The 60948-nt window shown below is 52.6% G+C and overlaps 1 protein-coding gene across 3 annotated transcripts; it reads right to left on the reverse strand.

Moving 5' to 3' along the window:
- Positions 1-13830: 13830 nt before the first annotated feature.
- LOC111160517 (calpain 9) lies at positions 13831-59474 on the reverse strand. 3 transcript variants are annotated; one of them, XM_022523670.1, is made up of 20 exons: positions 59262-59474; positions 53502-53571; positions 50036-50154; positions 41222-41355; positions 37263-37431; positions 36206-36289; positions 33361-33446; positions 31285-31362; positions 29780-29940; positions 28613-28770; positions 28229-28437; positions 26455-26491; positions 25345-25425; positions 23610-23667; positions 21992-22056; positions 21445-21513; positions 21107-21185; positions 19316-19432; positions 16619-16683; positions 13831-13857 (listed from the first exon to the last, which is right to left on the reverse strand). In XM_022523670.1, the coding sequence occupies exons 1-20, from the start codon at positions 59472-59474 to the stop codon at positions 13831-13833; spliced, it is 2079 nt and encodes a 692-aa protein (XP_022379378.1). The 3 variants fall into 3 exon arrangements, with proteins under 3 accessions (XP_022379378.1, XP_022379379.1, XP_022379380.1); XM_022523671.1 differs by lacking the exon at positions 31285-31362; XM_022523672.1 differs by lacking the exons at positions 50036-50154; positions 53502-53571.
- Between the last annotated feature and the right edge of the window lie 1474 nt (positions 59475-60948).

Genomic DNA, 60948 nt, shown 5'->3' on the forward strand with positions numbered 1-60948 from the left:
TTCCAGCGAAGCCCCAGCTCCCGGGTGCTGCGCCATAAACTACCCCCGCATCACGGACACCGGCCTCTCCGGCAGCCCGGCCCAGGTCTGCCCCTGTCACAGGGGGACGAGGAGGAGCCAGGCCTCGGGGGGGGGGGGGGGGGCGGGGAAGACGCCGAACGGATTGTGCCCCACACGGACATCATTAGATCTTGGGTGGGTTTTCTTGTCTCCCTTGTTGCGAAAGATCTTGTAAAGATCTTGAAGAGACGAATCACTAGTGTCCTGAGGCCTGGGGTCACCTGACCCGGGGAGCCATCATCCCTGAGCTTTGTCCGGGGCCTTACATCTTGCCAGGACTGTGTCTCTTGTGACCTGGACAGAGCTGAGGGTGGACAGCGCCTTCCACCTGCTCCATGGTGCGGACGCCCCGCTCTGGTCTCCCCCTCCTTCTACTGGGGCTCCTCCCTCCTCCCCCACACATGCTCAGCTCTGCGGGGAACCTTCTCATTTTGTCTTCTTCCAAATTCTGGGTCCTCAGCCCTCTTCTGGATTTCCTGGCTTCTTCCCACCCCCCATATATGTATTTCCCCCACTTTCCTTTCCTTGGCTGTGGGATGTCCGGATGAAGCCCAGGGCCCCACGTCTTCCCCACGATCTCCTTGCTCCTGCCTCTGGGCTGCTGGGCAGAGCAGGCCCTTGTCCCTCCCTGTCTTCTCCTCTCAGGGAAGCCTCGCCTCCCTTCCTGTCGCAGCTGGCTCTCTTCAGAGTCCCTTCCTCAGTACCCTGTCCTCCTGCGGCCGTCCAGCCCCAGGACCTTCCTCTGGCATTTCTGGAAGGGGAGGCCGCTCCCTGGCCTCAGCTCTCCTCCCCTGGCTCTCACGGCCACCTGCGGTGTGGGGTGGCCAAGTCGTCCAACTCCTTCGAGACATGCCGTCCTCCTCTCTGAGCCTCCTGTGAGGGTCGAACAGCGGGCAGCGGGGAGGGTCCCTCGTGGCTGTGTGAGCGGAGCTGCTTTTCTTCTGGCACCTTCGGAGACAATGTTGTCTGTTCAAAGCTCGTCTGCCACACAGCCTCCGAGCTTGTCTCTCCCACCCAGGAGGACAGGCTTCTCCCCGTCTCCACGCGACTGAATCCCTGGAGAGGGGCTTCGGGCCCCTCCAGGGCAGGCAAGTTTCCCCGCCCCGGGCCTGAGCTCTGTTCCCCTGGACCGCTGCCCCACCTGCCACTCCAGGCACTTTTGTCTCCTTATGATCTTACTTACTTACTTGTCTGCTTTATGTCTTTTACCCTTTCTTACTCTTTTTTTTTTTCCTAAATCATTCTTGCCACCCCAAAGGAAACCAAAACAATGCCCCCTTTTTCTATATTCAAACATGTATCAGTTATCTGCGACCACAGAACACCACAGAAAAGATCACAATTTGGGGACTTAGAACAATGGCATTCATTTAGCTGATAGTTTGGTGGGTTAAGGTTTGGGGGGTCTCAGCAGGCAGATCTTATCTTGGACCTTCTCACTTTTTGGGTGGCATTGGGACATCAGGGTGACCCAGCCACATGTCTCTCCTCTACCCCCAGACTAGCCCAGAACATTCTTTTGGTGGGAGCTGAGAATAAGCCCAAGGTGTGAGCCTTCTCAACCCTCTGGTCGTGTCCTGTTGGCCAACACAGAGCAGGTCCGCTGACTGGTCCCGGGGTCTACAGGGAGGCACTCCAGGTGACAGGGTGAGGAGGGGGAAAGGTGGGGCCGTGAGGCCACCAGCCCTCCCCAGACAGCACGTCCTGCAGTTTTGCACGTGGCCGGGAATGCATTCTTCTCTTTGTATCTCAGTGGTCTGTCCACACATCTGCCTTTCTCCCTCACCCTTGGGCTCCAGCTCCTCTGGGGGCACTTATACCGTCATGTCGCCACTCCCGGCCCCCAGAGGTCCTCACAGGTGGCTGACTGGACTGAATTTGTTCTCCCATCTCAGTCTTGGTCTCAAAGAGCTCATTATACTCTGCTTTTAAACAGATGTGCCCTCTCATCTGTGCTCAAATACCTTCCCTTGCCCCCGATGTCCCTCTGAGCTCCCTGCTGACTAACATCTCGTCCTCATGGTTAAATCGCTTGACTATGTGTCTGGAACTATCTTTCCTCCCACACCCTCTTGCCCACATGTGACTGGACTTTTTTTTTTTAAAGATTTTAAAAAAAAATTTATTTATTTGACAGACAGAGATCACAAGTAGACAGAGAGGCAGGCAGAGAGAGAGGAGGAAGCAGGCTCCCCGGTGAGCAGAGAGCCTGATGCAGGGCTCGATCCCAGAACCCTGGGATCATAACCTGAGCCAAAGGCAGAGGCCTTAACCCACTGAGCCACCCAGGCGCCCCATGACTGGACTTTTAAAAGCCACTGGGTGCCTTTATACCACAAACAACAGCATCTCGACACCTCTCACACTTGTTAGTAATGAGTGGTCGTCTCCTCTTCAGAAGGTTCTCCTTCTGTCAGCCTAGAACTGTGGACAGAGCCTGGCCTTTGGCCTCAGAGAGGCCTCAGAGAGATCTTGAATCCCAGCTTACCGCCTTCTGGGTTGTGACTGTTGACGAGGAATGAGGCCGAGCTTGCTTTCCTCAGAGCTTGAACTGCCCGCTCACTCCCGCCCCTCACGGGGGACATTCATTCAGCCAGACTCTTTTGCTGAAGACCCAGAAGTTTTCTGCACTTCTAGAAGATTCTGGATCCCAAGAAGAGGGAAGGGTTGAGTTGAGGGTTTGCATTTTTGTTCTGGAAGTAGCGGTGGGAAAAGCAGACTTGAGATTTAAACAGACCAGGATTCAATTCAGATCTCTCTCTCCTTCCCTGACCAAACCCTGGGTCACAGGATGCTTCTCATTTCTCTCGTCTCATCTCCTTCTCAATCTCTCTCTCTCTTTTTCAGTTTCTCCTTCCTTCTGTGTCTTAACATTAGGTTCCTTTAAGGTTCTAGGCCCTTAGATGTTCTCTTTTTATGCTCATTTTCTTGTGAAAGCTTGACTTTTCTATAGCTTATCTGAATTAGTACCATCCAAATCCAAATGACCGGCCCAATAATCCCACTAAGGATCCACTTTTGCATTCCTATTTCCTGTCAGAAAGGTTTCATACTGATACTCCATAACGAGCCCACATATCAAACGGAAACAGACCGTCCGTCCCCACGTACCCATTTCTGTTGGCCGCACCATTTCCCCGCCCTTCCTCTGCCCACTTGTCTCTCGTTAGCCGTCTTGGTTTCCTCCTTGCTGTGATGCCTGCTCCCGTTTTCCCCTCTCCCACTGAGCGTCAGATGGGAAGGCCACTTCTGCTCTAGAAGGTTGTGGAAACACTAACAAGTAATCTTTCCCGGGTACACTCTCTAACCCTCTTCCAAAAACAACATTACCACTTCTGGATTTATGGATTGAGGAAGTGAGTTTGTTTGTTTGTTTTATTTTTCTGGGCTATCTTGTCAGCAAGACTGTGAGTAGTGCTCAGAGACTTAAGATGTAAGGGGGACAGAATTCTCTATGCTTCTCTCTCTTCCTTCTCAAGAAAAGCGGTACCAACCCCACAGCCTCGGTGCATGCACATAGGAAGCCTTGGCCTCTGGCCTTTTGACATCCTCGCATGTGTGAAGGCGGGTAGGAGATTTTCCACTCCTGGGCAAGTTTTTTCCAAGAAAATGATCTCATTTATCTTGCTGAAAGGCTTATTTTTACGGTGCCCATTTCGTTTTCCATTATTTAATAGGCACATAATGTCCTGCAGCTTCCTTCTAAGCGATCTCAGACCTGGGGATTTATATGCACTATTCCAATTCATATAGGGACCTCAATAAATCTCTATATATTTCTTTCAGCACTGCAGTGATAAAAATACACTGGACGATGTGTGCCTGTCCTTTGGCTGGTTCGAGGAAAAGTTGTAGTCTGGAAAATAAATGTTGTTGACTTAGGAGCAGGGACTGAGAGGTAGGGCTGAGCACCAGATGGTTGGGCATGCCCACTCCAGGCGGGGCTTGACATGGGTGGGAGGGGCCAAGATGTCCACGGAAAGTTATTCGTGGCACTTGGCAAAGGTGGTAGGGCAGACTTCCTGCAGGCCCAGCGTGATAGGTGTAGGCACCGCTGTAGTGGGGTTTACAGGTGAGGAGAGCAATGGGGCCCAACTTTGAACAGGACAGAGAAAAGTGGGAACTTACAGGCAGGGAGCAGGGCAGGGAGGGGAGGCCAGTGGATGGAAAACAAAGAGGAAACATCAGGTAGGGAAGGATTCTGGCTAACATGACTTAACTGGGTTCTTGTTGAGGGCTGGACAGGTGGTCACATATCACCAGGGGGTGGAGGAGCCCCATCAGATATCGGGGTGGGGAAGGGGAATGTTGGAGAAGCTGGCCGAGCAGGATTCTCGCTCAAATTGGACAACGCAGAGATGGACGCAGAAGTCCGAAAGTTGAGGCCTGGTTGGGAAAAAGATTCTGAAGAAGCTGATTGCGTTTGGTCAAGGATAGATCTTTGTCAAAAACGGAAAGTTTGACTCTACAGCTTTGCTATTTACATTTAAAAAGCGATGCTTGCCAGAGCTTTCAGAACCGAAGTCCACGATCAGAGACGGATGCCTAAGCATCCTGAGAGGTCTTTGGTGCCCTGGATTTGGGGAAGAATTCTGACAAATCTCAGAAGGAGTCCAAACATTCAACCTCAGCGTGTCTGGAAGAAAGCTCTACCCAGTCTTGGTCTTGATTACCAAAGGTTCACAAACATAGTGCCGTTCTTGTCAAGTGCAAACAGCTGACAGCCACAGCTGTGTTTAAGCAAAACGTGTGTGAGAGGAGATGGCCCCCCAGTCAGAAATAATGCAGCAAGAGGTTCCCGCACCTTCGTGAACCAAGGGAGGTGAGAGCTTCCTCGAGAATCCTGATCACAACGTCATGATAAGAAATCAAGGACTCCGGGAAACAGTGGTGGCAATTTTTCAGGAAATGGATTTCAGCTTTAAACCCAGTAGGAAAAAAAGTTGCATATAGGCTTTTATAAATAGGAGAGAAAAATGATTAAACAATCAAATTCTCTTGACTCCGTTTCTTGGAAATTGGCCCTAAATCTTCCCAAGAAAGATGGTTTTCAAAATCCCTGCCCCACCAGTCCCACCTAAGTGTTCTTCAGAATTGACCCTGATTAAAGTGTCCTTTTACAGTCTGAGTATTTTAAGTTTTTAAAAAGATGTTATTTATTTATTTATTTGAGAGCACCCGAGAGCGGCGGGGGTGGGGGGCGGAAGGAGAGAGAGACTCTTAAGCAGACTCCCCGCTGAGTGAGGAGCCCGATACTGGGCTAGATCCCTTGACCCTGAGATGGTGACCTGAGCTGAAATTAAGAGTTGGATGCTTAACTGGCTGAGCCACTCAGGCGCCCCGCAGTCTGAGTGTTTTAATAGACTTTATTTATTTTTTTAAAAATATTTTATTTATTTATTTGAGAGGGAGAGCACAAGCAGGGGGAGCAGGAGGCAGAGGGAGAGGGAGAAGGAGGCTCCCCACCGACAAGGGAGCCCAACGCAGAACTCGATCCCAGGACCCTGGGACCACGACCCGAGCCAAAGGCAGATGCCCAGCTAACAGAGCCACCCAGATGCCCTCATAGAGTTTATTTTTAGAGCAATTTTAGGTTTACAGAAACATAGAGCAGAAAGTACAGAGAGTTCCCGTATATCCTGTCTGCCCCCTGACTTTCTCTACTATTAACATCTGACATTATTGTGGTACATTTGTTATAATCGGTGAATCAGTGTTGATACGTGATTATGAACTAAAGTCTGTAGTTTACATCAGGGTTCTCTCTTGGTGTTGTATATAATTCTGTAGGTACTTTCTGATGTTTGTGGAAAAAAGGCAAGAATTAATTCAGAGAAAACGCCTCAGACTTAGAAAAAATGTCTGAGTCCTGAGGTGATTGACTATTCATCTGAGTTACATGTTCTTTTTTTTTTTTAAGATTCTTTTCCAATTTATTTATTTGAGAGAGAGAGAGAGAAAGTGAGAGAGAGAGCATGAGAAGAGAGAAGGTCAGAGGGAGAGGTGGGTTCCCCACGGAGCTGGGAGCCCGATGCGGGACTCGATCCTGGGACTCTGCAATCATGACCTGAGCTGAAGGCAGACGCTTAACTGACTGAGCCACCCAGGCGCCCTCATCTGAGTTACACATTCTTAAGAAAGATTTATTCTGTGCAATGTAGGCCATAAAATTTGCATTACATCTGGTCTTTCTTATAATAGTTGTATTATAGGAAATTCAGGAAGAATTTCATCATCAGAATGAGCAATTGTGTGCATATATACACATCTGACGGGGAATTAAAATTCAACTTTTGTATTTTTCACCGAAGACACCTTTAGACACGTTACCTCCAGACAGCCCACACTCGTGACACAAGTTGCATCTTTACTCGGAGTGGGAAAGGTCCTTGTGTTACACAACCACAGTGCTCAGTAACTGTCACCATGCCTGAGCCCAAGTACTGCAGGGAAAGGGGGGGAGGGGTGGGGGGAGGGCTTGGCTCCTCCTTTCCTGTGGCAGCCCTGCCTCAGTGGCAGAGGACTTCCACGCTCTCTCCCCTACGTGGAGGCACGTTGGAGAGGGCTATGCTGCTCTCCCTGCGTTCCGGCCTCTCCCTTCCCCGGAAGAGCGACCAACAGGATGGCGCAGGGACTGACATCCACAAGCCAGTGTCTGCGGCGTCACTGCACTGAGAGGTCGCGGGCATCTCTGCCCTTTCAAGAGGACCCACGTGCAAGGCGTGCCAGTGACGAGGCTCTCATCTTTTGGCGGCACACTTACTCTTTCAGACCCGGCTCTGCGATGCTGAGGCTGGTTCTCTGCAAAACCCATTTCGGCTTTGCCAACGGCTCCCCGTTGGATCCTGCCCCTAGGGGACCTACAGGGAGCCCGCAAGGTGTGTGAAGGAAGAGGGGACTCCCCGCTTCCTGCCTGCTAGAAAACAGAATGCAAGACTTGACAAACAAAATGACTTGGGATGGAAGTTATTTGGAAAAGTACCACTTCGAGAGAATGCTCAGAAAGATTCAAAGAAAATACAAAAGGTATACGAGACCCAAAAACGCAGAAATATGCTGTGCAGCGCCATTTATGAACCTTGCGAAAATGACCTTTCTGGAGGCTTTGAAATTGGAAAACTTTGTGTTGATCTGCATGCCCACTTCCTAAAATCTGAGTCTGTCATCAGAAAGTTGACGCCTTTAACCTTTTCCGTTCCTTGTCGCTTCCCGCATGCGCACAGGGGAGAGCTGGCTTCGCTCTGTGTAATGTCACTCGATCGGTTTTTCCAGTACTAGTTGCAGATGTGTTTATTGTCAAACTTTTATTAATTGTGTTCCTTATTAAAGCACTCTCCCCTCTGGTTAAAAAAAAAAAAAAAAAAAAGTATCACCCAGTGATGCTTCTCGACCCCGGAAGCAGCAGGCCATCCAGTTTCCTTCCTGCTGAAGCCTGTCTGCAGTTTCTCGGACTCTCACAAAGCCAGCCTAACGGCACCCTCTTCAGATGCCACACGACCCTCAGGCCTCACCCGCTGCGCTCCAGATCGCAGCCACGCTCAGGGCGGGTCTGCCCACGGATGACCACGACTGGCTCTCGTTCCCTCTTCGGCTACGGCTCTTTGTGCATCGCTCCCGTGGCTGTCATGTGACAGAAGAGGAGCGGGCAGTGCCGCCAGACCCACCTAGCCCCACACTCATCTTCACAGACCGCGGGACTGCCAGGCTACCTCCGTGACTCTGGGCCATTTCAGCCTGCCGATAGGAAAGAGGTCCGGGAGAGATCAGACCACAGAAGGAAGGGAGACCCTTCTGTTTCCAGCTTTGGCAGTGTGGTCTTCCTGGCCGCTGTAAGAGCTGCAGCAGAGGTGAGGCTGCTCTGGACTTGGGGAGGCCCGGCGGAGGGAGCACCTGTTCGGCATTTCTGATCTTTGCGCCCAGAAACTTTGAGGGTGCGGCTACAGGGGAAGGCTCGTGGACTCCTGGGTATTTTGTGTGTGGGACAGACGTGAATCTGGGGGAGGGGGCACTAGAGGGTAAATTGTGTAAGGCCTAATGACGGCCCCTCAAAGATGTTCATGCCCTAATCCCAGAAAACTGTGACTACATTCTACTACCTGGCCAAAGGGATTTTGTAAATGTAGTTAAGGTTACAGACCTTTAAATGGGAATTTATTCTTGATTTTGTGGGTAATGTGGAATATAAAGCTTAAGTTAAATGCTATTGTGGTTCCACTACATAAAGCTTAAAAGCAAGTTTCAGAAGGATCAAACTTAATTTTAAATAACTTAGCTGTGTTCCTAAACAAAGCTCAAGAATATTTACAGGAATATAAAACCACCCAGCAACCAAGGCAAAAGTCAGAACATTATGCACGCAATCAAAAAAAAAAAAACAAAAAAAAAACCAAACTGTCAATCATGCAAAGAAGCAGAAAAGCTCAACCCATAACGAGGGAAAGAAATCAACCGAGCTGACACAGATTGTAGAATCAGTAGATGTGAAGCCACCCACGGCCACGTATGTCTGCGATTTTGGTGAAAGAAAGTTCTATTTCTGTAGACACAGTGACCAATTACCAGCCAAAGAAATATCAGCTTTGCAAAAACAGCCCGACTTTTATATGTTTCCACCAACGGCAATAATAGAGGTAAACATGATATTGGATCTCAATCCCACATTTTCTGACTTTTCCAGGGACTTTCAACCAACTGAACACTGCTCAGATGCGGTGATTTTTTTTTTTTTTAAACTTCTACTTCTTGAATATAGCAGGCATGTTCTGTGAACGGCACCGTGATTCTTTTGCTTAGAAAAAGGGACCTGCATCTGTTTCCTATCAAAGGTTCGTACCAGAGTGTTCCTTGCTTCAATGAACACCGCCCTGTGTGCTTGAAATTTGTCTTATCCTGGAAGGCATAATGCCGTCTCCGGAACAGAACACCCTGCATGCTTTTGGAGCAGAGCGTAGCCAGCATTGCATGCCAGGAAACAGACGCTCAGTGGGTGTCCTTCACAGAGCCACAGAAGCGAAGTCTATTGTGATGGAACAAAGGGATCAAAGGGGTTGAGGAACACATACTCTGGGTCTGATTTCCCTTCCTCCATGCTTGTGGTCCATGCGCATTAGGGACAGAGAGCCCAAACCTTCTTGTGGACCAGAAGCTGTTCTGCGCATGTGAGATGCACCAGAGATGGGTATGACTCGACCCCCACCCCCACCAGTGAGTCGTCCCCGGTCTACAGAGGACACCCACAGAGGCAGTGCTGTGATCCAGCCAGGCTCGAGGCAAGGTTTCTGATGGGAGGACAGCCGCCCCAGCTCTGGACTGCATCCTGAGAACATGCTTGGTGACAAGAGGGGCCGTACTGATTTCTGGGCATTTTCCTGGAGGCAAGGAGGAGGCCTGACTGTATCTTAAGTGGGAAGGGTCACACGGCACCCATCGCAGTGCTGGCTGAGTGTTTGATATTTGTAGCATGCCCATCAGAGTCCCCCCGCCAGAGCTGGGTAGAGACGCGTGTAGTGATGATTCTCCTCCTCACTGGGCTGTCAAGGAGCTCAGGAGGGGCCAGAAGGAGGACCTGGGGTTGGGGGGTCAGTGGTGTAGAAATGGTGACTGAATCTACAAGCACCCAAAATATGGATGTGTGCAGAGTGGGATGGTGTCCCAAAGATACCAATATTGAAGTCCGAACAGAGGAGAGGAGCATGGGAATGGGACTGGCAGGAAGGCAGGGGGAAGCCAGGGAGTAACAGTGCCCAGAGCAAAGGAGTGGGCTCAGAAAGAAGACCATGGCCAGGAGCATCCCATGTTGCAGAAACCCCACACAGGAGGACGTCCCCATTTTCCCCAGGAGCTGGCCTCATCCCACCAACAGTGCCACACAGTGGTGGGGGGTGGAAGTCTGTTCCCGCAGTGGGTTGAGAAGTCACCATGGGGAGACCATCTGGGTGGATGACTGTCTTATTAGAAACTTGAAGTTCAACTGCAAGGGAATAGAGAGGGAGCTAAGTCATATGGACAATTGACTTCTGGTGAGTCTAGAAGATGGAGAAGCATGGGGAGATGCTGAAAGGAAGGAGGAGGACAGAGAATGTCCTAGAAGCCAGGTGCTGATGTGGCCTGGAGAGATTCCTCTGGACGGTCTCATTCTTCTCAGAACCCTGAGATTTGTCAGGGAATTAGGTACCGACCTCTTCTACCTCCCACCCATCTCCCCATCCGCCCCACTGCGCCAGGACTGAGCCCCACTCGACTCGCCTCCAAAGACCCAGAATTAGAGAGGGAATCCTATAATTGCGCAGTGCAAAGCAGCCCAGAGAAGTTAAGTGATATGGCTCAAGTCCTGCAGCTCGCTGGAGGTAAATGACAAGCTAGAGTCCAGGTCTCTGTGCTCTGAACCCAATGCCATTTGCATCGTGTGATCCTGCGTTTGTTCCAGGCGGTTCGGCTGCCTGACTATGGAAAGAGAGAGACTTTTCCTCCTCTCAGAGTTTGACTGGGAATGCACAGATAAATCACCTCAAGAACACCCCTGGGCTATGTCCTTCCACCCGGAGGTGACGTTCAGGGATCAAGGAAGAGACTTTCTCCCACTCGCCCCGGCCCCCAGCCCCTTGCCCCCTTTCAGAAAGGCACAGTGGGGCTGGGAAAATGCCCCAGGCGAACCTCAGTAGAAAGCCCAGCCTCCAGTGATTCGCAGCTGCGCTGCCAACACAGCCCACACTGGTGCTTGGCAGGAGGTCTTGGCACTCTGGAGAATGGTGCTTTGTTGCCACGAACGATCCAGAGTGCTGAGCAGATCTGGCACCACTGACCCCAGGACTCCCGCCAACCGGGGCCCCTGCTCTGGTGCTCTTCCAAGCCCTGGCACCGCAGGGCACAGCGTGATGTTCAGAGTGCAGGGCCGAGAAGAGCCTGGGGCATTTCAGAGAAAGGTGTCTGTGGCCCATGGTTCCCTCCTGGTAGAGCCTGAGGGCTTTGTCTAAGGATCCATGGGGAAAGATTTCCACTCCCTGGGTTGGGTGAAGCTCTTTACATGTGACCACAGGGCTGCAGTTGATGTGAGGTGAGGGCAGCCCTTCGGGGACAGATACTGGGGAGGTGGGGCATCTCTGTTATTGGGGGGAAGAGGGCTGGAGGAGTGACCAGGCCTCATGATGGTCCACTGGCCTATCTCATCCTTGCTGATTTTCTGTTTAGCTGTTCTATCAGTTACTGAAGTGGGGTATTGAGCTAACTGTTAAGCTATTTCTTTCAATTCTATGCATTTTTGCTTCATAAATTTTGAGTCTCTACTACTAGGTAGTATTACATTTTATAATTATTATATCTTCCTAATGTATTTACCCTTTATCATCCTGTAATGATCCTTCTTGTCTTTAATGATATTTTTTATCTGGAAGTTAACTTTTTTTTTTTAAGATTTTATTTATTTATTTGACAGAGAGAAAGAGATCACAAGTAGGCAGAGAGGCAGGCAGAGAGAGAGGGGGAAGCAGGCTCCCTGCTAAGCAGAGAGCCCGATGCGGGGCTCGATCCTAGGATCCTGAGATCATGACCTGAGCCAAAGGCAGAGGCTTAACCCACTGAGCCACCCAGGTGCCCCTGGAAGTTAACTTTTTAGATAGTAACATAACCACTCTGGCTCACTTATTGCTACATTGGCATGGTATACCATTTTCATCATTTTATTTTCCACCTATTTTTGTCTTTCTGGGTGAAGTGTGTCTCATGTAGATGATAGCCATTGAGTCTTGCTTTTTAAATCCATTCTGATAATCACTGCCTTTTGGTTATAGTGTTTATCCATTTATATTTAATATAATTATTGATGTGGTTGGATTTAGGTCTACCATTTTGTTTTCTGTGTCTCATTTTGAAAATGTGTTCCCCCTTTACGGCTTTTGCACTAAACAACTCTTTCTAGGTATACCATTTTGATTCCTCTGTTGCTTTACTGCATTTTTGTCATTTTCTTAGAGGTTGTTTTACAGATTGCAATATGCATATTAACTTATACTGTCTACTTCAGATTAATACTTGCTTAATTTCAGTAAAATATAGTAATATTGCTTCAATGTATCTCAATTTCTTCCCTTTCCTTTGTGCTATTATTATTATATATCGCTACATACATTACAAACCTAAGAATACAGTGTTATAATTATTGCTTTGTATAATCTTATGTCTCTTAACAAAATTAGAAGAGAAAAAACATTTATCGTCTTTTATATTCACCCACAGATACCATTTGTAGTGCTGTTCATTTCTTGCAAATTCAAATTATTATCTGGTGAGACCAACAGATCAGGAGACAATTGCTATTGAAAAGGTCACTTGTTATATTCACCAATCCCAAAAGAAGGGGAAGGGCATGTCATGCAGGGCCACACAGAGAGGCAGCAGGGTTGATCAGGAAGCAGAGGGAGCAAGGAGAAAAATGTGGGCAAGAGTCTTTATTGTGGTTTTCGTGGGAAGGGACGGGTGAGGCAGGGTAAGCACTCTGAGGGTTGCCTAGTTTGAATAATTTCAGCAGCTCTGGGCCAGGGAAGTGTCCTTAGTTGTCTGGAACCTGGCCCTGCAGTGATTAGGGCAGGTGGATAGTGGTGTGGAGTGTGAAAGTCCCCTGGAGGAGGTGGTTGGGGTGTGGGCTCTGTATTGGTTAGCTTGTATGTGGAAGGCACACTATCTCTGGGAATTTACTAGCTCTGGGAAGGGCAGTCCCTCCGGGGTCAGCCAGACCTCAAGATGTCAAGTATCAAGGACAGGAACTAGGAAACATTGTTATTGCATGATGCTGCTGTTGCTGGGTGAGTTCAGGGAAGGGCAGGGAAGTGGGAAGAGATCATGTTGCCCCAGCATCTTCAGCCAGGGGACAGGGATCTGATGAAGGTTCACTTCTAACTTGATCTTCATCCCAACCATTGTCTCCCCTCCTCTCTCCGCATGCCCCTCCATTCCACCTCACCTGCCACAAGTATATAAATAAGAAAACAAGACTTAGCATTTATCGAGGCAATATCATGTTGTTTCCCATTATCCCAATTTGGGGGGAATTTCCTATTCAGTGTCAGGGAGCTAAAACAAGGCTTCTCCGCTCTGCTCTTCCCCATCATGGTAGACGTGAATGCAATCCAGTCTGACCTGAATCTGGACTACGGAGAAGAAGGAACATTGCACCTGGCTTTTCTGACCCAAAGCTCTAGACACAAAGGATGTCTGGATTGGACAGAGACTGTCCTAGTTAACATTCCATTCTTGCAAGTAATCATCCAGAATTCCCTGGGCATCCCCCCCGCCCCAATAAGGAAACACACCTAGGATGAAGAAAAGGCGTGATCATGACATCACACCTTTCTATTCTCATCTCAGGCCCCAACACATCTACAAAAACATTGTCCTTTGTCCTGTCTAGGTTGTTGGAGTATAATGATTGACACTCCACTGAAGCCAGGGTTCTGTGCACTGACTTACACTCTGGATAATCCGTACTGGGAAGAGGTGGGAAGGAGTGGGGGGAGAAGTTGCTAACAACGCCTGAACCTGAGCGTAAGGCACAGGGGGTGGCATCAGCCCGTCTTAGGGCAGTGATTGTACAAAGAAGTAGCATAAAATCAGAGATCACAGTTGAGTCCATTTCATTCTTCCAAGATCAGGATGGTGGGGCAGGGGGAGGAGAAGGTTGGATAATGGGAGGGGAGCTCTACACCAAGAATCCTTCTGAAGTTCACGGTCGAAAAGTCAAGACCCAGCTGGACAGACTGCATTCTTGCCAGGGAAGCCTCAGATGTTCATTGTCAAGTTGATGAACTGGGGACAAGAAGACAGAGAGAGGAAGTGAGAGTTGGTTCCCCTACCAGCCTGGTTTGTTTACGTCACAGCAGCTCCGCCATATGATCATCCTGCCTGCGAATATGGACTCGTTCTTCAACATGAGATATTTAAAAAAAAAAGAATTCCCAGCGCTTTCAGTTTTCCAGAGGTCCTGAGATCTTTCTGAGTTAGCTCAAGTCAAGAGCAGATGGTGAGAGAGAGAGAGAAATGTGCTTTCTCCCTGGCAAAGAAGAGAGCCTTCCTGAGGCTCCTAAAGCAGGGCGATAAGAAACGCCTCTTTTCTTTGTTGAGGGGTCCCCTGATGGGGAGGGCAGAGGGGCTCCATCAGGAAGAGGCTGCGGGCTTAGCACCCGGGGCTCTTTACAAGTGAACTAGTGAAGTCGCACGTGGTTCCTTTTCTATCCTGAAGACATCCTGCCCCTGCTTTCTTATCACAACATAGTCATGGGAAAACACGATTCTGTGGGATGGTTTCTTCTCTCCTCTGTGCCCCACTTCCTAGACACAGTGTATGCCAAGGCCAGGGTCAGGGAAGGCAGCTGGGTAGAGGAAGATCCATAAGCTCTTTAGGCAAAAATAACTGTAGGAGGGGCAAGGATCCGATTGCTAACGGATGGATGGGAGGGGCCTCTTGAACTTGGCCGCAAGCTGCACTCCTTGGGAATTTTAAAAAATATCACTGTTTGGGTCCCACCACAGAGATTTGGACTTAATTGGTCTGGGTCATGGCCAGGCCACTGGGGTTTTTAAATCTCCCCAGGTGATCCTATCGTGCGGTCAGAGTTGAGGATGACAGGCTTGAAGGGAGAGAGAGGGAGAAGGCTCAAAGATTTTTCCTGTTGTCTTGGAGATGGACAACTATGGGCTGGGGCAGGAAAGCACACAGCACATGACTTGGGTCTGTTGAGGGGAGGGTGGAGAGTAGAGAGAGCCTGTCCCAGCCCCTGCACCTGTGGATGCTTGGTTTGGAGGTGATACCTTGACTCTGAGGCAATGGAAAGCTTCCTCCATGCTTCTGGTCCTTTGAAGCCTTTGGCCAGAGGGTGTTGACTACCAAACCTGTCTGCTCTACCCCTGCACTCTGGATAGGTGGTAACGGTCCTTTCTTCATGCTTAATAGTGGCCAAATGTTGACGTCATTGAGAAATCTGGGTCTGGAGGTCCCTCTTATTTTCAGAAAGGGCCAGTTTGAGTATGCACATCTTTCTTTGGAACCCCCCAGGTTTTCTATATGGTTGTCTGTCAGAGGAGTTAATTTATTGAGTGTATAGTGTGCACTGAAGTGTAGAGAAAATACTAGAAAAGGAAAATGCCCAGTTTCTGTCCTCAGGGGAAATTACAGTATGTCCAGGGATCTGAGATACACCCATGAGAACATTGGAAATGAACCGACACAATAAATTATATGATATTTTTAGAAACCAAACTTTTGGTGTAAGATTAAGGCCTCGATCTCTCTGCAGATGGGGAAACTGAGGCACAGAGCAGCTGAATTGAACAAAATCAAAGCACAGAGGGGAAGTTCTATCCCATTTGATACACACTGTCACCCACCGCTTTGTCTTGATAGTCAATAAAGCAGAACCCAAATCCAAAATTGCTACTGGGCTTGGAAATGAGACAGTGTCTGCAGTGCGGATGTTGAAGAGGGTGGGTGGGAGAAGAGCTCAGAGATGTGACGGAGACTCGAGTTGCTACTGTTGGGTCCAAGGGAAGACAGAACTGAACAGGAGGACACAGGGAGAGAAAGGGGGGAAATGGGCAACAGAAATCACAGTAACTGGCGAAGGGAGGTGGTCCATAGTCTCCTCCCTGCCTTTGGGCAGAAGAATATCTAAGCAGCGTTCTCCGACTTTAGTATGTGTAGGAATCACTGGGGATCCTCCTAAAATGAAATCTGGCTCAGCAGGTTTGGGGTGGGGCTTGGTATTCTGCATTTCTTGTTTGTGTGATTTTTTTATTGTCTTTATTGACATGTAACTGACAGAACACTGTGTAAATGTGTATAATGTGTTGACTTGATACATTTATATGTTGCAATGCGATTAGCTAACATTTCTTTCAGGTCACATGATTATCATTTATGTTTTCGTGGCTAGAACAATTAAGATGTAGTCTCTTAGCAGCTCTGAAGTTTGTAGTAGTCTTGTGGGCTGTAATCACCACCTGGCACGCTGCATTTCTAACAGCTTGCCTAGGTGATGTCCACACCGCTGGTCAGCGGACCACACTCTGGGCAGGCAGATAGGATAGTCCAGCCCTGGGATGCCTCCTTCAAGCCTCTGAAACTCTGATCCGTGCTCTTCCCTCCATCACTTTTGCTGTCGTTAGCCCTGTAACTGGTAAAAGTTGTGTCTTTCTCAGGGTTTTTGAGAATCGTGAGACCTACAGGACAACATGAGCAAGGAGAGTGAGCAAATCGGAAGCTAGAAGGCAGGCAGGCTGAGGAACCCAGATGGCAGAAGGAAGAGAAGAAGAACGCAGCGTTTGCTTGCTCACTCTGTTCCAGGTGATTAATCGTTTTATGCCTCAGTTTCCACTTCTGCCAAATGGGAGTTCTGTTCATTCTTAGCTCACAGGACCATTGTAACGATTGCATTGGCTGCTAACCGACTAGTACCTAAAAATATTAGGAGTTTCATTGTTGTTACTACCTGCCAAGGTCAAGTGTGACCTTCACAGGCATTCAGGAAACATTTATAGGGCGGAGCTCTGACTAGCCCCGGCTGGATCCTACCTCGTTTATGTTGAGACAAATGAACTCCTTGTCCTCGTTCGTTGTACTGAGAGCCTGGAACACCCCTGATGGGAGAGACACAAGAAAAGCATCATTGTGGGGACAGTTCCTTCGACAGGTTTCTTTCTTCCTAGTGACCTTGGGGCCCTGCAGGGCAGCCCGTGGAGGAGCTGCTCCATCTGGTGGTAAGCAGGGATCTTCTAGAATGGCAGGCCAGACTCAGGCCGGCTACAGGGGAATTTCTGTCGCACGATGGGGGCTCTTGAATTCTTGGGAGGGCAGAGCTGGTGGCCTTAGTATTGGGTGACATGTGCTGTCCTCTCCAACATGCCAGTCAGCTGGCTCCTGGGCCCCAAACATCACGCTTGTGCTAACTTTTTGGGGAGTTACAGATGCCTTGTGATCCACGGGCCTTCTCCCCAGAGGAAAAGCACATGTACGTGAAGCTAAGCCCTTCAGTCTCTACGAGTCCCTAATGAGAAGGTGAGCACCGTAGGCTCCCGCACACATAGGAGGAGCAGGGGGAGGACGGGGAGCTGGCCCAGCTGGACATCACAGCTAACGCATGGAATAACCTGAAAGCTACTTTCCTCTCTGGGCCTCGGTCTCCCCATTTGGTCAAAGTGGCCAAGCCAGCCGAGTCTGGCTTCCCCTAAGAGTCTCCCAGGAGCTTGAAGAATAGAACAAAAAGGGGGAGGGAACTGTCATAAAACAAAAGAGACAGAACCCAACAGCCAGGGGCAGCGAGTAGATCCCAAGACAAGCAAGCAAACATGGAGAGATGACCTGGGAAGTTCAGCTCGGGTCAGTTCTTAGATGACACTGAGGGCTCCCTGAGAAGAGTGTTGGGGGCACAGATGGCAGGAGGGCTGTGCTGAAGACAAGCCTGCCCGTTAGAGGTATTTACAGAGGGAAGAACTGAATTCCTGAGCTCTGTTATCAAAGAGTTCGAAAAAAAAAAATGTATGTTAGAAGAACAGATGAGAGCTTAGCAGGATGATCAATGTTGAGACTGGTGTAAGGCTCTAGAACCATCTGGGGTGGGGGCGGGCTACAAGGAGCGATGCTGTGTTCCACCCCCCAGGATCTCATTAATTGGCTTCCTGTGCAGTCCAGGTCATCGAAATTTTCTAAACCTGCCAGGAGTGCGGGGGTTGTAATGTGTGGCAAAGTTTGGGAACATTGGTGGGGGGCCCATGGGGACTGACTTGTATTCCTTATACTTAAGATTAAAAATTCTGAAAATAAAAAGTTTGACTACTCCTGGGGTGAAGGCCTAACCTCAGTATTCTAAAAAAGTTCTCCAGGTGGTGGATCTAACTAGAGGATCCCAGAGAAGGTGGGTGTGAAGCCCAAAGTGCGTTCTCCCTAATATTCCTCGATTTTGTAAGAACAAACTGAGAACCCCCGGCTTGGAAGGACTGGGCTGAGGGCGTTTAGAAAGGACTAGGACAGCTGAGAGACGATAAGTTACCAAATATCATTCTCTTTGGGTCCATTTTGTCCATCTTGTAATTCTAGTACGTGTCTGCCTTTCGGGGGGCCTTTCTAAAATGTACCTCTTACCAGCTAGTGGTAGTGGTAGTAGTAGTGGTGACCACCTAGAGAAAAGCCAGCCTGCTGACTTGGTATGCAAGGCCCTCCAGCACCGGCTTGTCTCCCCCGTGCCATCATGATCAGCCCACATGTAAGCCTTACTTGTCTGCTAAGTGCGGCTTTCCGGGGGGTTAGAGCTCGGTGGGGACAGGCTTCTGCAGGTAATCCCATGGGCTCTAAGTGTCACAGAAGCAGAGGGAGCTCTGGCACCCTAGACCCGGGGAGCCCAGACCCTGACTTGGGTTAGCAAACGCCCTGAGGCCACCTAGCAAACATCCTTTAGAAAATGCCAAGCAGGATGGGTCCGTAATTCATGGGACCCAGTGCAAATGGGAAATGTGGGACCCCTTGCTAAAAAATGGATGGAGGTCATTTTTTAATGATCACTTTTAATCATTTAATAATTTTAATAATTTTACATCATTTTTAATCATTTTAATCATTTAATGATCATTTTTAAATGATTTTCAGTGGTGGTGACACTGAAGTGTGAAATCAAGCATGGGCGTCCTCAGGGGTGCAGGGCCCTGGACACCATTTCTCTCCCTCGCCCCCAAGTCATGGTGGCCACCCTGGTGCTGGGTTCTAGGCCCCTGGATTCAGCTTCAGCTTGGTGACAGTGTGACCACAGATTGCAAAGTCTAAGGGCCTCCTACACAAAATCTCTCTCTCTCTTCCTGGGGTAACACGTCTTGTTTGGGAAAAACCAGGTCAGCGCGTAGAGCTTACAAAACAGAGGTAGGGTGGAGGGAGGGCGACAGAGAGGAAATGGGTTTGACCCCTGATGGAACCTTCGGGGGGGCTGGAGCACCACCCCCCCGCCCCATCCTCCCGCAAGGACACAGAGGGTGTACACGTGGAAAATGACTCCGAGGGCAAGCGGAGTGGCCCTACGCAGAGGCGGTAGACTAGAAGATTCTTAAGGACAGTCCTACAAAGAAGACTCCCGCACCCCACCCCTCAGCTAACCACTGAGATCACAGGACAAGACCTGTCATCGCCATGATTTTTGCCTGGCTGGCTGTACCCACCACCCCAGGGACACTCCCCCCACCCATCGCCCACCAGGTCCCAGGAGGCCCAGCCCCGCCAGCCACTCACGGCTTGTATTCTCCAGCCGGACCATGCAGTTGAGGAAGTCGTCGAAGTCGAGCTGGAGGCCCTCATCTGCGTACCTCAGGACGATCAGCTGCAGGAGGTGATGGCTCAGCTGGAAGCCTGTGGGGGAGGGGAGGAGACACGTCTCGCCTGGGCCCTGTGGGGGGCACCTTCGGGGCACATCCCGCCAGCATGTGGGCTCCTTGTCCTCAGCCTAGATGCAGCGTGACCTTGTGCATCTCTGCCAGGGGGATTGCTGGTGGGCTCCTGAGGTCACGCTCCTGGTTTTGACATTCACTTACCCCTTGTGTCTTGCCAACTTTTCAGGAAGCCTCACTTGGGGGAACCTTAATGCTGTATGGTGTCTGAGCCCCACTCCCATCCCCCTCCCCGCCTCCATTTCTGGAGAGCACTTTTTTTTTTTTTTTTAAAGATTTTATTTATTTATTTGACAGACAGAGATGACAAGTAGGCAGAGAAGCAGGCAGAGAGAGAGGTGGAGAAGCAGACTCCCTACTGAGCAGAGAGCCTGACCCGGGGCTGGATCCCAGGACCCCGAGATCACGACCCGAGCCGAAGGCAGAGGCTTAACCCACTGAGCCACCCAGGCGCCCCAGGAGGGCACTTTAACCCAAAGGTGCTGAGGGCTCTAGGAATCATGTTTCTAGAAGGGATGCTGAAGCCCCCAGTGAGTGACGCCCTGGGGCAGGGGCTCATTGTGTGAGTGACGCCAGGGCTGAGCCAGGGGCGGCTGCTTCACTTCTCTGGGATTCATGTCCTTATTGGTTGAACGAGGGCTTGAGGGAGGTAAAGTCACTTTAGATCCAACATTTAATGCTTCGGTATCTAACCCACATCCTAGGGACTCCCCGCTGACCTCCCCCCCCGCCCCGGACTTCAGTCTACAAGCTCGATTTCCACAGAATGTTCAATATACTGCTTGGAAATCTACCCGGTCTTCCCTGCTCCTCAGTCCCGATCCCAGACAGAGGAGAAGGCCAGTCAGACATCGAGAGAGGTTTCTGGAGCCGCCAGTGCTGTCAGTTGCTGGCGATGCCCCAGATGCTGGCATTCGCTCTCCACAGGGCTGGAGGAGGGGAGAGAGGGGGCGTCCTCCTGCCTCCCCACACCAGTCCTGGAAAGACTTGGGCACACCTCTCCTCTCTGCCCTGTCCTTCTCCCCTAGAAACAGGGTCAGCAGCCCCTAAGAAGATCAGACCCTCCTCATCTGTGGCATTTTCTGGGTCCCGTCCTTCATGTGCAGAGCTGATGTGAACTGTGGCTGAACCGCCTGGTTTGGAGTCTGGGGACAAAGCCAGGGACAGAGCTGCCCATGGCAGAGGAACTCCAGGAACTCCTCCCTGTCCCTCAATCCTGGGACCCGTCATGCCCCGCCTCGTCCATGATCATTCCCAGCTATCACCATCTGAAAGTAACAATTAGAGGTCTGGGGGCACCACGTGTGGCCTGCCACCAAAGGCTCACATGACCTCAGCTCGGCCAGAAAACTTGGCCAGAGGTCAGAGAGGAGGGTCACGCTACGTTCACCCTCAGTAGAACCATTTTAAAGATTCCTGCCAAAATCGCAAAGCGGCTCAAAACACGGGCCCCGGCGCGAGCGAGTGAGTCCTGAGCCTGGCGCCTGGCTCTGGCACAGAGCAGAGCGGTGCCCTCAAGAAACACGACCTCGGGTTTAAGACCGGCCACCTCCTAGGGCACGAGAAGCAAGAGGCCATCCACAGACAGTCCCCGGCCACGGGCAGCCCACGCCTGACCTTCCAGGCTCTGCTTTACCTGCGGCTTTCAGGGCCACGCGCAGCTCGTAGGAGGACATGGTGCCTGACTTGTTAGCGTCGAACTGGAGGAAAAGGTTCTACGGGGAGGACAGAGGCGTTGAGAACCAGAGGGAGGGCGCCATGGCCTGCCCATGAGGAGAGACTCCTCGACCTCTTGCTTTCACTTTCATTCTAGGGGCAAGCGTGGATCCTTCTGGAAGCGCTGGAAGCAGGAGAAGCGACCTGGGAATTCCATCGCGCTTCCTTCCCTCTGGCCCTCTCCCTTGGCCACAGAAAACCCCCTCCTGCTCCAGGCTGGCTCAATCCCCAGAGGACGTGCCCAGCAGGGTCACCTACTGTCCACTTCTTCAGCTTGTCCCAGAACACTGTGAACTCCCCGAACTCTAGCTTCCCGTTGCCACTGGTCTGTGCCGAGTGCGTTAAGGAAGAAAGGAAGGAAGACGATCAGGGTTTGGACCCAAGGTGCCTCGTGGGACTTCAGGGATGGAGAGGCAACCGGCTGGCCCGGGGGGCCCGTGACACAGAGTCAGGGCTCCTAGGGAGGTAGCTTAATTAGCAAACCACGCTTCTCTGAAGAGGGGAAATGGCAGGGGTGAGATGGGGAGGCGTGAGATGGGCATCGCGCCACCAGGTTTGAGAAAGCACAAGGAAAACATTCCCTTATCATCCCCTTAGCGGGGACCCCAAAATGGCAGCCAGACCCCCAAGTCCCTTCAAAAGCAGTCCGCCTGCTGGACGGTCTGTGCCTCCTGATTCTGTTCCAGTTCTAGGTGCCGCCGGTCTTTGCATATTCTCCGAGGAGACTATCCCACTGGCTAAGGGTGCCGCATTCTAGAAGGGTCTGCACGACGGGAAAACACAGACCACGGATTTGGAAGGATACGTCCATTAGAGAGATGATGTTTTTACAGGACACCAGGCTGAGCTTCTTGTACTGGACGTCCTTTTCTGAAATCACACAGGAAAGCAGAATTCACTGGACACGTGATAAGATTAACTGACCCGGGCTGCTGGGAGCACAAGAGAGGGGTCAGATCCGGGGTAGGGAGGGGCACATGTGCTCACTCTCAGGCTGCTGGTGACAGCAGAAACTGACATGGCCTTTGGGTGGGGGTGGGGGGGACAAAACTGCACAATATAAAAAACGGGAAGATCTTTCCATTCATTTATCCCAGTTTTAAGAATCCCAAGCAAAGAATGACAAATTAAGACCTTTATCATTTGGTTATGTGTAATGGCAAAAATTTAGAAAGAACATAAATGACCAACGGAAGGTTCGGAGCAGAAAAGGTGATGTGCGTAGGATGGATTGTTACATGGTCCTTAAGAGTGACGTTTTGGAAGCACGTGTAATGACGGGGGAAATGCTCAGAAAAAGTCAGTTTAAAAGGCAGGACTGAAGTTACTGAAGAAGTTTGAACACTCGCCTGCCAGTCGTAAGAGCCACTTTGGAAAAGGGTCGGAGGGTTCCTTAAAACAGAAAGTACAGAGTTGCCCTGTAAGGCAGCAGCTGTCTGAGATATATGCCCAGGAGAAACGCCCACACAAATGACTCGTTCACCAACGTTCACAGCAATATTCGTCACGAGAGCCAGAGAGTGGCAACAACCCTCATGGCCATCCGTGAGGAATGGGGAAACGAAATCTGGTATATTCCTACAGGGAAATACTAACCAGCCATAGAAAGGATGGAAGAAGTCTTTGCAAATACTACAATGAGGATAAATCTTTTTTTTTTTTAAAGACTTTCTTTATTTGTCAGAAAGAGAGACAGAGAGCACAAGCAGGCAGAGAGGCAGGCAAGGCAGAGAGAGAAGCAGGCTCCCCGCTGAGCAAAGAGCCTGATGTGGGACTTGATCCTAGGACCCTGGGATCATGACCTGAGCCACTGGAAGACACTTAAGGACTGAGCCACCCAGGTGCCACACACAATCCTTTTTATATGCAAAGTCCAGAATAAGCAAGTCTATAGAGACAGGAAGTAGATCAGTGGTTTCGGGGGCTGGGGGAGGTGGGGTCTGACTGTTACGGGGTGTAACCTGTAACCCGCACACCAAGAAACGTTGTGGGTGGTTGTTCAGCATGAGAATTCTATGTTAAAGCTGTTACATTAACAAATAAAACTGTATCTATAATTGGATGACAATTCCTTATGTGTAGATGTACACACACTGAGAGACACACACGACGACACACAATACACACACACATAGGCGGAGACACACACGCACATCTTAACGGGGTTTATCTATGGGTGGTTCAGTCATTGGAGGCTTACGTCTTTGTCTTTAGGCTTTTTTGCATTTTTACGGAATTTTCTGCCATAACTGGCATCATTTCTGTAATCAGGAAATAAGCAATGAAAGCTATTTGGCAAGTCTACCTAGAGTCAGCCCTGGAGAGCAGGGGGAGCTGGAGGAGAGGCAGCACGAGGTCACAGGTCACGCGTCCCCTCCAGAGGAGCCCTGGGGTCCCCGATGGGTGGGGGGATGAGCACTTACTCTTCTGAAGCACAGCATTTAAGACGTATTCGAGTTCCTCTGCGGTTACCTCCATGTCCTGTGGGAGGAGAGATGACTGCTTTGATGGCCCTTAGCGCCTTCTTTGTCACTTGCTTCCAGTCCTGAGCTCGATCTGGCTCAAGCCACAGTGTCACATGTCGCTGGCCCTCAGGGACCCTGCTGCGAGCCCGCGTTCTGGTTCCTGGAGACTGCAACCTGCCTAACTTCTCAGCGACGCCCGTGCCCCGCCCAGAAAGGATGGAAAAGCTGGGCCAGGCGAGACAGGTGTCCCCAACCCCTGCAAAGCTCCCCACGTGGCACTTCTGTTGGAGGACCTTCGTGTCTGTGTCCCCAAGCCCCTGCACAGCAGAACCCCCTGCAGAGTATGAACAATGCCCACACTGGGGGCTCGCCCCACGATGCGGGCTCCCTCCAAGGACCATTTCAATTCAGAAGACTGGGAGGCTGCCCCGTGGGCTGTTTTCAAAACCTCTTGGGTGAATTCAGAGCCACTGATTTGGGGCCGTCTGCTAAGCCCACGAGAGCTCAGCACCCATGGCCCTTAGAAGCTTGTCATAAATATGGAGTTTCGGGCCCTGCCCCAGACCTCCAGGCGAGAGGATCTGCATTTTCCAGGATGTTGCAGCAAGTGGTACGTGTGCGACTGAGCAGCAGCGTGGACTTAAGGCTCCTTTGGTCCAGGGTTTTGAGCTACTGGTGCGGAATAGTCACCTGTGAAATTATTTCATATGGGCCTGCCTGGAGCTTCTGAGGCCTGGGGAATGGGGTTTGGGGGGGTCAGCCCTGGAGGAGAAATGGCTGATGTGCGCACCACCCCCGCCCCCCGCCACCACCCCTGCCCTGGCCCCGCTCCGCCTGCCCTGTGGCCGTCTGGCCTGCTGCGGCTTACGCAGAACCACACAGGTCCCCATTTCTCTCCACCCAGACTACCGTCCCCAAGTCTCCCTGCCCTCCTGCTTCTGAAATCCTGAAATCCTGAAACATGGCCTGAAATCCTGCCGTCAGGGCTCCCCACCCGCAAACACAACTCTTTTATGATTCAGGGGCCCTGGCAGGAGAAGGAAGCGAATGTAGTCATTATAGCCCCTCCAGGAAATGGTCAAACAAGCTCATTTTATTAATGGCTACAAGGGAGCACAGGTGGGACAGTTTCTAGGAGAATGGAGCCTTGGGCGAGAGACACCCAGGGCCCCCAAGAGAGGCTGGGACCCCCCAAAACAAGCTGACAACCGAGGGGGCAAGAATGGGGTAGGGGCGGGAGAGCAGGAGGCGAGGAATGGATCCCGCCTTCCCCAGAGGCTGGTCCTGGCCCGAACCGCCAAACCTGGCCGGGCTGCTGATGGTACCCGACAAAGGTCACATTTGTAATTTCGTGGTGACGTCCCTGAGCAACCCCAACTTCCACCCGAGCAGACAGAACATTCGAAAGGCAGTGGTTTATGGGCTGAGTGCAATGAAGCTCCTCTTCAAGGCTCCCCCTAGCCTTCCACAGAAAGCCCCAGGCCAGGCTGAGCTCCTTTGGGGGGCCATTGTCCCACCGAAGGTGGCAGCCCAGTCTGATGGGGGAGGCGGTCTTTGGACCCTCCCAGATGATCAGGCCTGGCCTCTCGTTGGCTCTAGTTCCACCAGGCCTCTGGTAACTGCTGTGGAGGAAACCAGGCCCCTCAGCACCGCAGGGGGTCAAGGCCAAGTGTAGCCCGCAGCTGGCCCTTACCTCACCGGCAACTTGTTCAAACAGGGCCCGGAACTGCAGTTCCTCCTCTGTCTCCTGGCCAGCTGGAGTCGGCTTCGGAGGCTAGAAAGCAACCAGAGGAACTTGCACTGGAGTCACAGAAAGGACTTGTGGCGTTTGCTATCCCAAAGAAATCGCAAGAGAAAGGCGTGCCCTGGAGGCCTTGTGGTCCCTTGGGAGAGGCTGGGACCTCACTGCTGTGGGGAAGAAACAGAAGGGGCCGCTGCCTAGAGCATTAGGAACGGCCATCGGATCCCTGGGGAAGGCTCTTTAGAGGGAGAATGTGGAAGGACCAATCAGGGGGACTTTTGCAGACAAGAGCGCTAAGGGAGGCTGGAGTCCTGACCGAGCTGGGGTCCCAGCCGGGGTGGTCGTGGCTCCCTGTGCCCTCTCTCACAGACCCCTCACCACTCTCGACTGTAATTACTTGCCGAACCATCTGTCTTGACAGGTGGTGAAATCTTTGAGGACAGGAGTGTGTCACGAGCAGGCCGCCCTGAGCCCAGTGCATGGAAAGAGCTCAGCAAATGCATTGGGTGTTTTAGTTTTGTCTTGGGCCGATCAATGCTGACTTGGGAAGCATCAGACTGTCCCAGTTATAGCTCAGCACGTCTTCAAAGTCTTAAAGCCCCTGGACAAGTATAAAACCCTCCCCGACAGCCCCCCACAACACACATATGGTAGGGAGGAAGTCACGTGTTCCTCCAAGTCCTCTGCAACAGAATCTCCTAGCCACGCTCATTTTCTTCTGGGTTATTTTTCTTAGACTGAAGGCATTTTAAAGACATCTCATGCCCCGCGGAAGCGACAGCCACTTCTCAGGGAACAGAGTGAGTTGGTGGTCCAGAGAAACATCGCTCCAAACGGAGCTTTCTTCAGAGCACGTACCTCGTTCCCATGCCCAGTCATGGTAGGACATGAGAGACTTAGAAGGTACAAGGCTTGTCCTCCATGAGACTGGAATCAAGGTACTCACCCGATCGCAGATAAACCATTCCCTGAACTTCAAAGCCCTGAGTGACACTGTGATCGAAGGGAACTTTTGGGACTGTCACTGACTCCCACCCTCCAGAGTACCATGGGAAGGCTTACCTCCGGAAGGTCAATGGCCACATCCCCATCCATGTCCCTGGGGGGGCAGAAAACACATTGTAGATTAACTTCCTCTCTCATTCTTGCCGCCCACAAGAGCTGTCAGTCTGCACGCCTCTCGTGTGGGCGCTTTTGTGTGAACAGATCCTGGGAAATTCATCCTCAGCTTGTACCAGTATCTGGAAGAAGACTGGAGAACAACTCTCCAGCAGAATTTTCAAAAATTAAAGGAAGATCTTTAATTGCTTCTATTTAGTGGAGAAAAAGGAACCACACCTTTTGTAATCAGCTTGGGAACTCCAACCAGACTGGACAACTGGGGTTATTCTCAAGGCCTGCCACCAACCCAATCCTATCCCACTGAACAAAAGATAGAACGGGAGGCTACGAACCCACAGCAGGCTCCATCTCGGTATCTAAGGGCAGTCCCTAGCTGGGGCTTCATCTAGCTCAAAAGCAGCATTAGCCAACATGGCCCTTCTCCTCCATCTGTAGAACGTCTCTACTGGGAAAAGGAGGGGATGCTTGTATCTTGAACCATTTTCTCCCTCTGCCACAGAGCAACCGATGGCAAAAGGAATAATGGGAAACTTTTCATAGAAGTGTCCAACACAAAATAATTTTGCTAAGACACTGCAAAGGGGGAAGTGGCGGAAAGTCTGGTATATTAAGTAGAAGGCCGACTTGTGCAGTATAAGCCCTTGACAATTAGCTTTTTTGATGGTAAAGTAAGCGTCTGGCATTAAGTTTTTGACGGTTCAGGCATCCGTTTCAAAGATATCCATCTCCAATAAACACATTGCCAGCTTCACAGCTAGACATAAAGCCCAGGCACCTCACCCACGAAGTTCTCTCTTTTTTTAGAAAGCTCTGGTAAACCATTTGGCCCGCTCCTTGCTTTTCCTTCAAGCGCTTTAATTCCTGCTTTTATGTTTGAAGTTTACCAAGAATGAACCTGTTTTGAAACCCTAGGCCCCTACCCTCGACCCCAATAAAGGCAGAACCCCAGGCTATGTACTCTCTCTCTCTCTCTCTCTCTCTCTCTCTCCTCAGGACATCACAGTGGGGCCCCAGGTTTGCCATGTGCTCTCCAGGACCTGTACGTAATAAACCTTGTCTTTTCAGAGTTCCTTGGGTTGTTGAGGTGTGTCTTGCAATCATAAAAAGACCCACAAGGGTCAATCTGGCCTCAGCATTGGCTCCGGTTCAGGAAACGTCTCTGGGGGCCCACCCCGGGCAGTACCTGCCCAGGTGAGTCCCGTCAGGCGTTCCTAACTGATGGCATCGCTGTCCATGCGCCGAGACCAACCCCAGACAATTTGACAACATTTATTTAAACTGAAGCTGAAAGAATGGGTCATTCAGGAAACCGGTAACAGTCACCCCCTTCACTGTATTCAAAAATGAGTCTAGCACTTCTCAATGTGGGTCCCACTCCAGACGTTTCTTGACAACAGGGTCTGGAAAGTGGAGGGCCCCACCTGAGCATCACTCTGGTGATATTCATCGCCGGGGGAGCGTGGTTCTGGGAGGGCTTGGAGAGAGCAACCTCTCAGAGGCTTGTTCGAGGGGCAGAAGGAACAGAACTAAAATGGAAATTATCCTGCTTTGCAAATGGGTTAGGAGACCCTCCCACCTGCTTTCTCAGGTGGATCGTGGGGAAGGGAAGAAAGGGGTCATGGCTCCAACGGTCCTCTGTGACTTCCCAGAGCCTGAGCCACTTCCCAGGGACTGAGCCACTAACTGAAGAGGAATTCTCGAGCCTGTTACTCACTGGGTAATGGCTTTCTTCTCCGAAAAGATCCTCAGGCAGAAATCGGCTTCTTGATGGGGCTCAAAAGTGCTGGGAATCAGGACGTACTCCCCCGGGGGCAGCTTGAAGCGGTCAGAGACTTCTCTCATGTTGATGAACGTTTTGCTTCTGGCCTGGGAAGCGTGGTACCTGAAGAAGTCCTTGTTCAGGTGCTCGTCTCTCCCGGGGCTCTGGAATGGGCGTGAAGAGTGGTGGGAGGGGTTGGTTCTATGAGGAGGACCGCTGGTCTTGGCTACTTGGACACAGTTGGGGGACTGGCCATTGAGTCGGGCACGTGGACAAGGAGATGCTGAGGATCCAGCACCCGGGGTGGGGCTCTGAAGAGAGGCTTTGCTTCCTACCCACCTGGTAAATAGCGTAGCCAATGGTCAGCATATCGGCTCCAAACCTCTTGAGTTTCCTTCGATCTTTCTGCATCAGGGCTATGAGGAAAGTGCAGTCCTCCTGCCCCTCGTCTTTCTCAGTCAGGGACAGTTTTATCTGTGGATTGGTCCAGAAGGTATCTGCCATTTGAAAGAGGCGAATTATTTCATCTTCCTCAAAAAAAAAGCACAAAAGATAAGCACACACACGTGTGCGCGCAGACACACACACACACACACACACACACACACACACACTCCATCCAGCCCCACCACATCTTCCCAAACCTGAGAAAATCATTCATTTCTTCTCTCCCTCTTCTGATGACCCTCACGCCCTACTTCCTGTGACCCCAGTGAGAAGGCCAAGTGCTTCCCTTTCATCTCTACCTTCTCTCGAGCCGTTTCCCATGTAGCTTTTTAAAGACATTCCTCTGGGTTTGCTCCATCTTATTTCTCTCATGTGGTATTTCAGAGGAGAGGACTGTGCCCCTGTGTTTGTGCAACATGAGGAGAACCCACCCCAGCCCCTGCTCCGAGGGTGAACGCTGATTGGCTCATCCTAGTCCCTCTTGCTGCAGAGAGTTGGAACAAAGCCAACCAGCCGGCAGCATTTCCTAGGCAGTATGGGTTCAAGGAATTCCCAGTTAGAGGGATTGTCCCCAAGTTGAGGACTTTCGTTGGCTGACTCTGTACACAAGGGAGGGCTCAACAAGCCTTGGATGGTGCTGGCAGCCCTCCTGTGACTATAGAGAAATCCAGACTGAGGAAGAAGTCAACAGAGGAGAGAGGGCAGAGCAGAGAACCCCAGACCAATGATCTTGATGGAACTATGCCTGAAGCCCATCCTGCTTCTCCTCTGAACTTTTCAGCCATGCAAGGAAAAAATCCTTTTTATTGCTAAAGTAGCATGAGTTGTGTTTTTTATTACTTGTCATGGGAAATAACCTAAGAGGCCAAACAAGATTTTCCCCTAAACAATCTTATCTGACTTTCTGCTACGTCTCTGTAGCCCTCACCAGCCATCCCAGAAATCCTGCTGAATCCACACTCAGGCTTTCTCTAAGGTCCTGGTGCTGGCCCACTGACGTCCGTCAGGCTGGACTGGACCCTTGGCAACGACAGAGAGCATGACAGGCAGACTACCAACCCAGGAAATTGCGGCAGCCCCCGGCTGTGGAGCCCCGCACCCAGCTTCCTTGATGGACCGTCACCTCCCACTTGTGGAGCGTGTTCTCTTCCAGGGCGTCGGGGGTGAGGTTGCAGATCTCCACTTTGTCAAAGTGGGTCTTGAAGTCCCTAAATGCCATCCTGCAACAGGGCAGAGAGACACCAGGCATAGGAGGCGATGGTGACGTCGTGATCCATTCATTCCCTTAATCATCTAACCGACAGGTAGTGAGTCCCCGTGCCCATCCTCAAGGACAGGGAGAACTCAGGTGTGGGCAGAAAGAAAAGACACAAGCAAAGCTAAGGAGAACCTGGGTTCAGGGACTGCAGCCTGCCCCTTGCAGCTAGAGTGGGATGTGAGCGGTGATGCGCGGGTCGAGGCTCTTAGGGAGTGGGGTGGGGGGGTCTCCTCCAATCTTTCCTGTCTCTCCACTTCCTCTGGCTTCCTGCAGATGGCCGGGGGACCCCGGGGGATACCATACCGAGGAAGGGGCTTGGGTCCCTGAATCAGCACGAAGAGATCCACCCACAGAACAGGGATGTCCTGTTGGACTGGTACAATGAGTGAGCAATAAACTCTATTGCATTTGTATTTTCATACATCCTGAGTCTACTTGTTACAGCAGCTGGTGTTACCCTAAGTCCTCGGTGCCTTGAAGTGGGAGGCCACCGTGATGGATTTCTAAACTAGGTGACGCCAGCTTAGCACTTGGACAGGCTTCAAGGAAATGTTAGAGCTGGAAAATAGATATTCACATTACAAATGGCAATCTGTTGGTTAAAACTGTAAAAATATGGAAGACAGAGGCTGCGCTCGAGGGGAAGAGGAGGGAAAAAGCTAGATTATTAGTGTGTGCTGGTTTTTGCTTGCTGTGTTTAATAAGGCCTTTAAGAAAAAAGTGAGCTCCATTCAAAATTGACCGGTTTGCTCCTCAGGGAAGAAAGATGGACTTCAGAACTGTGTGGTCTTGCAGGGTTAGAAGAGCCAACTCTTTTCTGGACCCCTCAGGAAGAAATAAGATCAAAAGAAGCTTCTAGAGGTGAAGGTCCATTAAAAACTCCTAGTTAGGCAGAGCTATTCCACCCCGCAGAAAGTCCAGATTAGGAATGTTTCCTGCCCACTTAGGTCTCTATTTTTGGATGCTCTCAAGGTCACTGCCATCGGGTCCCTTGTCATCAAGCTGGACAAGGGAGCAGCCCCTGGGAGAAGCGGGACAGCCTGTCTTCAAATACAACGTGAAAACTTGGATGAGGGACAGTTCGGAGGAGGGATGCTGGGTTGGAGACGCAGGCTCAGCCCCACAATCCTACCAAATTCTCTGCCAACGTGAGTGAGCATAAAGGGCTGAGACAAATGGGTTTGATTTACCCAAGAAATGGAACAAAGACAGACAGAAGGCAAGCAAGTGAGCCCAGGGCTCTAGGGGACTGTGCTCATACCCGTCGTGTAGCTGATAGAGAAAGGAAAACAGACGAACCCCGTACCAGAACTCCCCGTCGTCCAGAGCCGTGTGACACAGGCGCTGTTGCTCAGCTGGGCCCAGGGAACGCCACTCAGAGGAGCTAGGAGGATTAAGCAAAGTCGGCGGAAAGGATACTGACCTTGGCGGGGGCCGGAGTGTCCCTCCTGAAGAGCCAGCATGGTGGCTGTGTGGGGACTGATTCTGGTCAATGCCTACTCCCTGGGCCCCGGAAATGCCCCCGGGGATCTAGAGGCTTGTTGGAAAGTGGGTGTCCAAGAGCAGCCCATGGTAAGAGGTCCTCGGGGTCATGGGAAGCCCCTCCATAGGGGATTATCGTGGGACCATCCCAGGACGTGGAACACCAGCAAAACAGCAGAAACTTCCTACTGGAAGCCAGAACGGGGATGACTTCTGCCCCGGAGCACCTCCTGATCTCTCCTCTTCTTTTGTAAGTGACGTTTCGAAAAGCGGTAAGAAATCTTATGTTTGCTTGGACTTGACATTTCAGACTAAACGCTTTCTGTAGGTGAGCTCACTAGGAAACCTCCAAGGTCACTGTGTCTCTGTGACCTGCACAGCCGCCTCCGAGCGGTTCCTGCTGAGTAACCAGCACGTGGTACCCAGCCAACGTGGCTGCCTCGTCCACGCCCTACGGAGCTTGTCCCGGGAAGGACCCAGGAGAAGCCCCTCTCCAGGTCCTGTGTGCCGTATCCAGAGCCAGGACCTTCTGAGTGGCTCCCGTCCCATCACCAGCTGCCCAGCTAAAGAGCTTTCAGGACTTCCGTCCTAACAGGCTGGGGCAGGAGCAGGGATCAGGATGGGGACCTGCCCTCTGTCACCCCGAGGCTGAGCGGGAGCGGGAGGCAAGCTTGCCTTCCAGCCTTGACCCCAGAAAATGCACTTCCCTTATTTCTCCCTCTGTGTGTTTCCCAGGAGAAGGCACGAGTGGCCCTTTTACAGGCTGTGTTCTCTAAATGGAAGGACACTGTAATCGTCTATGTGTGATACGAGGTGTCTCATTAACTTTGATTTCAATATTTCCATTCTTTCCATTTCTGCCAGGAGAGGGAGGCTGATCTCTTCCCTCCCGTGATGTTGGTGTGAATCCATCTCTGCCCGAGGCCCTGGGCTCTGAGAAGGCAGAACCCAAATGGGGCTGGAAGGTGTTGGGACAAGAGCCGTGATGGGACCACCAGCTCCCCCAGGGGTGTGCACTGTGCCCTCAGGTTGGAGTCAGGTTAACAGAGACACAGACACACTAATGGCTGGCGACATGGTGGCCTCTTTGTGATCTGAGGACAAACACAGCTCAAGTTTTTTTACTCAGGCTCTAGACTTGCCGGAGGTCTCCCCAGAGTCCCACAAGCTGTGAGCGGGTCGGGGTGGGACAGCGGGACCCCAAGATGGCAGAGTCCTGCCTGAGGGCGGGAGCAGCTCAGGGTGGGTCCTACCCAAACACATCTGAATGTTCCCAGATCTTAGCCACCTGGGCCACTTCCTGGGGACGAGGAGGGGACACACACCTGCAGGGGAGAACTTTCTTTATAATGGGGGCCAAAGAAATAGTTTCTAGTTGAATGCTCTGTAAGGGGTGCATTTCCTGTTCCAATTCCTGTCTCTCTACTGGGTGGCCAGCCTCTCGCCAATGGCCAGGGACCAATCAGAGAGAACCCCATGGTGACCTGCTCAACAATATTTTGGGGATTCTCACACCTCAAACACTCACGGCCACCCCACCCGACCCCACACCTACACTCGCACACACAAACACACTGCATATTGGAACCACTCATCACTGGAGAGAAAGCCTCTCACAACATCATGGGGAGATGGCATCATGTCCCCACGGGACAAAACAGATCCACTGATGTAAATACAGTAACTGGAAAGGGGAAAAAGCCCTTGTAAGGATGTTCCCTTTTGACTGCATGGTGGGCCAGAGGGCTGAAGAGGGAGGAAGTAAGGCCACCCCAGCCGCGGACAGTCCCCTGAAAGAGAGCCAGGAGGGAACTGGAGGCACAGTGGCCCTTCCTCGTCTGCCTGCTAAAGACAGCCCCGGGCCTCTGTGCCCCGGGAAGGCAAGGAGGCAGGGACTAACCTGTCACTCCAGGATCCGTTCCACTCAACCTGGCCCCAAGGGTTCCGGACTCGGATGAGCTCTGTTTTCCGGCCTCGGAAGTTTACCTAGAGGGAAAAACATCAGGGAAACGTGGAATGGTGAGCTCTGGGCTACTTCACCTCCGTCACAGTTGGCTTTCCCCAAAGCCTCTTGACTCTGACACGCCAAACACAGGTCAAAACTCATCAATTCTTAACTAGCCCTTGGAACTTTCTAACTCCTAGTGAGTATAGTGGCTAGCGTCACCAACTATGTTACATTATGAATCATGCCAGAACGGATACACTGTATCTGGGAAGTAAAGTAGAATTATAAAGAACAAGAAACCAGTCCATGTGAATCTTCAAACGAATGAGTTTTCTCTCTGGACTGGAATCGCCCTAAGGGCAGGGACCGGGTCTTACTTCTCAGGGTACTGTCGGCATCGAGCACAGCGAAAGGTAAAGAGTTGTTTGTCCAAAGGGCTCAGGGACCTATGAGTGAGTTTTCTTCATCCTTAATATCTGACTCACAGATGAACGAAAATTGTATAGGCCCATGCTGGGAATTTAAGCAAAGATAAACAAAACCACTTCTAAGTCTTCTGACTCCAATATTCCCCCCTTTCAGGTGTCAGGGGAGGTTTTCTACTGTCTGTATGGCACACCCTCGAGCCAATAAAGAAAGATGCTCGGCCATGGCCTTCGTGCCCTGCCCTGGACCAGGAGAAAGGGCCAGTGCACGTTAGCAAGATGGTGGAGAAAGGAGAGTAGAAGTAAAAGACTTTTACTCATGAGCCAGAAATTTTAGCTCAAAACATTTTATCCTCATGCTCTGGGCACAAAGCGTATTTTTGATGTGTGAAAATCAAGTTAGTGTGACCTCTCCACAGTCTAGGACGTAGCTTGTAGCCCATTGTTTAAGAGGCTCATTAAGTGAAGTGCACGGGGAAGGTCTATGCATTAGACGGGGAGAGCAAGGAAAAGCAACTGAACAGATGTGATGGAAATTTCCTATTACCGGGAAAAATATTTAGAAGATGTGCCAGTAAAAATCACATGCCTCCTGGGGTGCTAGGGTGGCTCAGTCGGTTAAACGTCTGCCTTTGGCTCAGGTCATGATCTTGGGGTCCTGGGATCGAGTCCTGATTCGGGCTCCTTGCTCAGTAGGGAGCCTGCTTCTCCCTTCCCCCTGCCCCCCCACCCCACTCCTGCTCATGTTCTCTCTCTCACTAGCTCACTCTCTCTCAAATAAATAAATAAATAAATAAACTTTAAAAAAAAATCACATGCCGGGACACCTGGGTGGCTCAATTGGTTAAGCAGCTGCCTTTGGCTCAGGTCGGGATCCCAGGGTTCTGGGATCGAGCCCCGCGTCTGGCTCCCTCCCTCTCCCTCTGCCTGCCGCTCTGCCAACTTGTGCTTTCTCTCTTGATCTCTCTGTCAAATAAATAAATAAATATACCTTTCCAAAAATAAATAAATAAATAAATAAATATGAAAAAATGAAAAAATCACATGCCTACTCAAGCGAGTGATTGGCAAGGCATTATGGACAGGGAAGGAGGGGGAAAAGAGCCTGTGCCGATGGTTCGATTCTAGAGAATCCCATTTCCTCCGCCACCCTGAAGGCTCCGCTCAGAATCCCCTGACAGGGAGGCAGGACAGGCTTCTTTCCACACTCCCTGCTCCCCGTTCCTCTGGACTGTGTGACTCAAAATGTGGGCAGCGACAGGAGAGACCAGAGGGGCTGAGCCCTCTACAAACCAGGTCTGAGACTTGTCCAACAGAAGCACAAACTAGGCCTTTAGACTTTGCTGAACTTGACCCCGAAACACTGTGGCCCGTGGCTTCTTATCCTTCTCTTCCTTGTCATCCCCTCCCCTTCTCTTTCCCACACGTCCCTTCAGGAGCTCTTGTCCCAACTAAGCACCCCCTAGAAGTCAGAGGGGTGCTGTGTGGGGTCTAGGAACTCTGGGGAACCAGTTCCACCCTGGGCTACAGATGCAGAAAATGGGATTTTCGATGGTTATTATTATGATTTTTTTTATTATGTTCAGTTAGCCAACATACAGTACTTGATGGTTATTTTTATGCCAACTTGACTTGGCCACTGGCACCCAGACATTTGGTTACACACCATTCTGGGTGTGTCTGTAGGGCATTTCCAGATGAGATTAGCCTTTGGATTGGGAGACTGAGTAAAGCGGAGGGCCCTCCCCCATGCAGGTGGGCCTCGTCTAACCAGTCGAAGACCTGAATAATGCTAGAGAAGGTGGGCAAAGGGAGAATTCACGTTCTGTGTCTGACTGCTGAGCTGGGACTTTGGTCCTCTTCTTCTCTTAGGCTGGGACTTGTACCATTGGTTCTCCTGGTTCTCAGGCTTTTGGACTTGGACAGGGAGAGCCCTGCCAGATGGCAGATCGTAGGTTTTCTCAGCCTCCATAATCATGGGAGCCAATTCCTCATTCCCTATTTGTCATCTATCATCTATCATCTATCTGTCTATCATCTATTGATATCTTATTGGTTCTGTTTCTCTAGAGAACTCCGACTACTACAGGACTGATACAGAATTAGGAAAGAAAAAAAAGAAAAGAAAAGAAAAAACAAAGCCCAGACTCTCACATGAGCCAAGAGTCTCACACTAAGCCAGGTGGGTACTGTGTGCTTCTCTCTCTCTCTCTTGTTTTGCTCTTTTGGTTTCCAGCCTGCCTCCTTTACATGAGACCTTCTCTAAAACATCTGAAGGTGTGGTGTAAACTGTGATGCCCTAAGTCAGTATGAAGGACCAGCACCACCAAGTCTGTTCCTGTTCCCTATCCACAGGTGTTCACGTTGCTTACCTGGTCAATTCCTGTCACACTGTACGCATGGCCCTTAATGAGGCCAAAAGGCGTCCGGGCTTCAGATTCTGCAGAATTTCTGATCTAAAATGTGAAAGAAAAGCAGTGTTGGACCCCTTGGGTAAGTCAAGCCTTCCCTACCTGCCCAGACCCAGCTCCGTGCCTGGCCCTGCCCCTTCCGCTCCCCCAGTTGAGAGCCATGTGCCTGACACGTATCAGGTAGGTACACAGGACACCCCGAAGATGGTTAGCAGTGACATACAGCAGTTCCCAGGCTCTTCCCAGGGAGAGGAAGACCCTCAGTCTTGGCTCAGACTCCAGGGAAAAGTTCAATTTTTGCCTCCAAACAGAGGAATTTAATCCCACCCCTCATCATGTAGCAACACAAGATAGAAGTACGACCCCATACACCAAAGAGGGGATAAGAACTGTTTAACAGTGTCACACACAACTCTATCACAAACTTGAAAACACAGAGGAAATACAGAGGAAAGGGATAACTTAGTAGCAAGGAAGACATTCCCAAGTTAACCCAAGAGGAAACAGAACTCGAATGGGTTCTAAAAACTGGATAGAATAACATTATACGTGCGTGTGTTGGCCTGCATAAAGACATTAGAAAAATCCTGTTAGACCCCTCTCTGCTGATATGAATGATTTAATGCTATAGGAAGTAGTTTTTTAAAAAAAGTTTCAGAAAAGTATAGAGTAAGACTCCATTTAGTCAACTCCAACCGGACTTCTCCTGTGGTTGTGTAGTTAGGCACATGCCTGTTTGTCCCAGTAAGAGGTGGGGTGTGGCGGGCACACACCGGGTGTCCCAGGCTGGGACTTGGGCAGGACCGTTCCGCCTGATACGGGAAGTGTGCCCTAACTTTGTAATTTGGAGAACATTAAATTAAAACTTTCATTTTAAGGACAATAAATAAACATTGACACATCCCCACCCCCACTCCCTGGAAGTCATGGTCTTCCTCTCGCCAGGACCAGGGCACCTGCTGGTCCGCAGCCCGAGGACCCCACGCTGGGAACGGGAACAAGCAAAGGAAGGACTTACGTCAATGGAGCAGCCCACCAGAGAGGCCCTCTTCAAGGCCTTCTCTAGAATCTCATAGAAGTTCTCTGGAGTCTCTTTGGTTGCAAAGGTCTCTGCTACGCCCCCGGTGAAGTCTTCCATGGCCTCGATGGTGCTGCCCCCCTTCAGGGCCTCATAGCTGCCATTCAGCCTGTCGGTGGCCAGAAAGCAGGGACAGTGCTGCAGGGAACAAGGAAGGCCACCAGGTGGCGCCCCTTGGCCAGAGTTTATCTAACTTTCTTCTTCTTTTTTTTTTTTTTAAGATTTTATTTATTTATTTGACAGACAGAGGCAGAGAGGCAGGCAGAGAGAGGGGGTAAGCAGGTCCCTGCTGAGCTGGGAGCCTGATGCGGGGCTCGATCCCAGGACCCTGGGATCATGACTTGAGCCGAAGGCAGAGGCTTAACCCACTGAGCCACCCGGGCGCCCCTCTAACTCTTCTAACTCCTCTGCTGACCTTGCTCTGGACCGGGTGTTGTGGAAGGAAGGTGGGAGGCGGGGATGCAGCTTTCCGTGCAGCTCCAAGGATCCTGGGCTCTCTGTGAGGCGGGCAGGGCAGTGTGGTGGTAAAGAGTGTGGACTCTGGTCCCTGACGGGCCTTGGCATCAAGGGACGAATCCGCCACTTACAGACGGAGGGCTCCGGGAACAACTCCCTTCCCCAGGGCTTCAGATTCCAAATTTACAAAACCGGGGCGATGTCCCTCCCAGGACAGCTGCGAGGTTTGAATGGGGCTCCCTCTCTCAACCTCCTTCTCCCTCATCTTACAGGGAACAGGGAACAGGACTTGACCATGAGGGTGTTAGTTATACACAGAGTGAGAAAAGGCGAGGGTCTTTCTTTTACTTTCTGGTCTCACATGCTCCCAAACACACACACACACACACACACACACACACACACACACACACACACACATTTCTGGCTTGAATTTAAAAATAAACTTTTCCATTTAGAACGGTTTCAGATTTATAAAAAAAAGCCTGTAAATAGTAGCGTTCCTGTATACCCCTCCCCCAATTTCCCCCAGTGTAAACACCTGCTACAGTGACGAACCCACACATTATTATTATATTATATTATTATATTGTACTATATATAATTATATATAATATATATTATATAATATTATATATTATATTATATTATTATTATTAAAGTCCCTACTTTCTTCTTATTTCCTTACTTTTTTGCTTCATATGTTCTGTTCCGAGATCCCACTGGGATATCACGTCACATTCAGTCCTCACGTCTCCTGAGCCCCCTCTTGGCTGTGACAGTGTCTCACACTTGTCTTGCTTTCCATGACCTCAGCAATTTTGAGGAATACTGTCCGGTGTTTTGTAGAATGTCTCTTGACTGGGATCTGTCCGCTGTTTTTCTATTGATTAGACGGGGGTTAAGGGTGTGGGGGAGGAAGACCAGAGGAGTAGCGTGTCCCTCTCATCACGTCGCATCCAGGGTCCACACTGTCGTCATGACTTATCGCTGTTGATGGTGCCTTGACCACCTGGGGGAGGTCATGTCCGTTAGGCTTCTCCGTAGTTACACTCCTTCCCCCTGTCCACGCTGTCCACTTTGGCAGGACACCATTAAGTTCAGTCCTCCCTTAAGGAGCAGTGGGTTTTTCTCCACATTTAATTACTTGCAATTCTTCTATGTGGAAGATTTATTCTTTTCTGCAATTTACATATTCAGTCATTTATATCAGTATGGACCCATGGATAATTACTTTGTACTTTGGTTTGGAATCCAGTGCTACTTTGTTCATGTTGTTGCTAATTACTGTTCCAGTCCTGGCTACTTTCATCCTTCAGCTTGCTCCTGTGTCCCTTTGACATAACCCTATCAGTGTGTGTGTGATCTCCAAGGATCCTTTTACCAAATTCCTTTTATTGGAACAACGGTATTAGACACCAAGACCCGCGAAGTAGGGGCGCTTATTCCCGTGGGGTTCCTATTTTTTCTGGGCCTCTCTGCTGACAAAGTGAGATGATGTGTGTACCCTGACCCAGGATATATACACGGATCCCTCCGGAACCATCTCTACTAAACAAAGCATGAGTACAGCCTGAGTCTCCAGCCCTGACCCATGACCCTAGGCATCATTCTAAGCCTCCCCGCCTTGCTTCTCTGTAACCTCCTCTCCAACAGTGAGAAACCTAGCTCCACCACGCGCCCTCCATCACTTTAATTGGCATATACATATAATGGTATCAGAATTGTCATCCTTGCCCCTTTGGGAAGCAACTTAATCAGCCTGAGTGAAAAAGCTCGAGTATGATTCCTTTTGCTTTTAGTCTTAAAAACCCCATTCATACCCACATCATTCAGGTCAGCTCCTTTTTCTCCTACCCCTGCAATGAGTTTGATCCATAAATTTGCAGTACAGTTAGATGAAAGGCGTGGTCTGCATTTTATCCTGGGATTCCTTATCCTTCTCAATGATTTTTAAAACCTCATGTATTGGGGCGCCTGGGTGGCTCAGTGGGTTCAGCCTCTGCCTTCGGCTCAGGTCATGATCTCAGGGTTCTGGTATCAAGCCCCACATCGGGCTCTCTGCTCAGCGGGGAACCTGCATCCCCCTCTCTCTGCCTGCCTCTCTGCCTACTTGTGATCTCTGTCTGTCAAAAAAAAAAAAAAAACAACAAAAAACCTTCATGTATTAAAGCGTCATTCTTTGTGCGGTAGTAAAGTTTCATGGGTTTGATAGATGAATGGTGCATTCACGATTACAGTATTGTATGATATAGCTTTGCCACTCTAAAAGAGATCCCTTGTGCTCCACATTTTCAACCCTATCTCTGTCCCTCCCTCCTCCTGAACCCCTGGCAACCGCTGATCTTTTTACGGTCTCCATAGTTTTGCCTTCTCCAGAACGTCATACGATTGGGATCATACGGTATCCCTGTAGCCTTTTCAGACTGGCTTCTTTCACTTAACAATATGCATTTAAGATTCATCCATTTCTTTTCAGGGCTTGATGGCGCATTTTTTAAAATCACTAAATAATGTCCCATTGCCTGGAGGTACCACTATTCGCTTATCCATTCATCTTGAAGGACATCTGGGTTGTTTCCAGCTTTTGGCTGTAATGAATAATACACAATAAACATCTGTGTGCAGGTTTTGTGTAGACATAAGTTTTTATCCAAAGCACGAGGGCTCTTGCAGTTCCTATCTCTGAAGACAGGTTTCCGATGGCCTGAAGATCCAGGATCAACCCAAGAGGGACTCTCAGGGGAGCTCTGCTGTCAGCTGAGCTCGGAACGCAGGCTGCTGTGGCCGTTTGCTGACAAGTTGACGGGCTGGAAATCAAGGGTGCTGGAGGGATCCAAGGTCATCCGGGAGGTGATTGAAGATGACTGTTTGGATTCTACTTACCTGGAGCTTCCTCAGCTCGTCAGATCCACAGAGATGGAAATCAGCAGGTTGGTTGCCGGGGAGGGGCGTGGGGGAGGGGGAGCTGGAGTTGGGTGGGTGCAGAGTTTCAGTTTTGCAAGTTCTAGAAGTGGGTGCTGGTGACGGTCGCAGGACTTAACGTCACCGAACTGTATGCTTACAAATGATTAAAATGGTACCTTTCACCACAGCCCACATGTTCGAGCTACGACGGTGCTTGGTGGGAAGTTGGGAGAGCCAAGCTCTGTTAACCCACCCAGATTTTCCTCCGCCTACACTCCCAGCTCTTTGGGAGGCCAGGCACAGGAGGGACGTGTGTCAACGCTGTGCCCAAAGACGGGCCCAGGGAGGCCATGACACGAAAACTGTCCAGGCTACTCCTTTTCCACGTCTGACCCCAACCAAGCCCCAGGCAGGTGGGTCGTCCCCCTGGGCCACACCTATCTACCTGTGTCCCTGCTCCCTGAAGCTCCCTGATAAGGCCCTGGGAGTGGAGACCTGCTTCCCGGACAGGGCCTGCCCGTGCGGGGGGCACTCACTTGGCGTAGGCTTTCTCCAGCAGGGCGCTCCAGAACTCTCGGTGGTCAGCAGAGTGGAGAAAGACCAGGCGGTCCCTGAAGGTGGGCAGCCGGTCATCGACGACCACGTCCAGCCACTCGCTGTACCGCCAGAACTGTTGGCCAAATCATGGGGTTGAGTCCCGGGGAGGCCGGCCCACCCGTTAAAGCCTTGTCCCTTGTCCCTCTCTTCCGGAGGTAAATCTCACGCGGCTTCCATGATGGGCCACCCAGACTGTGGCCACCGAGCCACAGGCGGAGCCTCCCGCCCGCCACGGACACGGGCTCGAAGACCCTGTGTTGACCCACCAACGCCACGGGCCGATGGGACAGGGTCCCACATGGACACTGCGGGGTGGGCTCATTAGCTCTTTGCTCTCCTGAGGGAGGGGCGGGCCGTGGGCTTGTCCTGCGCTTGCAACAGCGTGGTTCTCTACACGTCCCGTCAACCAGAGGCCGGGGTCTTAGCTTCCCCTTCATCTTCCGTTCCCTCCTTTTTTTTTTTTTTTTAAATATTTTTTTTATTTATCTGACAGACAGAGATCACAAGTAGGCAGAGAGGCAGGCAGAGAGAGAGGAAGGGAAGCAGGCTCCCCGCTGAGCAGAGAGCCCGATGCGGGACTCGATCCCAGGACCCCGGGATCATGACCTGAGCCGAAGGCGGAGGCTTAACCCACTGAGTCACCCAGGTGCCCTTCAGTTCCCTCCTTGACAGGGGGTGGAAACCCTACCACTGATTTGTTTTGGCCATTCACACACAGAGAGAGAGAGAGAGAGAGAGAGAGAGAGGCTGTGATGGGGCAAGAGAACCCTTGTGCCAGGCATGCAGACATGAGGTGAGTGTGTGTGCATAGATGTGTGTGTGCGTGTGTGTCCACGTCCCTGTGTGCATGTGCTCACACGCGTGTGCACATATCCGCGTGCATGCGTGCACGTGTGTATGAGTGTGTGCATGTGTGTGTGTGCGTTCCTTCCCATTCAGTTGGCCCGAGAGAGACACTGAGGTAAGAAGAAGGAGAAAGTAGGAAGAGGGGAGCAGATGCAGGGGTTCCTGGAGCTGCTGGTTTCCAGCTTGGGGGGAACATTCTGAGCCCCAGTCAGACTGGCCGAGGTTGTGCACATTTGAAGGAATATTTCTTGGGCTCACAGCAACGGGCCCTAAGAGTTATGCTGGGAGGCCGCACGGCATGGGGCACTACCACCGGCCCCAGCTGGGCTCCCCCGTGGGAGCGTCACCCTCCCAGCAAGTGTCACTTCAGGCTTTCTTGGGGGCATTTGGGACTTCGGGTCCCACACAAGCACTGCGGGGGTAGGCGCTCATGGCCTCGAGGCTTCCCGGAGCAGGTGCAGAGTTGGGGCTGGCCATCTGGGGCGAGCTGGCTCAAGGGATCCTAGAGATGGCCCAGCCCGCTGAGCTGACCTCCTTGCACGTTCACACCTGCGCTGTGGCTGAGGACAGGAGAGAAGCGGAGAGGGGGGCCTCACTCCCAACGCCCCCATTCCCAGATGTCAGCATGTGACTGACGGGTCCCCAACGGGGCCTGTGCCATCCTTCTCGTGCGTTTGGAGGTGACCCCATGACACAGCACGATTTGGGGTGCAGCTCTCACACAGAGAGGTCATTCCTTCCAGGATGACCAAGCAGCTTAAGAGGCCCCTGGCATCGTGCTGGGTCCCAGAGAGCTAGCGCCCAGGCCGAGGCTCCCTCTTACCTGGAAGTGGAATATTCCGGCATAACCGGGTCCAAAGCTTTGGTCCTGGGGGATGACCCGTGCCAGGGCTTTCTCGTTCAGCGTCAGGGAGGCGATGGCAGCTAATAGCCAGCAGTCGCCTGCAGAAGGAAAGCCACCCGTCACGGTTTTCATTGCCAATTCACCGTGAATGGAAAATTCTATGCCGGGAGGGGGTGGGGCGTTCCAGAGGTGATCACATCTTTTCCACATTTAGGGAAACGGATGGAATACCAGCAAGTACGTCTGTCCTCCCCTTCTGCCTCCCTTTCTGGCTCTCGCCGTGCCGGGTTTACCACGCACAGCTGTCGTGGTCCGGGGGTGTCAGACATGGGCTCTGTGCTGTTCCAGAGGCTTCCCCGCCACAGGGCCGAGGCTGCGGACCTTAGCATCGGTGGGGGGGCTGCAGCCCGAGAACCTGGGGTCCTCGTGGGCTCGGGGAGTGAGTGCGTTTCTGGGACGGATGCCTCTCCAGAGCACAGACTCCGCGGAGTCAGACATGAGAGCAGCTTTAGTTACCTCTCATTTTCAAGGTCTGCTGATGTCTGCGGCCGTGACCTCACGCTGACACATGGAGAGGACAGCTCCGAAGGGAAGCCAGACATCAGATGGCACTCACCTGGGCTGTGCCAGCGTCTGGGACGCATCCCCTCGCCCGCCCTGAGGCTGGGACGGGCACCTCTTGTCACGGCTGCCCACGAGCCCCGAGCAAGCACCCATCTACCCAACGGGACCTCTCTGTCTCATCCCAGATCCCTTGGTTGGCAGTTGGTAACACCGCCGTCATTGGAATTCAAGACCCGGCATGCTCAGTGCGGCTTCCTTGGGGTTCCCATTTCTGGAAAATACCATAGAGCCCACGAGCCCTGAATGATTGTTGTACGCAGGCAAGAGGGACTTGCAGAGGGTCTAGCACCAGGAAAGTGACTCACAGAGTTGCCCTGCTTCTGGCTTTCCCTAGGGTGCTGGCAACGGGGTACATGCCACTAGTTCCTCAGGCGTCCACTGCTCCTAGCTAATGAGCAGTGATGAGGAGATGCTAATGAGAAGGGAGCCAGAACCTTCCAGGATCCTTTATTCAGCAAACCTCACGGAGTGCCTCCTGGGTGGCAGGGGGGTGGTCCCTGCTCTCAGCTCTGGGGTGGTCCCTGCTCTCAGATCTGGGGTGGTCCTGGAGGGCCAGAGTCTGGGGGAGGGGCGGGGGCCTGCTGTGGGCTGACGTCTTCCCCGCCCTCCAAGTTATGGCTTGGCCCGATGTAGGAAAATGCATTTCTTTTCCTAGAGTGCAGTAGCTCAGATCTATTCAGCCGGGAATGCTCTGAGCTTTTGAAGGGAGGATTCGGAAGCCGGTGCTATCCATGCGATGTAAAGCAAAGGGAAAAAAACGCAACAACAAAGCAGTATTGCTTTATCTCTCTGCTGGGCCCGTGGGGATGCACGGCATTGGTCATATCAGTGCTATGGCCAGAAGAGGGTTCCCTCTGAAGGTCAGTTCGTCGGGCAGCTGGGTGGTCATGCAGGGAGCCGACGGCTAGCAGGGAGGGGCCGGTAATCGTGTTGGTGGTGTTCTAGCTCTTACTTGGGGTGTCAGGCTCACAGCCCTTCATTTTATTTTCACCCTTCATAGTTTAAATAGATATTATGTATGATATTTGGAAGTAATAAAAATGTTACAAAGTGGGGCCCCTGGGTGGCTCAGTTGGATAAGCTTCTGCCTTTGGCTCAAGTCATGATCTTGGGGTCCTGGGATCGAGCCCCATGTTGGGCTCCTTCTCAGCAGGGAGTCAGCTGCTCCCTCTCCCTCTGCCCCCACCCCTGCTCACGCTTTATCTCTCAGATCGATAAATAAAATCTTTTTTTTAAAAAGTGCTACAAAATAATAGTTCTAATCAACACCAACTAAGGTTAAATATGCAGTTGTAATTCCAAATAGACATTTGCACTCATGCCACAGACCAAAACATTGAAACACAAAGAGCCTATACAATGCCTTTCTATTGAATAGCAACGTAGGGATGGGACGGGGACAGTGAGGGGAGGCAGAGGAAGAGTCTGGAGGGAGAGATGAGAGAGGAGATGAGGAGGAGGAGATGAGGAGGCAGAGTCTTCCAGAGCAGGCTTACCCCCAGCAAATGAAGACCGATCCAAATGTAATTTTTCCCAAAAGGTCTAAGTCATAGCTAGGATGTGTAATTCTATCATCTGTGTATAGCTGACTCTTGAGCAACAAGGGCGGAGGGGCACTGAGCCCACACCCCGACCCAGAGCACAGTACGAAATCCACGTGTAACTTCTCCTGAAACTCGACAGCCAGTAGCCTGCTGTTGACCAGAGTCCTTACCGAGAACATAAATGCAATTAACACGTAGTTTGTGTGTTCTCTCTATTCTGTACTGCATTCCTACGATAGGAATGCAACGAAAAGACAATGTTAGTGAGACAATCATAGGGAAGAGAAAATCCATGGACAGTCGGATGCTGTGTTATCCAAAAAAAAAAAAAATCCATGTATAAGTGGACTCGTGTTGTTTGAGGGTCAATGTACCGCGGATCTATCCATTGATCGATCATCAACTATCATCACTCTTGGTCTGTGCCTCTGGCTTCTGTGTTTGGTGTGGCTGGTTGGTGAGCATGGAGGCTCCGGTAGGACCCACTGCCACCATTAGACCCTAGTGGAAACTCAGCAGCAGGCTGGGCCTCATAAGCTTGCAGCGATGCTGGTGGTTTTTTTTTAATTTTTTAGGAGGTTTTTTTGTTTTGGTTTGTTTGTTTGTTTGTTTGTTTTTTCCCACAGAATAAAGATAGACTCAGTCCAATTTTGGACTAAATCTGACATGCCAGACCCACTTAAACAGACTCGGGGGGCACTCTCAAGGCCTATTTTAGGAAGGAGACTGTGAAGCTCCCAGAGGGGGGTCCTCCAAAGCCTGAGCCCCCTGGAGGGCAAGGTGGCATAATGGTTTAGAGCAGGTTCAGATCCTGACTCCAAGCTATCACTCCCATGACTGACACTACTCAGCCTCCCTCTGCTTCAGCGTCTCCTCTGTCAAATCGGAAGGGTGACTGGGACGGTGACCTGGAGACTGAGCTAATGTATGAGAGTATGAGCTGTGTCATGCTACGGGGAGCTGGACCAGAGCCGCGGGGTCGCTCTGTTCTCTGTGAGCCGAGCCCCACGCGGCAGGCGTGTCCACCCCCAGGGGCCCAAGAGCGCAAGGAGCCTGGAGTCCAGGGGGCTCCATCCAGGGGAGCAGACGGGCAGACTGGGAGGGAGGACAGGAGGAAGTAGCGGGTGGTAGCGGGGACATCCCCCCAGACCCTATGCCCCTTGGGTTTCCGGGGGGTCCCTTGCTGCTCTTGCTGTAGGGGGCAGCTCTGAGGCCCCGTCCTGCTGACCCCCGGGGTGCTCACCCCTCCCCCCATGCTCCTCCCCCTCACACTCACCAAGCTCCCCCTGGCAGATATCGGTCCTGGTAGCTCCTCCGAGAATGAATTCTGGGTTTTTCACTATTTCCTGGAAGAACAAAGGTGTTCCTGTGATTGTAGTGTGTGATTGGAGCGGGCTCAGGGTCTCTCTCCTTTCTGGGAGCAGAGGGCTTTTTCCTGTATCCGATTCTTTCCCCGTGGAGCTTGCCACAGACCTGGGCCTGGCTCTGGTCGATCCCCACCTTGAGGGAGAGATCCTGCCTCCTGGGCAGCCCCTCCACGCCAAACAACCACCTCCTGCCATGCCCGGTTGCAAAGCAGGACCATGAGCTGAAGATTCCCATTGCCGCTCAGGCCCTGGGCTAGCATTCAGGGCAGGGGAGGGGGGCAGTGCGGCGGTGCGGGGTGTGAGTTCGAATCCTGACTTTCCACTGCAGGCGCTGTACCCTCTGTGGGCTTCAAATTCCTCCTCTTAAAATGAGGTAATACACACACCATGGACCAGTGCCCGGGATCAAACACCAACTCATGCTCGCCCACCCAACTCCGTTTGCTTTTAAATTATGCACCATATGTATACACACATACATGTATGTACATGTATGTGTGTATACATATACGTACATACATGTTTATACATATACATAATTATATTATTATGTGTACACAATTACTTACATATACTTATAGAGAAACATGCATGAAGCATTAACACAAAAGCATTTGAAAGCGATTATGTAAAATTCATATGTTCTTTGCATTTCGCTGAGGCATGAGTCTCTTTTCACCGGCAGGGACTAAGGCAAAGAGCGAGAGAGAGTCCCTGCCCTCCCGAGCTGCTGAGGAACTGGGGGACCAGACCATAGACACGTGTCCGGACATGGGTCCCACAGCGGCAAGTACCAGGATGGAAAGTGACAGTGTGGGACGGGGGCTGGGTGAGCTGGAGCCATCAGGGAGGGCCTCTCAGGGATGTGGACAGTTGAGTAGGGAGTCCTGAGAGAGCCAGGGGAGAGGAAACAACAAATCATCAGGCATGGAGGAAAGTTCTGGCAAACAGCGGCTGCTTGGTCATTTAACAGGCTCCGAATGCAGGCGGAGTGAGAGGCCTTTCCCACCCCTTTCCAGAAACAAGACTGGAGGCAGAAATCCTTACCAGCACCTGGGTGGTGCCCCAGGGGACAGCTCTGCCCTGAATGGTCTTCCTCAAGCTCTCCTGGACCCTACTTCTCCTCTGGTCTCTGTCCCAAGGTATCAGCAGGAGGATGGCGATTTCTTTGCAGGAAGAAATTTTGTCTTAAGACAAAGAGCTAAAGGGTAAGATGATGGGGTTCTCTCTGAGGCCCCCAGGGTGGGGTCAGCCTTGTGGAGCAACAGCTGTCCCGAACGTCTGCCCGGATAGCACTGCGGGGGTTATTTGTGCTTCCAGTATTTCAGTAAACTGGGCCAGGAGAATCTGTGAACCCTGCCATCGGCTCCCCATAAACCCAGACATGACAAAGGTCCGACCGACACCCTGAGTGCTGGCTCCTCCAACCCGCCCTTAGCTCCAGGTGTCCGGGAGCCGTGTCACCGGATGACCCTTGTCTCCAGAATGACAGGCAGGGCAGTGGATGGTGATGGGGCAGCTCCTCTGTGCCAGGCTCCCAGCGGGTGCAGACCCTTTCACACAGCGCTCTCCCCGTTCCTGGAGGCCCGTCCCCTGGGTGTTTGCAGGTGGCTCCGAGCCAGGCCAGTGGGAAGGTGCAAACCAGGAAAATGTGCTCCCCGCAGGAGCCCTCCCTGAGCCGCAGAGGGCTCTGGGCCTGCCATCTAGCTTCCCCAGGCTTGGTCTCCTTGGACCAATGTCCAAAGACATTGGAATGTCTGCCTTGGACATTCAGGGCCAGGCGCACAATGTGCATTGGAGCCCCTGCCTCCAAGAGCCCCCCAGGAGCTCTCTCAGCAGCCAGCCCCTAACAGCAGCGTGTCGTAGGGCCCTAGCCAGCCAAACTCCCACCGCCATGGCCCCCATCCCTGTTGCAGATGGAAGATGGACTCTGGAGGCTGGCAGATCCTGCCCAGCAGGCTGTGACAGACGCTGGGCCTCCCGGAGGCCAGATGGGCTGTGGGCGAGGAGACCCCCCCCCCCCGCTGCCCCCCATCCCTCCCCTGCCTTCAGCTGGCCCACCCCGCCAATGGCACCAACTGTGCCCGCAGCTGCCACAGCCTCTCAGCTCCACCTCGCAGCTGGCTGCTCTCGCCCAGGAGAGTTCCATCCCATGGCCTCAAACTGCGGACGGATGGAGAAAAGTGCAAAAGGAGAAAACCCGGAGGCTCTCATCAAGTCAGCAGGAATTGGCTATTGGGGCTGCAGTGGTGGGACGGCCCGAGGCGTGGTGGACGCAGGGGTCTGTCCGGAGCTCCTGGGAGTGAGCGAGCTGCAGTGGTGGGACGGCCCGAGGCGTGGTGGACGCAGGGGTCTGTCCGGAGCTCCTGGGAGTGAGCGAGGCAGAGAGAGAGGAAGGGAAGCAGGCTCCCCGCTGAGCAGAGAGCCCGATGCGGGACTCGATCCCAGGACCCCGGGATCATGACCTGAGCCGAAGGCGGAGGCTTAACCCACTGAGTCACCCAGGTGCCCTTCAGTTCCCTCCTTGACAGGGGGTGGAAACCCTACCACTGATTTGTTTTGGCCATTCACACACAGAGAGAGAGAGAGAGAGAGAGAGAGAGAGGCTGTGATGGGGCAAGAGAACCCTTGTGCCAGGCATGCAGACATGAGGTGAGTGTGTGTGCATAGATGTGTGTGTGCGTGTGTGTCCACGTCCCTGTGTGCATGTGCTCACACGCGTGTGCACATATCCGCGTGCATGCGTGCACGTGTGTATGAGTGTGTGCATGTGTGTGTGTGCGTTCCTTCCCATTCAGTTGGCCCGAGAGAGACACTGAGGTAAGAAGAAGGAGAAAGTAGGAAGAGGGGAGCAGATGCAGGGGTTCCTGGAGCTGCTGGTTTCCAGCTTGGGGGGAACATTCTGAGCCCCAGTCAGACTGGCCGAGGTTGTGCACATTTGAAGGAATATTTCTTGGGCTCACAGCAACGGGCCCTAAGAGTTATGCTGGGAGGCCGCACGGCATGGGGCACTACCACCGGCCCCAGCTGGGCTCCCCCGTGGGAGCGTCACCCTCCCAGCAAGTGTCACTTCAGGCTTTCTTGGGGGCATTTGGGACTTCGGGTCCCACACAAGCACTGCGGGGGTAGGCGCTCATGGCCTCGAGGCTTCCCGGAGCAGGTGCAGAGTTGGGGCTGGCCATCTGGGGCGAGCTGGCTCAAGGGATCCTAGAGATGGCCCAGCCCGCTGAGCTGACCTCCTTGCACGTTCACACCTGCGCTGTGGCTGAGGACAGGAGAGAAGCGGAGAGGGGGGCCTCACTCCCAACGCCCCCATTCCCAGATGTCAGCATGTGACTGACGGGTCCCCAACGGGGCCTGTGCCATCCTTCTCGTGCGTTTGGAGGTGACCCCATGACACAGCACGATTTGGGGTGCAGCTCTCACACAGAGAGGTCATTCCTTCCAGGATGACCAAGCAGCTTAAGAGGCCCCTGGCATCGTGCTGGGTCCCAGAGAGCTAGCGCCCAGGCCGAGGCTCCCTCTTACCTGGAAGTGGAATATTCCGGCATAACCGGGTCCAAAGCTTTGGTCCTGGGGGATGACCCGTGCCAGGGCTTTCTCGTTCAGCGTCAGGGAGGCGATGGCAGCTAATAGCCAGCAGTCGCCTGCAGAAGGAAAGCCACCCGTCACGGTTTTCATTGCCAATTCACCGTGAATGGAAAATTCTATGCCGGGAGGGGGTGGGGCGTTCCAGAGGTGATCACATCTTTTCCACATTTAGGGAAACGGATGGAATACCAGCAAGTACGTCTGTCCTCCCCTTCTGCCTCCCTTTCTGGCTCTCGCCGTGCCGGGTTTACCACGCACAGCTGTCGTGGTCCGGGGGTGTCAGACATGGGCTCTGTGCTGTTCCAGAGGCTTCCCCGCCACAGGGCCGAGGCTGCGGACCTTAGCATCGGTGGGGGGGGCTGCAGCCCGAGAACCTGGGGTCCTCGTGGGCTCGGGGAGTGAGTGCGTTTCTGGGACGGATGCCTCTCCAGAGCACAGACTCCGCGGAGTCAGACATGAGAGCAGCTTTAGTTACCTCTCATTTTCAAGGTCTGCTGATGTCTGCGGCCGTGACCTCACGCTGACACATGGAGAGGACAGCTCCGAAGGGAAGCCAGACATCAGATGGCACTCACCTGGGCTGTGCCAGCGTCTGGGACGCATCCCCTCGCCCGCCCTGAGGCTGGGACGGGCACCTCTTGTCACGGCTGCCCACGAGCCCCGAGCAAGCACCCATCTACCCAACGGGACCTCTCTGTCTCATCCCAGATCCCTTGGTTGGCAGTTGGTAACACCGCCGTCATTGGAATTCAAGACCCGGCATGCTCAGTGCGGCTTCCTTGGGGTTCCCATTTCTGGAAAATACCATAGAGCCCACGAGCCCTGAATGATTGTTGTACGCAGGCAAGAGGGACTTGCAGAGGGTCTAGCACCAGGAAAGTGACTCACAGAGTTGCCCTGCTTCTGGCTTTCCCTAGGGTGCTGGCAACGGGGTACATGCCACTAGTTCCTCAGGCGTCCACTGCTCCTAGCTAATGAGCAGTGATGAGGAGATGCTAATGAGAAGGGAGCCAGAACCTTCCAGGATCCTTTATTCAGCAAACCTCACGGAGTGCCTCCTGGGTGGCAGGGGGGTGGTCCCTGCTCTCAGCTCTGGGGTGGTCCCTGCTCTCAGATCTGGGGTGGTCCTGGAGGGCCAGAGTCTGGGGGAGGGGCGGGGGCCTGCTGTGGGCTGACGTCTTCCCCGCCCTCCAAGTTATGGCTTGGCCCGATGTAGGAAAATGCATTTCTTTTCCTAGAGTGCAGTAGCTCAGATCTATTCAGCCGGGAATGCTCTGAGCTTTTGAAGGGAGGATTCGGAAGCCGGTGCTATCCATGCGATGTAAAGCAAAGGGAAAAAAACGCAACAACAAAGCAGTATTGCTTTATCTCTCTGCTGGGCCCGTGGGGATGCACGGCATTGGTCATATCAGTGCTATGGCCAGAAGAGGGTTCCCTCTGAAGGTCAGTTCGTCGGGCAGCTGGGTGGTCATGCAGGGAGCCGACGGCTAGCAGGGAGGGGCCGGTAATCGTGTTGGTGGTGTTCTAGCTCTTACTTGGGGTGTCAGGCTCACAGCCCTTCATTTTATTTTCACCCTTCATAGTTTAAATAGATATTATGTATGATATTTGGAAGTAATAAAAATGTTACAAAGTGGGGCCCCTGGGTGGCTCAGTTGGATAAGCTTCTGCCTTTGGCTCAAGTCATGATCTTGGGGTCCTGGGATCGAGCCCCATGTTGGGCTCCTTCTCAGCAGGGAGTCAGCTGCTCCCTCTCCCTCTGCCCCCACCCCTGCTCACGCTTTATCTCTCAGATCGATAAATAAAATCTTTTTTTTAAAAAGTGCTACAAAATAATAGTTCTAATCAACACCAACTAAGGTTAAATATGCAGTTGTAATTCCAAATAGACATTTGCACTCATGCCACAGACCAAAACATTGAAACACAAAGAGCCTATACAATGCCTTTCTATTGAATAGCAACGTAGGGATGGGACGGGGACAGTGAGGGGAGGCAGAGGAAGAGTCTGGAGGGAGAGATGAGAGAGGAGATGAGGAGGAGGAGATGAGGAGGCAGAGTCTTCCAGAGCAGGCTTACCCCCAGCAAATGAAGACCGATCCAAATGTAATTTTTCCCAAAAGGTCTAAGTCATAGCTAGGATGTGTAATTCTATCATCTGTGTATAGCTGACTCTTGAGCAACAAGGGCGGAGGGGCACTGAGCCCACACCCCGACCCAGAGCACAGTACGAAATCCACGTGTAACTTCTCCTGAAACTCGACAGCCAGTAGCCTGCTGTTGACCAGAGTCCTTACCGAGAACATAAATGCAATTAACACGTAGTTTGTGTGTTCTCTCTATTCTGTACTGCATTCCTACGATAGGAATGCAACGAAAAGACAATGTTAGTGAGACAATCATAGGGAAGAGAAAATCCATGGACAGTCGGATGCTGTGTTATCCAAAAAAAAAAAAAATCCATGTATAAGTGGACTCGTGTTGTTTGAGGGTCAATGTACCGCGGATCTATCCATTGATCGATCATCAACTATCATCACTCTTGGTCTGTGCCTCTGGCTTCTGTGTTTGGTGTGGCTGGTTGGTGAGCATGGAGGCTCCGGTAGGACCCACTGCCACCATTAGACCCTAGTGGAAACTCAGCAGCAGGCTGGGCCTCATAAGCTTGCAGCGATGCTGGTGGTTTTTTTTTAATTTTTTAGGAGGTTTTTTTGTTTTGGTTTGTTTGTTTGTTTGTTTGTTTTTTCCCACAGAATAAAGATAGACTCAGTCCAATTTTGGACTAAATCTGACATGCCAGACCCACTTAAACAGACTCGGGGGGCACTCTCAAGGCCTATTTTAGGAAGGAGACTGTGAAGCTCCCAGAGGGGGGTCCTCCAAAGCCTGAGCCCCCTGGAGGGCAAGGTGGCATAATGGTTTAGAGCAGGTTCAGATCCTGACTCCAAGCTATCACTCCCATGACTGACACTACTCAGCCTCCCTCTGCTTCAGCGTCTCCTCTGTCAAATCGGAAGGGTGACTGGGACGGTGACCTGGAGACTGAGCTAATGTATGAGAGTATGAGCTGTGTCATGCTACGGGGAGCTGGACCAGAGCCGCGGGGTCGCTCTGTTCTCTGTGAGCCGAGCCCCACGCGGCAGGCGTGTCCACCCCCAGGGGCCCAAGAGCGCAAGGAGCCTGGAGTCCAGGGGGCTCCATCCAGGGGAGCAGACGGGCAGACTGGGAGGGAGGACAGGAGGAAGTAGCGGGTGGTAGCGGGGACATCCCCCCAGACCCTATGCCCCTTGGGTTTCCGGGGGGTCCCTTGCTGCTCTTGCTGTAGGGGGCAGCTCTGAGGCCCCGTCCTGCTGACCCCCGGGGTGCTCACCCCTCCCCCCATGCTCCTCCCCCTCACACTCACCAAGCTCCCCCTGGCAGATATCGGTCCTGGTAGCTCCTCCGAGAATGAATTCTGGGTTTTTCACTATTTCCTGGAAGAACAAAGGTGTTCCTGTGATTGTAGTGTGTGATTGGAGCGGGCTCAGGGTCTCTCTCCTTTCTGGGAGCAGAGGGCTTTTTCCTGTATCCGATTCTTTCCCCGTGGAGCTTGCCACAGACCTGGGCCTGGCTCTGGTCGATCCCCACCTTGAGGGAGAGATCCTGCCTCCTGGGCAGCCCCTCCACGCCAAACAACCACCTCCTGCCATGCCCGGTTGCAAAGCAGGACCATGAGCTGAAGATTCCCATTGCCGCTCAGGCCCTGGGCTAGCATTCAGGGCAGGGGAGGGGGGCAGTGCGGCGGTGCGGGGTGTGAGTTCGAATCCTGACTTTCCACTGCAGGCGCTGTACCCTCTGTGGGCTTCAAATTCCTCCTCTTAAAATGAGGTAATACACACACCATGGACCAGTGCCCGGGATCAAACACCAACTCATGCTCGCCCACCCAACTCCGTTTGCTTTTAAATTATGCACCATATGTATACACACATACATGTATGTACATGTATGTGTGTATACATATACGTACATACATGTTTATACATATACATAATTATATTATTATGTGTACACAATTACTTACATATACTTATAGAGAAACATGCATGAAGCATTAACACAAAAGCATTTGAAAGCGATTATGTAAAATTCATATGTTCTTTGCATTTCGCTGAGGCATGAGTCTCTTTTCACCGGCAGGGACTAAGGCAAAGAGCGAGAGAGAGTCCCTGCCCTCCCGAGCTGCTGAGGAACTGGGGGACCAGACCATAGACACGTGTCCGGACATGGGTCCCACAGCGGCAAGTACCAGGATGGAAAGTGACAGTGTGGGACGGGGGCTGGGTGAGCTGGAGCCATCAGGGAGGGCCTCTCAGGGATGTGGACAGTTGAGTAGGGAGTCCTGAGAGAGCCAGGGGAGAGGAAACAACAAATCATCAGGCATGGAGGAAAGTTCTGGCAAACAGCGGCTGCTTGGTCATTTAACAGGCTCCGAATGCAGGCGGAGTGAGAGGCCTTTCCCACCCCTTTCCAGAAACAAGACTGGAGGCAGAAATCCTTACCAGCACCTGGGTGGTGCCCCAGGGGACAGCTCTGCCCTGAATGGTCTTCCTCAAGCTCTCCTGGACCCTACTTCTCCTCTGGTCTCTGTCCCAAGGTATCAGCAGGAGGATGGCGATTTCTTTGCAGGAAGAAATTTTGTCTTAAGACAAAGAGCTAAAGGGTAAGATGATGGGGTTCTCTCTGAGGCCCCCAGGGTGGGGTCAGCCTTGTGGAGCAACAGCTGTCCCGAACGTCTGCCCGGATAGCACTGCGGGGGTTATTTGTGCTTCCAGTATTTCAGTAAACTGGGCCAGGAGAATCTGTGAACCCTGCCATCGGCTCCCCATAAACCCAGACATGACAAAGGTCCGACCGACACCCTGAGTGCTGGCTCCTCCAACCCGCCCTTAGCTCCAGGTGTCCGGGAGCCGTGTCACCGGATGACCCTTGTCTCCAGAATGACAGGCAGGGCAGTGGATGGTGATGGGGCAGCTCCTCTGTGCCAGGCTCCCAGCGGGTGCAGACCCTTTCACACAGCGCTCTCCCCGTTCCTGGAGGCCCGTCCCCTGGGTGTTTGCAGGTGGCTCCGAGCCAGGCCAGTGGGAAGGTGCAAACCAGGAAAATGTGCTCCCCGCAGGAGCCCTCCCTGAGCCGCAGAGGGCTCTGGGCCTGCCATCTAGCTTCCCCAGGCTTGGTCTCCTTGGACCAATGTCCAAAGACATTGGAATGTCTGCCTTGGACATTCAGGGCCAGGCGCACAATGTGCATTGGAGCCCCTGCCTCCAAGAGCCCCCCAGGAGCTCTCTCAGCAGCCAGCCCCTAACAGCAGCGTGTCGTAGGGCCCTAGCCAGCCAAACTCCCACCGCCATGGCCCCCATCCCTGTTGCAGATGGAAGATGGACTCTGGAGGCTGGCAGATCCTGCCCAGCAGGCTGTGACAGACGCTGGGCCTCCCGGAGGCCAGATGGGCTGTGGGCGAGGAGACCCCCCCCCACCGCTGCCCCCCATCCCTCCCCTGCCTTCAGCTGGCCCACCCCGCCAATGGCACCAACTGTGCCCGCAGCTGCCACAGCCTCTCAGCTCCACCTCGCAGCTGGCTGCTCTCGCCCAGGAGAGTTCCATCCCATGGCCTCAAACTGCGGACGGATGGAGAAAAGTGCAAAAGGAGAAAACCCGGAGGCTCTCATCAAGTCAGCAGGAATTGGCTATTGGGGCTGCAGTGGTGGGACGGCCCGAGGCGTGGTGGACGCAGGGGTCTGTCCGGAGCTCCTGGGAGTGAGCGAGCTGCAGTGGTGGGACGGCCCGAGGCGTGGTGGACGCAGGGGTCTGTCCGGAGCTCCTGGGAGTGAGCGAAACCCGCGTCCGGTTGCCAGGTTCCGTGAATGTGTGTGCATGTGGCCGTGCCGGCCGACAGACATGGGTCTCCCGCCCAGGGAGCGTGTGACTCCTGTAGGCAAGCGCCTGTATGGTCCCCACATCCGTCTTGCACACGGAATGGTTCTGCGTGGATTCTGGATGCATTGCATGGGTGCCGGGGCCGTCCCGCATGTGTGGTACGGTTGTTCTTACGAAATGGTGTTTGGGGGCTCGAGGATGAGGGTTCCCTGCTTCGGCCTGTGACAGGAAGATCAGAGGCGTCTTGACAAACCTGGAGTGAATCTTGGCTAAGGACTAGGCGGCCTGGAAAGTTCCCTCTTGGGGTCTTTCTAACAATTTGGGAGAGACTGGGGGGTGCTGTGAAGGCGCGTGGGGACCCGGGGCTGTCTCTGGAGGCACAGAGGGAGTAGCAGGGTTGTCACACAGAGACGAGGTACAGGGTCGTCTCAGCCACAGGCCACCGTGGTGCACAGGCTGCCAGGGGGCCGTCAGCCTGGGCTAGCAAGGAGGATCCTGGGTTTAGGCCGAGAAGTTAGGGAGGGAATTGCCTAGAAGGAAGCAGAAGGATGCAGGCAGGCGGGGAGTCGAAGAGAAGAAGGCCAAAGGAAGCTCGTAGCAGAGGAAGTCAGGTTGTGGGTCCAGGAAGCCAGGCCCCTGGCGGGACTGCACCGTGGCTGTCTGGACCCCAGACCCGCTCCTCCCCACTCCGACACACAGCTCTTTCCGTGAGGCCTGCTGGAGGGGAGTTCACCTTCTCTCCCAGCAGAACCTGTCGCCCCACCACCACGGCAGTCCCCCAAGGTCTCCCCCTCAGTGCACACCTTGCCCTGGGCTTCCTGGAGGGTGAGCCCGGCGGCCCGGTGCCCTCTGCTGTCCGCGTGACTTTTCTGACCGGCTGCTCTGGAGCTCACTCCCCCGCCCGGGAGGGCAGCTGTGTTTGACAAGAAGGTGGTGCTGCGGGAGGGCAACCCGACCCAGGGTCCCACTGGGCAGTTCCGTACTTGCTGCCCAAACAGGCAAACCCTAGTGCTGAGAAGATAAGGAAACAGCACCCAAGCCCCAGAGGCCTTCTGGAGGGACACTGGCAACTCGTACCCTTTCCTTCCTGCGGCTGCCCACCCGCCTACCAGGGACCCCAGACCCCGTCCCGCAGGAGAATCTCAATCTTCACCCCCATCCGCCTCCTGTTCCCTATTTCACACACGTCTGTAAGAAGTCTGCAGAACGCCTAGCCCTCAGATTGCAAACAGATAGGTGTGTTTCTGGGAATGAGGACAGAAGGGACCGTCTCAGGGGCACACAAAGTGACAGGGCGGTTCTGAGAATGAATCTGTAGGAAGGACAGCAACAGCAGACCTGAGTTAAGGTAAATAAGGAAACCATTTTGCCCCTGGCTGGGGGTGGAGGGCAGGTTGGACGGCCTCACCCATCCTTTGGGGCAACCCCGAGAGAGATCAGTAGTGGGGAGGACCACCTCCTAGAGCTGAGACCTGGGACTCTGGACTCCCTCAGGCCCCGGGGCCCTCACTCCACTGCACAAGTGGGAACAGCGGCATTGTTCACGCCGGCCTGTGTGCACACCGCTCTCCTGTAGGAGAAATTCCAGCTTCGGCAAGAAGGGGAGTGGCGTGCAGGGGCGGAATTACACGTTAAGCCAGGGGGCGGCAGTGCAGACCGCAAGGCAGGTGCCTTCCTCCACCCGGGAGGGGTCGGTGTCTGGTTACCATTAGAGCAGTAGTGACCACGGTCACGGACACTTACTTACAGGCTCCTTTCTGCCTGCTCTACACGTTAACAAAGTAATCCTTGCAACAGCCCTACAGGGAGGCAGCATTGTGACCCCCATTTTGTGGAAGAGGAAAGTGAGGCTGTGGGAGGCACGTGGCTCGGACCTGCCAGCAGTGGGGAAGGGCTCGGCGCGTTCCCTCTGTTGGGGGTGCTGAAAGAGCCACCTCTTCCAAGGTCATGGCTTTCGGGGGTACCGCATCCTGTGACTCATCCGTGAGGGGTCACCCCGACACGAGACGACTCTGAGGGTCCATCCCAGCTCCAGAGCACCCCGTGCCGCTGGCTGAGGGCTTTATGGGACCACTTAGGGACCGTTTAGGACAGCCCAGAGCCTCCTCTGCCCACTCCTGCTCCCCGTCCAGCTGCAGGTGTTATTCCTGACAAAGTCCATGCGAAACAGGTTCACGTCCTTACGGGCACTGCTTGTGTGGGCTCCGGAGAGGAGGTCATGTAGCCGTTGGTGGCATTGCTCTGGGGTGACACCTGTCATAGCTGTCATGCCATCAAGCCGCCACCTGCTGCAGACGGCTGCTGGATACTGGGTCTACACTGGTTGTTACTGTTCCCACTTCACTGGGGAGGGGACTGAGGCTCAGAGAAGTTAAGCGCCAGGACCACCGTCAAGGGACAAATCAGTGGCAGGGTGGGACCAGCACTCAGGGGCTCACCTTTCGTCCAGCCCTCTTTGCACTCTCCTTGTCCATAGCAACCTGCCTAGGAGCCCGCCCAGAAGGTGTCCCCACCTGGAAGGAATGACAGCCCGTGGTGCCTGGGGTGGGCGGAGGTCAAGGCCTGACTAATCCAGCACAGCAAATATTGACTCCAGCTGATGCCCGAGGACCGTCACCTCAAGACGGTTGGGGGTGGGGCAGCTTGGACGCTGCCTCCCTTCTGGGAAGGGGGATGTGTGGCTTGGGGAGAGAGGCCCTGCTTCCGAGTGTTCCATCCATCCCATGGGTCCTGAGCCCTTGTGGCATGACTGTCCCTCCACGCTGAGCATCCGGGCTGCAGCAGAAGCCACGGGACGCCCCACGTGTATCCCAGCAGCCTCAGCACACGGGGCAAGACTGCCTCCCATCCCGCCCTGCGTGTTTGCCTTTGGGTTCCCATGGAATGTGTCCCCTGAGACTTGTATCCCACTCACCACTTAAAGACAAGCCCGTCTCTGGCTCTGGGCCCCAGTCCTGGGCTCACGTCAATGGGAGGCAGAGAGCTGGGGGTGGGGCGTAGCCAGACTACCTGGGCACGGCCTCAGAGCATCCCCGGCTTGCTGGTTGATGCCCCCTGCGTGCCATTCTCTCTGCAAATGGCACAGCATCTCGACAGGAGACCTGGCACATGTGCATGACAGATGTGTCTGTGTGTAGCCCCCCTGCCTGGCCTCGCCTCTCCTTGCTCCCCTCTGCCATGATGCTGAGGCCACACCCCTGCCTGGCATTCCCCCCCGCCCCCCGCCGCCACTTCCTCTTGCACTCACCCCTGGCCGTTTCCACACGAAGGGGATCTGGGGCCTCTCGCTGTAGAAGAGAGAGGAGTTGTCGGCTGGGAAGTCTGCATCCTCGAAGAGGACGCCCTTCTGCACGCACGCCTGCCTCAGCTGCTCGAAGCTCAGGCCGGAGGAGTGGGTGATGCGGGCGTCCTTGGGAACCGGGTGCTTCTGGGGCCCTGGGGCCCGAGAGAGGTAAGGCATGGCTGTTCCCCTGCTGGTGGGCTCCAGTCGACGATAGGTGGGAAGAAGCAAGATGAACGTGCCAGTCGGGAAGGAGCCGGCTCAGGGAAACCAGGGCTCGGTGGCCCTTGGCCTCTTCCTGTTTGCCTGGGAACCTCCCTGCCAAGGCTGAGATGAGGCGCGCCCTGATGGCAAACATAGAGAGAGCTCTGCCCTCCCCGGGCGCCTGCAGACCCAGAGAGAGCAGTCAGCCTGGACCGACTCCAGGCAGAGGCGGCAAACTCTTCTTAATGCACTGGGGAGAGTCCGCGGGAGAGAGAGGATTGCTTTATGGGAAAAGAGAGCAAGAAACCAAATCAGTCTGGGAGGTGGCAGGCAGCATTTGCTTTGCAGGAGGAGAGTGTACTGTGTGGTCTTGAATCCCATCCGAGGTCAGAGATCTGCAGGGTTTGTAGTCAGAAGGGAGCTTAGGGAACCATCATGGCACTCATTACATGAACAGAGCTTACCCAGCGCTCTCTCTAACCACCTCATCTTGATTTAGAGCAGGGGTCCGCTAACTTTTTCTGAAAAGAGCCAGTTAGTTAATATTTTCGGCTTTGTGGGGTCATACGGTCTGTGTTGTAACTACTCAACTTTTTGGGTTGTAGCACAAAAGCAGCCATGGATGCTATGTGATGAATCAGCATGGCTATGTGCAAATAAAACTTTATTTACAAAAGCAGCTGGGGGGCCGGATGTCGTCCAGTTGGCATGTGGCGGCTGACCCCTGATCGGGTGGACTCACAGAGGACGTCAGCTCCTCCTCCAGGGTATGGACGCCTCTGTTCTCGAACATTCCAGGCAAGAGATGTTGGGAAACATTTGCAAAAGCAGGTATCATATGAGTAAAATTCTCTGTCCTGTAAAACTCTAGAAACAGGATTTCACATTTGAGAAGAAATGAGGTTTAGAGGTTGGAGGCTAAAGTTTAATAAAAATATTAGCCGCCGTGTGGTACCCCTGGTCTTCTAAGCACCTTACAACGACGTCTCTGCGATTCTCCAGTCAGTCACAGTGGGTGTCGGAGGCACAGGGCCTTGAGTTAGTGGGTGTAGTTAAAAGCCCATGACACGAGTTTTTATAGGACCTCCCAGTTCCCAGGAATGTTCCTTTAGTTCCACACACTTCCTGTAGAGTGGATCCTGCGTGCTGTATTTCATAGAGAATGTGTAGACATCGACTGGTGACATCTGGGGAGAACTCCCAGGTTTGCCTGGGGTGACCTTGAGCAAAGAAGCCGTGCCTGTTTTCTCGGCATGTCAGGACAACGGGGCCCCCTAGGGCTGCAGGGGGTTATGGGATCAAAGCAGCCTGTGGAGTCCTCCCATCCCTGTCCTCACTGTCCCCTGCCCCATCAGACAGACGTGGGCTCTCATGACCTGACTTCGCAACCTCTTTTGTTGTGTCTCTTTGTTTGCACAATAAAAGGTTCTGGAATGATTCTGTGCCCGAA

The sequence above is a fragment of the Enhydra lutris genome, unplaced genomic scaffold, assembly GCF_002288905.1.
Source record: "Enhydra lutris kenyoni isolate GAN:26980312 unplaced genomic scaffold, ASM228890v2 scaffoldscaffold76, whole genome shotgun sequence".
Classification (NCBI taxonomy): domain Eukaryota; kingdom Metazoa; phylum Chordata; class Mammalia; order Carnivora; family Mustelidae; genus Enhydra; species Enhydra lutris.

Bases quoted from the DNA above. Each gene is read 5' to 3' on its own strand.
- LOC111160517 (XM_022523670.1), bottom strand. From the start codon at position 59,474: ATGCCTTACCTCTCTCGGGCCCCAGGGCCCCAGAAGCACCCGGTTCCC. The intron at 36,290-37,262 runs GTAAGTCCTTCC...TTCACATTTTAG, and splicing joins TGGTGGGCTGCTCCATTGAC to ATCAGAAATTCTGCAGAATC. The intron at 25,426-26,454 runs GTAAGCCTTCCC...GTTGCTTTCTAG, and splicing joins TGGCCATTGACCTTCCGGAG to CCTCCGAAGCCGACTCCAGC.